We start from the raw sequence: 54250 nt of genomic DNA, 5'->3' as shown, positions 1-54250 counted from the left end.
TGGACAGAGTCGAGCAAGAGAAGGAGAGAGCGAAAGATACGAGAGACAGATGGAGGGGGAAATGATCAAGAGAGAGAGAGCAAAAGAAAATGGAGAGAAAGGGGGGCGGGGTGGCTAGATTAAGCAAGAGACGCCGCGAGGCTGGAAAAAACAGACCTATTGTTTATTTCCTTACATTCCTTTATCGTCATTCTCTTACTTTGTTTGCAACCAGAATGATTTAATTTCATCATATTTTCAGTGCATTATTGCCAAACATTCTTCCGCCATTATGATATAAGGAATGATAAACTCCCTTTTTTCTCCCACCACTCGATCCAGTCACACAAACACAGGACGTACAGGGCTTAATTTGATTGCAACACGAATGTCCTTGACTCATGCTTAATTACAATCAGTGTTCTTTTCCCTTGTTTCCTCATATTTTATTTTTTATCGTTTTTGATGTTGATATATTTCCATTTTACCCATGTCTCACTCTTGAATTTCTACTCTATCGCTATCTCAGCTCACTTCTCCCTCGATCCCTACCCTTTTTTTCTACTCCACTCTTCTCAATCCTTTTGAATCCCTTTTTTTGTTGTTATGCGACGCTCAATCTGGTGTTTATGAATTAACAAAGAAAAAAAAATTAAGTGTCAATTTATTGTCACCCGATTGTCATAACCATATATCTTTATCAATTTTTATTAATCTTCATTGTTCGAATGGTAGTTTTCAGAATTGTTTTTATATTCTCTCCTCTCACTGAATCACGTCACCTCTGCTGTCATCTCTTGCTCGCAGTGGCGTACCTAGGATTTTCCAAAGGGGGGGGGGGGCAAATTCGTCAAAAAAATTGACAAGCAAAAAAAAAAGGTCTTCGACCAGAAATAAAAGATATTATACCAGGAAAAATTTTGACAAGAAAAATAAAAATAAAGGGCTTCAACCACAAATTATGGATTTCATATCAGAAAAAAAATTGACAAAAAAAAAGGTCTTCAAGTTCAAAGGAGCGGGCCATCTCTGTATCTCGCTCGCTCGTTAGGGGGGGCAGGGATACGTCTCTTGCATGGGTCGTGACTCATCAGGGGGGGGGCAGTCTGTACCCTCTGCCCCCCCCCCCCCCCCCCCCGTAGGTACGCTAATGCTTGCTCGACTCATTTTTCCCCTTATCATTCCTTAGAAACATGCATTTGATTTGATATATAGATGTATATTTGTCAATATAAGTAAAGATTTGGTCTTAACTAAGACCCAACGGTGGATTAGCCTGAAGCCAGGCACGAAGATGAACCACTGAAGTCAGACAATGGATCACATTGGCCTGATTAACATCAGGTCAATTAACTGTAAGTAATTAGTATTATATCTTCGGTTATGTTTGCTTACAAATTCGCCCATGTGCACGTACTAACGTCAGGTCTACATCTTTTTAAAATACAGACAGCAAATTAACATTTACATTGTTAATTTGCTGTCTGTATTTTAAAAAATGTAGACCTAACGTTAGTACGTGCATGTTGTAGACTTACTCTTCTTCAGTCCAATGATGCAGGTTTCGTATTTCTTTATGATAGCATATCCAGAATAGAGATAAATCGGAGCTCTGCACTGTCATAATCATGAGCATGGGTTAGACTAGATCTACAATCCTACTCCTAGTCGATATTCTCAAATAGATCTTTAGTGGTACTAGATCTTTACTAACTTGGTAATAATATGGCGACTGGGCATAAAAAGGATCAGACTGGACATTCACATTATGATAATCGAGTAGAATCAACATTATTAAAATTGCTTGTGCCTTGTGAAGGCTTGTAATTGTAATGTGCTTAACATATCCCTCACTCGTCGATATCTGCATTGCCACAAAGACAAAGTAAGCATATATGGGTATACGATCAACGCTAGGCCTGGGCTTAACTAAGTCTTGAAGAATTGTACTACTAAGTAGTAAGTACTAGCTAGCTAGCTACCATCACACGGTCACTAGTACGAGAATAGTATACGGTAGCTAAGCTAGGTAGTCATCGTACGGTACACGACGGTACCAGTAGTAGGCGGTACATGTGACCAGAGGCAGAGAGGACAGTGACAGTGCATATACTTCCGATTTTGTCTCTAAAATGGACGTCCATCATTAAAAAAATACAATACCTGTATCATTTTACCGAAGAGAATGAGTTTAGATTCAGTAACAATCACCGGGATAGCACAAAAAGCACGAAATACTTTCTATTTGGTGATTTTGTTGTAACTTAGTTCAAGCAATCTGATTTTCTTTCGAGCTCGTGCATTTCTGGTACGGTATCTGCAAAAGCATAAACGAGTAATCGCACGAGATGGATTTTTTCTTTTAATTATAGTATGATTTAGGAGTAAAATAAAATGAATAGATTATGCCTAATATCAACGAGAAATACTACAAAAAACAAGTTCTAAGAGGCATAGCGAGAACTTTATAAAGAATGGGAACAAGTACTAAGGAAAATTTTTCTGAAATTGAAAATCCCATTTGAAATCGAAACAAGCAAATTTTGAAATTAAAAAAAAATGTGAATTTGAGCCGTAGAGGATTGGGGGGGGGGGGGCATAAGCACCCTCCCCCTTTCAATCGAGAGTCATTAAAATATTTGTTGTGGTAAATATCGGACATAGTGAACTGACCCATGGCCGTATGCAGAAATTTTTCGCGGGTAGGGGGGGGGGGGGGGTGGGCAAGATGCATAAAATATAAAAAATTGAAAGGAAGTGAGAAAAGTGACCGAGCTTGTCATTGCGTCTTTCCATTCTGTAAAGGGCAATTGAAGCATTTCGTGCATGCCTTTAATTAATTTTGTAAAAAAAAAAAAACATTAAGTTTTCAATATCCCCCCCCCCCCCCCCCGCTGCATACGGCCATGAACTGACTTTTTTTCGTTTAGGTTTCTTTTTGCTTTTATGTTCAGATTTTTCGTGGAATATATTACCTTTATTTGGGAGTGAAACTCATTTTTTATCAACTTGTAAGATTTTACTGAATAAGCATACAACCCCCGGGCCCCGTTGAAAAAGCTGGATCCACCCCTAAACTTCAGTAGTGATATGATGTGATTAAAATTATTAAGGGAGCGAATGAGGGAAAACCAAGCAATATAACAATAATGGAAACAATTATGTCCGGAAGTGGCAGTATACTTAAATCAAAAAAAGAAATATATCCAATTAAATGACATTAAATTGCGCAGTACGTTTTTCATGAATGTGTATGAAAAATGATTAAAGTAAAACAATCAGCTAGAAATGTGGAAAGACAAACTTACCTTATTCATTTAATGCACAACATAGTTATAGTTTGAACATCGGGTATAGTCGAGGACGGCCTGGCATCAGCATGGGTGAGGGGGTGCATGGGTTACATGTATTTCTTTTCTTATCAGTCGTTCCAATTTATCCATCATTTGCTTTCATTTAGTCAGTATCAACCTCTCTTGTTCTACACGTACACATACGCCTGCTATATATATATATATATCTTAATTTCTCTTAATCTCTATTAAGTCAATCCCTTTATTTTATTATTCAATATCAATAGTTCCGGTCCTCTTTTCTTCTATCGCTCTTAATTTTTTGTTGAATATCTTCTACGTCTATCCCTTTATTTTATTCACTATCAATTGTTATTGTCTTATCTTTTATTCTTCTACCGTTCTTGTTCGATCTCTTTTAAGTCTATATACATTTAATTATTTTATTTCTTCAGATCATTCTTTCCTTTCTTCTCTCGCATTTCTCTTTAACTTCAATCGTTCCATCAGTCATACATGTATAATATGACGGTACAAGACTCTTACATTGTTTTATTTCTTCAGTATCAATCTTCCCTATCTAATGTGTACATTATTTTATACAGATATTAGATAAGATCAGGAATCTACTCGTATATTAATTACTCTTGAAACGTGGTTGAATTGAACAACCCTAGCTATATGTGGACTTGACTGGGGTCAATTAATTACACCGTCTGGCGCGTTTTGTGGACAATGAATAGAGGTGTGAAGATTATAGAACAGCTAACAATGAGAAGACTGTAAGTTACACAATGATCTTTTGTGTAACTGTTTGAATAGAACATGTATTAAGCCGGCCCACTGATCAGTGATTAAGCCAGTCTATGATCAATGCCCACCCCCAAATTGTCCAATATAGTCGGCATTTGGGGGCCCGGAGTGGTGATGAGAGTGACGATGATGGCCATGAGAAAAATGATAAGGAGGAAGATGTTGATATTGAAAATCAATTATATTTTTTGTATAAAATCACCTGTTCTTGATAAAAAGAGAAACAATTACAATAAGTCCAGGTTGTCTGTTCTATATAGACGAACAGTACACAGGGCAACATAAAATGAATATAAATAAACAAATTAGCAAGAGATAATATGCACATGGATTAAAACGAGTCAATTCGTAAAAATATATCATTGCAACATTTTATTAATATTACTAAAATACATTAGGGAAATACGTTTTAAATGCTAAACGTTAGGAAAATGTATTATAGCATTGAGAAAACCATACATTTTATATGATTTTAACATTTCCGTTCAACATTTTCATGTTTTACCAAACATTTTTTTTGATATTTTGTCAATGTTTTTTGTGTTCGCTCGGGTTACACGGAAAATGGAGTATATTGGTCAAGCAAAAAAAGTGGAAGGTGGTGACTTGACCTTTTGACGCTTGTATCATATACACACCAAATAATATAAGCCTCGGGTTAAGTTAAACTGGAGTTATCATGTTTATAAGGAAATGTTAACGAATGGAGGGACAGACGGATACCGAGCGTGATACCAAGTTACGTCTCGTCTTATACGGGCGGGCGTAAAAAGACGATATATTACTTGTAGGGGGAGGCTGTTGCTGGAATGATGGACGGAGAGAAAGGGAACAGTAACACAACATGCAAAAAAAATATTTAAGGAAGATACAGGGGGGGGGGGGCTGAATAAGATTTTTCAGAAAGTGCTGATGCTAGGCATTTAAAGCAGGGCCACTTGCGGGTATTCTTTTTCCGGGAAGGGGGGGGGGGTTCAAGATAGCCGATCGAAGAGGAAAGTGGGCGAAGTAGGAGGAAGAAGACGACGGCTAAGAGAAAGAAATAAAGGATAAAGAAGATAAGGATAAGAGAGAAGCAACAGATGATATGATGGATGAACGAATGAACATGGTAAAGATAAAGGTAAAGAAAGAAGAACAGGAACAAAAAGAAGTGAAAGACATAAGAAGAATTGAATGAGGAGAATAAATATACAAATGATGATGATGATATTGTTAATTAATATCTTTGGGTATAAAATCAACTGTTATTGATAGCGAAAAAATGAAAAATGATGGGAAGCGAATCATCTTTGAATAAAAGACGTAACCGATAAAATAAACACACAGAATTGATAAACACAAAATGATGGAAAGCAAATCTACTCGTTCTTTGAATAAACAGACGAAACTGATTAAATTAAAACACAGAATTGATGAACAGGAAAATGGAAAGCAAATCTACTCGTGCTCTGAACGTCATAATGATGGAAAGTGAATCTACTCGTTCTTGGAATGAACGATGTAACTGATAAAATAAAAATACAGAATTGTTGAACAGAAAAATGATGGACAGCGTTTCTTCTTTAGATAAAAGACGTAACTGATGAACAATGAAAACAAAACACAGAATTGATGGAACTCAAAAAATGATGGAAAAGGAATCAACTCGTTCTTGCCATGAACGATGTAACTGATAAAATATACAGAATTGAACAGAAAAATGATTGAAAGCGAATCTTCTTTGAATAAAAGACGTAAATGATTAAATTATTTAAAAAAAACTGAATAATGATGAACAGAAATTGGGAAAAACGAATCTACTTTCCTTTGAATGAACGACGTAACTGATAAAATAAAAATACAGAATTAATGAACAGAAAATGATGGAAAGCGAATCTTTGAATAAAAGTCGTCAGTGATGAAAAAAAACACAGAATATTGATGAACAGAAAATGATGGTTAGCAAATCTAGTAATATCTGTTCCATTCTTAATGGATTTCACATCTCATTGGTTGTGTTTTTTTTTTTAATGTTCTATAACTATGATTAATTCTAACTTGATTCTAAATCTCTGTTTCATAACTTCATAATAAAACTCAAATCTGAATTATACTCGTCCTTTGAATTAACGTCGTAACTGATTAAATGAAAAAAGGGTCAATCAATGAACAGAAAAATGATGGTAAGCAAATCTACTCGTCCTTTGAATGAACGACGTAACTGATAAAATAAAAATGCAGAATTTATGAACAGAAAAATGATGGAAAGCGAATCTTTGATTAAAAGACGTAAGTGAGGAAATTGAAGAAAAAACAGAATTGATAAACAGAAAATGATGGTTAGCAAATCAACTCGTCCTTTAAATGAACGATGTATTACTGATTAAAAAAAACAAAAAAACAATGAACAGAAAATGATGGAAAGCGAATCTTCTTCTTTGAATGATGAATAGAAAAATGATGAAAATACTCGTTCTTTTGAATGAAATACGTACCTGATTAAAATTACAGAATTGAAGAACAAAAGATAAAAAATAAAAGATAGAAAAAGATTATCTACTTGATTTGACTTTATTTTACATATTTCACAAGTACAAACAAAATTATGAAAATAATATCAGAAAACTTATGAGAATACAAATCAGACAACAATTAATTCAAATTAAAGAAAATAGCGATTTGGAATTAAAGACAATTTAAAAGAGTGAAATATGAGGGAACCTGCATAAAAAGCAAGACTTGTCCTTTAAACGGAAGACGTCTTTGATAACATAAACACTGAAAAATAAACCATGGATCTAGCTCCACAAATAAACAGTGGAAAGATAATCTACTCGTCCTTTAAGCCAAAGATGTAACTATAACTGGGTCACTCGGTCAGGAGCTGGGCACATGGATTTCTAGCGGGGACTCGTCTGATGCGCGCGCTTGAGGCAGTTTTTCAACCCGCTGTCTAGCTATTGGGAATTTAGGATTTTCAACCCGCTGTCTATCGGGTTGAATATCTTGAAGTGCAAATGACGGGATGGTGAATTAAAAGAGAATTGGACTAAGTGGGTTTAGCCCGAATGTTGTTAGCCCATCTGATGATTAGACCAAGTGATAATAGACCATCCATCAGTAAACCGACGGGATTGCATCGGGATTGCGTCGTGTTTTGACAAAAAAGTGCCTAGAGTTGAGGCGCAAACTACATGAACAAATAGAGATCAAATCTGAAAAAAATCTCGTGTTTTACGTGAGCATTGGGCCTCTCTTCTGCCAGCTGCATGCGTGAAATTGACGCGTGAATTTCACGCGCGAAATCGGCTGGTGGTAATTTTTTGGGTCACGCCTGTCTCGCGGTAGATGCGTGACCCTTCGGAAGGGTGTCAACTTTATTCCGAGCAATACTGTAGCAGACCTATAATATACGAGTGAGCTGTGCTTAACAAGTTATAAGGTAGGACCTTTTCCCGGTGTATAGTGTATGTGAGTGTATGACTGTTTATGTTATCGGCCCCTCGCAATATAGCTAATATGCCCAGGCGCCATTAATAGCGCTCATCTAAGTAAAAAAATCTGGGACGGGCGCAAAACGCACGCATATGAACACACACAGTGCTTAGCGAATCGTAAAGCTTTGCGCGGTACATAAGATTCTTAATTTCATCATAACGATCGAGTGAGGGAGCGTAGCGCAGTGCTTTAGCAGATAGAAAGTACTAACTAGCGTTCACGGATCGATCCTTCAGCAGCTTCCTTTTTTTTTTTTTTTTTTGGGGGGGGGGGGAACAGGGGTGTGAAGTGTTTCGGTTAGACTATATATAATAGCACAGTAAAGGTCGTCATTCGTTTTTATTGCGTATGTCATGAAATTTGTGACTATACAAGCACCTTAATATGCCCAAAAAGATTTTTTAAATTTTGTTTTTTCTACTTTTCTCTTTTCGCTCTATCCCCCCTCAGACATTTCAAACCCCTTGTCCGCTGCTTATATACCCCCAAAAGAATACCCCTTTTCCCGCCCTCTGGGCCAACACAAATTATGAGGATCTTGGCTTGTTCATCACTCTATACTAGCACCTTAATATGCCCAACTACTTTTGTATATTGCTTTATTCCATATTTTCAAGAAGTTTGTCACTCTATACTAGCACCTTAATATGCCCAAAAAGATTTATTTTTTATGAAGCTTTTCCTATTTCTTTTCGCTTAATAGTATCTTGACTTGTTCATTACTCTATACTAGCACCTTAATATGCCCAAAAATATTTTTTAATTTTGCTTTTCCTATTTTTTTCTTTTCGCTCTATCCCCCCTCAGACATTTCAAACCCCCTGTCCGCTGCTTATATACCACCAAAAGAATACCCCTTTTCCCGCCCTCCGGGCCAACACGAATTATGAGGATCTTGGCTTGTTCATCACTCTATACTAGCACCTTAATATGCCCAACTACTTTTGAATATTGCTTTATTCCGTATTTTCATGAAATTTGTCACTCTATACTAGCACCTTAATATGCCCAAAAATATTTTTACATTTTGCCTTTCCTACTTTTCTCTTTTCGTTCTATTCCCCCTCAGACATTTCAAACCCCCTAACCGCTAAGAATACCCCTTTTCCCGCCCTCCGGGCCAACACGAATTATTAGGATCTTGGCTTGTTCATCACTCTATACTAGCACCTTAATATGCCCAACTACTTTTGTATATTGCTTTATTCCGTATTTTCATGAAGTTTGTCACTCTAAACTAGCACCTTAATATGCCCAAATAGATTTATTTTTTTATGAAGCTTTTCCTATTCCTTTTCGCTTAATAGTATCTTGACTTGTTCATCACTCTATACTAGCACCTTAATATGCCCAAAAAGATCTTTAAAATTTCTCTTTTCGCTCTATCCCCCCTCAGACATTTCAAACCCCCTGTCCACTGCTTATATACCCCGATAATATATGAAATAAAGCGAAATAAACATTAGGAAAGTGATTCTGAATTTAGCTCAGAATATTAAGGTGCTAGTGACAAACTGCAATAACTACGGAATAAACCAATAAGTTACAAGCAGTCAGAAATTTTGCTGGGCATCTAACGTGCCATTTTAGAGTGAAAATTGCAAAACGTCGGGACCTTATATTAGGAATATGTTACGGAAAAGAGATGAAAAAACCGTGTTTCCTAGAGCTAATAACAAGGATTGTAGCTTGGTTACTTGAATACAAGTCGGCCTACATTTGTGCAGGTGTTCCTCATTCCATGTCACATTCCTTTCAAGCTATCTGAGCGAGCACACAAAGCAAGCGAGCAATACAAAGTTATTCACGTATAGTCATAATTGTTTTTAAGCTGGAGTAGGCCTATACATACCCCTACATTTCAACTTAAAACTGATGCTTATGTAATAGTGATGGTTGATGCGTGTTCTAAGACACGTTAAGTGAATGTTTTTCAATGTAAGAAAAACATTTGCTTCGTTATTTTCCAGGTGATATAAAAATCTCCAATGAACGAAATACATTCATTATAAAACAAAACTTACAGAGCAGAACATCTTCATACAGGGCCGTGCACGGTTTGGAAAGTAGGGGAGGGGGCTGACCTTGCAAAAAATCAAAATGATATGGTTATTTTACCATTTTTGTACACGGTGTAGGAAAAAAAGGGGGGCTGAAGCCCCTCAGCCCCCACCCCCCCCCCCCCCCCGCTTCCGCGACCCCTGTTATGTACCCTATTTGCTTGACGTAGACACACTTACATGTAGGCCTATATTCGGTTTGCTTTTATGGGGTGAAGATGGATAGAGATTCTGCTGAGAGAAATCGAAAAATATTTCAAAATTTGGACTGATATTCAAGATATTATCGGATCTGCATCATAGTGGCCTCATCTCATTAGGAGATTATTTTGGAAGAAGGATTTACGACATTGGGATAGAATATTAGTTTGTACATTTTGTTTCGTCAACGGACCCAATCCAGAAATTATTTATGAATGGGCAATATTAATTGGCATGTGCAGGAGTCGTTCATCAATTAATCACATAAGAGCTTTATTTCGTTTGTTTGAAGGTGGTAGAAATTATAATTTATATGCATGGAATGTTTCCAATAGACGTTATGAATATCTAGATGGAAGAGTCCGGATATATACTCATCGTAGTAGACGCCGTTAAGGTGAATATCTAAATTTCAAGTAAACCTAAGTCACAACACTGTACGTAACACTGTTCATTTTAAAATACACGAAGCTTTGAAATGCTGGAATACAACATGTCGTTACTTCTGTGCTTCACAAAAACTATAAATGATACATATATTTACAATGAGCGAGTTCAAGCGCGTAGAGTTGGCCCTAATTAAACGTACACAATGCAGAGTAATCAGAAATTTTTATACCGTAGAATGGTACCTCAGTCACATTTCTCTTACAGCAGCCGCATGACAAGTAAAAAACAGCCGTTTTATTATATGTAGCTGATACAGAAAAAAAACACCTTCAAACGGCTGGTTTGGACTTGTCGTACGACCGCCTTAATAGATATGTGACTGAGGTATGGGGTAGTAGAAAAGTTTCCACTTGTGGAATGTATGAATTCATTAGTCACGCTATGTAGTTCAGGACGGCATTACATGTACTGTGTTCTGAGTAAACGGAGCTCCTGTAATATAAGCATGGACCTATTACAAATCAGCAACTGCTCAGAAAAATAAAAGATTTCAAGAGAATGTATAGGCCTACTTGCATACAGAGGCTTTGGCATTTGTATTATAACTTAATTGGCCACTTAACTCAAAAGGAGATTCTGAAAGGCGAGGTTTGTTTCTTTTTGTGGATTCAACATTCATTCTTTTTCTCATGACTTCAAAGAAAGGCAGGCGTTTCTCTTTCGGATGTGGGCCCGATATTCTGACGTATGTCAACTAAGTTAGACATTCCCTATTTTCAACCGGAGACAATGTATAATTATGCCTTTGTTGGTTTAAATTGATAGGCATTTGTCAAGTTCAAAGATTCTTATATAGCCCATTATCGATAAATACTTGGAATAATTAAACCATTTCAGGTAATTTAGCATCTACAACCACCAAACCAGAGGTAGGTGGCACCGATCCAGGGCAGGTGGGTGGGGCCGTTAACTGCATGTGAGTTTCTGTACCAATCATTTGGCTTTAACTGAATGAGGCCTTTAATTATTTTGAGAGAGCGGCGGCCAAATATGGATCCTGATCAGCAGCCAACATCTTCAACTTCAAGGAAGCAAGGCGGATGGTATCGCCAGCAGACCCCGCCAACTGATACTCTAAACTGGGAGGATTTCCAAAACCCATGGCCGACTTTTTTTAGGAAAGACAGTTCAGTATGGATTCCATGGCTCATCCACCAAGGAATCCTTCATGGACGAGGAGGGCTACCATGCCAAAATGTGATTTCTGGGAGTGTTGCAGCAGGAAATGCCACATTATGCAAGCAAAAATGTGAACTGAGACCCAGAAAGCGACTGGATGGTCTGACCAGGCGATGTACGAGAAACAGCAACCATGAGACATCAGTCAGGATATCATCTTTTTCAGTAAGATGCATCAAACTATTCCGGATGTCATGATGTTTATTGTCAATTTCCTTGATAGACATTTCCTAAAAGTATGTGCCCAGAAAGGTGGTATTGCGTATTCAACAGCTTGCACTTGGGCGCAGTACTCGCAAGATTTATTCGTTCAATGGACATGGGACGAAGTAGTGATGGGAGGATACCAATTTCATGGCATCGTAGAAAAAGATGAAAGTCTATTTGGAAGAGAGATAAAGTATCATCGTGGGAACCCTAGAGGCCAAGAGAGAATGTGGGTCGTTGGACTGGTGGAAAGGAATTCCGGGAAATGCATATTGTATCCCGTACAGAACCGGTGTTCTGAAACACTCATGAAGATCATCTGGCGTCACGTAGCTCCAGGGAGCACGATATATACCGACGGATGGGTAGGCTACAGGAAGCTAAATGAAGAAGGATACCAACACTTCTCAGAATATACATACAGAAAGTTTCAAAAAGAAATACAGAAACGTCGAGACCAACGAATTAATTGAAGTGGATACCAACTTCATTGAGGGCAGTTGGGCCCACGCCAAGGAACATTTCCATCATATTCATGGAACTACTACAGAGAACTTCGAGGCCCATCTTTCAGAAATTATGTGGAGAAACTTTTATAAAGGCCCCAGACTATCAAACATCTACAGACTACAGAGAGTTCTTCTCCCTGCTGGCCCAAGTCTATTCTGGGATTGAACTTCCGAGGCTAACAGCTCCCAAACCGCTCTTTGATACGTTCAAATTGGGCCCCGGAGTGGATGAAATCAGCATCCATAGGATATATGATGTGCGTCATGCCCCTTCAGACGTAGACAAGGGGGTACAGACGATCCACACCGACCACACGTATGCCCGAAAGGATGCCCCTGATGAACAATCCTCGTTCCCTTCTATTGATTCAGCAGGTAAACCCAGTACTAGTAAGGCAAGGGCCGATACTACATCGATGAGACATGTTTGTATGCCAGACGGGTTTGAAGAAGTTGAATCCGAAGATGACTGTGGACCGCCTGCACATAAAAAAGAAAGGGAAATCTCTCCTTAAAAAATCTGCAAAAAAATTGCCTGTCTGTAAAAAAACTTTGGAATGGACTCCCAGCGATTCGGACTTCAAGTAGACCGTCAGGTGCTGCATGTTTGGCCGCCAATCATTCAAAATTAAGGCCAATATATAACATTGTACATAAACTATTAAACGTTGATGAACAGAAACATATTTAGTTACTTAATGATCGAGTGGGACATATAACAGACACACTTCACAGAAGCCAGGACTAAGAAAATAAGGTAAGTCAAAAAGCTTATTTTGTATAGTACTTTACATATGTATTTTTCATAATAGTTTTTTATTTCTGCAAATAAAAATGAAACGGGTTTAGCGATACTGTGCAATGATGCTCAAATCAATGTATAGCAGCAACGAAATTGACATATATGTGCAGAGTAGATAATGAAAAAAATAACAATATTTCATCGATATTGTATAGATATTATCATACTTTTATTTGGTTATTTCATTGATACAGATTTTGGACCATACCCGATTTCGGGAACCTCTGCCCATATAGGTACTTCAATCTGACAACAAACAGGTAAGCATAATGAATAGATATGAATCCAGTTGAAAATACTACGTTATGTCAATGTTTCAAACCAATGTTATTTTCCTGGTTTAATCCGTAATTCTGGAAATTTAGCACCTAGAAAATTCAAAAAATTAATTTAGATTTTACTTTTATACATCGCTTTAAACTGTTTTGGTATATACTCTATGAGAAAATCCTTGTATTGGACTACTTGCACAACAATCATATTTTTATGTCGTCATATTATAATAAAGCTTGCATCATCTATTTCATAATCCATTTCATCTTTTATTTCCCTTATCCAAATAGACTGATTAACCTCGCCTTATACCCTGTAGTCTCACTACAACCTACCTCGCCTCCCGGCCTCCGTGATTGTGACATCGATAGGCCTGACAATCATCAGCTCAGCCTCATAGCTCAACTTCACCTGCATCAAGGTAGAGATCCCTTGCTATCCGTAAGGATATTTAAAAAAAATATTTCCCCCAAAAGAGAACAAACTGATTTTTATATGCACTCTCTATGTTTGGTGAATACGGAGATGAGGAAAACATAAGCATACTTTGGGTCGCAAAATGAGTTTTCTATTTCTTTATCTTTGCTTAGTTTGGATCAAATTATGCATATCATACATAAATCAATAAATTATTACACAAATCATATTGAAGTAGAATAGAAATAAGACAAGTGAGTGAATATAGGCAAGAGTGAATGCCGAGTGAATATGGAGGCCAGGCCATGAGACATAATCAGTTTATCAATTCATTTTTAATTCAGCCAGCAGATTTGAAACTGCACCGCCACCGGATATGATTGTTCTATTGCTCCGGCCCGACCCGGTAACTACCTCACACTGAACCAAGTGAAGACTGTCAGTCACGTCGATCAACTGATGCACATAGCTCTTCCATAACCAGTTGAGTTAGGATCATGATTTCCCAACTAAAGGTAAGCGAAATTTATCAATGCAAAAATATGGAAGCTTACTATGTTGTGCAGAATGAGCCGAAGAATCTAGAAAAAGTGTACATTAGGAACCAAGGCCTAAATGACATTCCAATATCGTTTCTCACGGTCCGCAGACGGCTAAGCGTCTTTCCCTCCATGCACGTGCATCTGCAGGTTGTACATGTGGAGCTCGCTGGGGCTGCACTGGAGCTACTACTTGCTAGCTAGCTCTATGGGTTGCATGTGGGAACGTTTCGTCGTGCACGGTTCATCGTCACCAATGCAATACTCATAAATTGTACGATAATTGGAAAACTATTGCTAAACAATTAATGCATTTTGAGGTGATTATATTTTTATCACCTGAAATCCATCTTTGTTCATGCGATTATACAATATTTTCGTCATGAATTTATAATGGTACTATGCCCGGTGGTTATGGGTGATTATTAGATTTGTATTCTTAAATCTGTATTAAATAATGTGCCACTTGAGTCGCAGTTCAAAATTAAAAACCATGTGTCATAAAGCCCTTAATTGCGCATAGATCGATCCTAGCTAGCTAGCTTTGTCTAACGTTGAACAAACAAAACTTGCACAAGATCGTCGATTGCGCTCGAGAATCTGTTTACTACGGTGGCAATCATTGAATTGTTACTGTTTAAGTTTCACATATATCACCCATGATATTATAAAAATAAGTTAAAAAAAAGAAAAGAAAATAGTCCTAACGTTGTATGCCACGTTGTATAATCGAATGTAACTTTTTTTTTATTTGCCAATAAAAAGTGTGTTGTTCATTTTGTATTTCGATAATTGCTGCGAGCTAGCAAGTCAAAATTGAACGTTGGTATGGAAGCGATATTTTCCAAAAGAAAGCCCTCTATAGACCTAGTCGAGTCTATACCTGCGCTGTACTTTTGAGAAAGAGCTCCATCAACGTCCTTTCGAGGCTACTCTAGCTTGCATGCTCAGCTCGAAGCTCGGAGAATGCATTGCGAAACGTACCGTCCCGGAACGGCTCCACACAAATCGCAACCTATTGTGGATGTGCGGTCAAGCGTGACCCGTCTCAGTGAGCTCTTGCGCTCGCACGCATACGGCGATTAATTTTTGGTCGGCTTGGCAGATTTAATGGCGCCGGGGCACAATAGCGAAGTTGGCCAAAAGTTGTCACTAAAAATGAAGGTCATTTGTCCCGCATAAAATTTGACATGTCAAAAAAACTAAAAACGTTTGTCACTAAAACAGGTCTTTTTGTCCTAATTATTAAAATTTTGTAAGTATTTTTTTTTCTTCTCAACTTTAATGGCTAAAGTTCATTGACCCTAAATGACTTTTGATTTTGGTCATGTGACGTGAAACTCATGCAGGATGTTCAGAAATACTTGATTTCCCTTATGGCCATATTTCATGAACTAGGTCTATATACTTTCTAAATTATTGATATTAATCTAAAAAACTTAACCTTTGGTTAAGATTTCAGTGTTGACGCCACTGTCGGAAAAGACATGCCTATAGTCTCGCTCTGCTATGCAGGCGAGAAAATAAAATGAGGATTGATACAGCATTGTCATTACTAGACATTCAAATGCATTCATTTATTGATCTATATTATTATATTATATGCTTCATACTTTCATATCTGCATACCTGGGCATCACAAATTTGTTTGCAGAAATTGTGTAATACTTGATGCTTACAAAGATTAACAGAATGAGAGAAGTACCCAACTACATGTACACATTGAATAGCAATTAAATTATATAACTTCTGAAGGTTTCCATGGCGAAGAAGAATAGTGTAGTAGGTTTCACGGTACACCATGTACATGTATCTTTCTTGGGCAGATGTTGGTCCTGAAAAGGACCACCCACGTTTCGACAAGTGTGTTCTTGTCGTCCTCAGGAGAATAAGCAAAGTTTGTAAAAGCAGGCCTTACTGTATATACTCTGTCGAAGTGCCGTATGCACGGTATCTCGCAGGGTACATGTCTCTGATTGGCTAGATAGGTCACATGACATCCACATATGCGGACGTGGGTGACAACACACAAATTGGGCGCGCAAAACCAGCGACGAACGGAAATGCTGTCAGTTATTATTCCCGCTAGGATTAGCATGAATGACAATAGTCACCACTTCCGCCCATGCACTGCAGTGCTCACACGTGTGTGGAACGTCCGGGTAGGCTGATTAGGCAAATTAAATTATAAATAAGAATACGGTATTCAAGTTAAAAACGGGTTATGTGATGCACAAAATGAAGGGGCATAGGCAAAAATTTGTAAGAGATCAGTAATATTTTACTGTAATTATTGTACTTAACATGTACTTACATAATATTGACTGGGCTTGAGGAGAACAACATATATATTGTCTACAAGTCTGCAACAGAATCACTTTGGCCCAAGTCTTTAACCATATTACCAGACCGGGCTTGTTTGGGTGTTAGCTGACGATGGGGGGGGGGAGTTTTAATCAATTCCCTCTTGAGATCTTGTCCACCGATCATGCGAACCCCATGAAAAGAGTGATGTAATAATTAAGCCTGAGTCGAATCGATTTTAAAATCGGTGTTCGATCGATGTCATCGAGCGCCGGTGCAGATTTTGCAAAATCGTTGATACAGCCAAAAAAATTGACTCGATTTTCCCCGCCTTCAAAATTCAATGCATCGATGTTCGATCGAATTAAAGCTGTCGAACACCAGTTTTCAAAATAATCGATATGACTCAGGCTTAGTAATAATCTACAAGACTGTATGATTAATTTTTCTCGAAACCAGATTTTTTTTCTTCATATTAATTAATTACATGTATGCTAATTTATGTGGAAATCATACTTTTTGCTCTAATTCACTATAAAGTGCTCTTAGAATGCTAAATTTGGTGTAAATATTCTTTAAAACTAGATATTACTATAACTGAATATGTTTAGGTGATAAATTTAACACTAATAAGAATTAAATCTCTTCTTTGATTTGAGCACAAAGACTCACAGAATTGCTAACACATTGCAGAGTAAAAAAATGGATACAGATGCATGTCAGAAACGATTTGTGCATTAAATCTGCATCCACTCTCATTTATAGAGTCAGAAATCTGTTAGTATTTATGAATTTCATGGAGCACAAAATAACACCAAATCCAGTGGGTGCAGATATACAAGGGAACTTTTAATACTTGCATACTCCATTCACTATTATATCCTACATAGATTGAATCCTGCATAGTGATTGGTTCAACTAGCATCATGTGACCAAATATATTTCAACTATGATGTTGCGTGACGTCAGACCTCGATATATTTTTCGCTATACCAATATTCTGACGTCACTATTTCAGAAAACTGGATATTTAGCTAAACTCTCGGGCGCACCGGCCAGCTCTCTCTCTCTCCCGGGCAAGTCTTGTGATGCGTCGGCACAGGCACTCATCTGCATTCCGCTGAGCGTGGTGGCTCGATGAAAAGTAGGTAATTCAACGCAAGTAACCAGACTTTCCAAGCTCAGCGCATAGATTTTGGTTATAAATTATTAAAAGTAGGATATAAAACAAATATATCAGGCGTTTCATTCGAAAGCATAGTGGAAATTATCAATCCTCGGTTGGACTGGCAAAACTACTATATTCCCCTCCGGGCTTCCCCTCGGGAAAAATAGTAATTGCCAGACCAACCTCGGATAAATAATTCCACTATACTTTCTCAAAGCCTGATATATTTGTTTACTGTATCTTCCCCCCTCCCCCCTGATGCTATCAACATTTAAGAACAATTTTTTCACTACCATAATAAGGATACCTTTATCCCTAAAAGAGCAGGGCTATTTGGACCCATCTCACAGCCGCAGGGGAGGGGCGGATTCCGTCTGCCCCCTGAGATCTCGGCCTTCGATCGCGTGAGCGCCGCGAAAATTTGCACAGTGATAGTGTGCGATATGATCTACAAGGCTGTGTGGTTAATTTTTTTGAAATAAGAAGATTTTTCATTTTAATGAATTAATTATGCTAATTTATTCATGAAATGAAACATTTGCTCTAATCAACTATCATAATGCCTCAAAACTGCTAATTTTAATTCACAGACTGTTTGTAGGATCCCAATCAAATGTACTTCAAAAAAATTTGGTATCGCAATTTTTTTCTTATGAAGTTTATTGGTTTTTTGAATTTCTTACGGTATGTATTTCTTTGTTTTTCGACTCTTTTTGTTTTTTTATTGTTTTTTCAATGGAAATTGTTGCAGACTTTATGCTGATCATAAACAAGACAAAAAATTAATTAAGTTTAATCAGTAAAAGTAGAAATAATGATACATTTATGAATTTTGGCTAAATACACAATTTGCATTGGATTTGTACATGAATTCACGTTTTTGAGCAGCTTTGGGTCTGACGTGCACTTACATAATGTTGCGTAATTTCGTAACCACGTACAAAGGCATTGCAAATTTGTGACAGATTTGAAAGTAAAAAGTCAGCGAGCGGCGCGGTTGAAAAATTTCGCGGGGCGGATTTATTGTGAAAAATGTAGAGGGGGCGGAATCCGCACCTCCGGGCCTTTTAGGGTTAAGTACCATAAGCCTGGCTACACAACAGAATCAATCAAAGCAATGAAGGTAATTCAAGACGAGTGATATTCCAATCCATTGGACATTGATTTTTTTTTATGGTTTGAGCGCACAATGTCAGATAAACTACAACAAGTTAAAACAAAAGATAGAAACATTGGGTTCACAGATGGTTGAAAAGGTAAGTGAGTATTCATGGAGCATATATCAGATAATTTTGATTCATGCACCAAATTGCAAAGGAAATATTACAGATGGTATTATCAGCTACTTAACCCCCGGGGGGGGGGGGGGCCACTTCCATTGACGAGTGGATACCATGCGGTCTCGAAAAGCACCCTAAACACGTCTTTTCCATATTCTAAAAATGCACCCCTTAACAAGTATTGGCGTGTGAAACCCTACCCTCAACAAGTATTGGAAACAAAACGATAGTCTTGGCAAGTATTCCCTGAAATGAACCCCTAAACAAGTATAGCCTTATTTTATTCTTAAACGTCACGTACGGGTCCGTCGGCCGTCGGTTTTCCCTTTACACATAATTTTGGTTTAGTATACGGCCCCACCTTCCACACCTCGCAAATCGGACTCTAAACACGTAATGTTGGGGCAAAAGGACATCCTAAAACATTTTAATTTTTGTCTCGCCCACCAGAGGTGAAGGCGAGACTTAGGGATCCAAATGTCGTCCGTCGTCCGTCCGTCACAAACCTGTAATGACACATAACTCCACAGCCGTAAGTCGCTTTTCAACCAAACTTGGATGGTAGATGGACGTGGGAGACCTGCATGTTATGCTGCAGTCTGAGGTCATATGGTAAGGTCAAAGGTCATTTTCAGGTCAATGTTAAAGTTTACATGCAAGACTCTCTTATGACACCTAACTCCGCAACCGTATGTCGCTTTTCAACCAAACTTGGATGGTAGATGGACTTGGGGGACCTGCATGTTATACTGCAGTTGGAGGTCACATGATAAGGTCAAAGGTCGTTTTCAGGTCAACGGTAAAGTTTACATGCAAGACTCTCTTATGACACATAACTCCGCAACCGTAAGTCGCATTTCCACCAAACTTGGATGGTAGATGGACGTGGGGGACCTGCATGTTATGCTGCAGTCTGAGGTCACATGATAAGTTCAAAGGTCATTTTCAGGTCAACGTTAAAGTTTACATGCAAGACTCTCTTATGACACCTAACTCCGCAACCATAAGTCGCATTTCCACCAAAATTGGATGGTAGATGGACTTGGGGGACCTGCATGTTATGCTGCAGTCGGAGGTCACATGGTAAGGTCAAAGGTCGTTTTCAGGTCAACGTTAAAGTTTACATGCAAGACTCTCTTATGACACCTAACTCCGCAACCGTTAGTCACTTTTCAACTAAACTTGGATATTAGATAGACTTGGGGGACGTGCATGTTATGCTGCAGTTGGAGGTCACATGGTTAGGTCAAAGGTCATTTTGAGGTCAACGTTTAAGTTTACATGCAAGACTCTCTTATGACACCTAACGCCGCAACCGTAAGTTACTTTTCAACAAAACTTGGATGGTAGATGTACTTAGGCGACCTGCATGTTATGCTGCAGTCGGAGGTCACATGGTAAGGTCAAAGGTCTTTTCAGGTCAACATTAAAGTTTACGTGCAAGGCTCTTATGACAAGTGTTATTCCATCCCAGTCATTTCACAATGAAGTTTCGATATAATTCTTTTGCGTGCCCTCGCAAATTACGATATTTCTGGTTATTTTAATAAGTGGGCGAGACACAAAATTGCTTTTGCCTTGTGTTTTATCATCCCCACAAATTTGACCCTAAACACGTAGCTTTCCTAGCAAAATAGATACCCTTTTTTCATTATTTTTGTGTTTTTGACACCCTTATCACGTTACGTACGTAACGTGCCCTATCTTGAAAAAGACATCCTTTTTATGTGTTTTTTTGGTCGCGCATGGTATCCACTTGTCAATGTAAGTTGCCCTCCCCGGGACTTAACCATATGATGATAGACTTCTGGCACCACTTGCTGCCTCAAACTAGAAATATAATGAGCACAAAATGGTTGAAAACCCTGACCCTTAAACATGATTATGAGTCTAATCATCTGTCAATAAAAGCTTAAAATTGTCTTATAAATGGTATCTAATTGAAAGAACACATGTGCATTGTTGGTAAACTGAGAATATCAAGTGAATTTCATCAACACACTGATTTCTTGGAATATTGGTGGTCTTGTAGTGCATAACATACACAATACGTCATACAGTAATAACAACCATTACAATTTTTTTAATTAAAATTGTCTAGATTCCCTGCAAGACCATCGTTGAAAAAGGAATGGTTAAAGCAACTTTCGATGGAAGACAAATTCAATAAGAAGTAGATGTTCATTACATTTCAAGAACATTTTGGAAAACAGAAATTGATCACTTTCAGAGGGAAACTCAAGGGGACAGCAGATCCAAGATTAAATGTAAGTTTTTTTGTTGATAGTTTGTGTTATGATTGCATTTACTCTGCCATCATGATTACCGGGGTACCCATTCCTATCAAGTAGCCATTAGTATTGTGAATATTGAATGGAACAGGACCAGAGTTTGTTAGTTCTATATTCTCTGTTTCATTGCTTGTAAAACAAATTTTGTTCAATGTCATTTTTATGTTGAAATATTGATCAGCAAAGACAATTACTTCCTCCATAATCCAATGACTTCTGCTTCATTTATATTTGTTTGTCAAATCTAGCTTTTCTTTAAGAGGGGGACTAGATAGTAATAAAAGATGGCTATATTTCATGGAATACTACAAATATTTCACTTGTTTGGACCAATATTACCCCTATTACTCTATGAATATCTCTAATATTCCATTTTGAGCCATCCAATATTATATATTTATGATTATTCATTTGCCCATAAAAATATACAAATTGTACAATGTAATAAGGAAAATATTTTTGAATAACTGAATTCAAGTGAAATGACACTAAAAAGGAGAGTAAAGAAATAGTTTTCATATGCAAAGGCTCACAAACGTAAGATTCAATAGGCATGCGAGTCTTCACAGAAACCCATTGAGACAATATTGCAAATAATGAATCCTTTGTAAAAGTTGACCATGAAAATATTTGATGTTATGACAAGTGTCGCATCTTGTTCTCTGATCAAGCACATAACCATTGTGAATTTCAATTCAGGGAAGGAAAATATTTTTTTTAAAGGGGCTTTCTTTTTTTCCACATTGGGGCGATTGCAGAATTATTTTTTTGGGGGGAGCTATTTCTTTCATGATAGGGCTACTTTTTAGAGGTAACAAGTAATGATGCAGGAAAAGCATATATCATTATTCTGCCATAGTTAGAATATTGATTTTTGTCTCGCCTGCATAGCAGAACAAGACTATAGGCGCCGCTTTTCCAACGGTGGCGGCGGGGGCATCGTCACCATCAAATCTTAACCGAAGGTTAAGTTTTTTAAATGCCATCATAACTTAGAAAGTATATGGGCCTAGTTCATGAAACTTTGACATAATGATTATCAAGTATTACTGACCATCTTTTTGCCAGAGTCTGATGTCACATGACCAAAGTCAAAGGTCATTTAGGGTCAATGAACTTGACCATTTTGGGGGTATCAACATCAAAATCCTAACCAAAGGTTAAGTTTTTGAAATGTCATCATAACTTAAAAAGCTTATAGGCCTAGTTCATGAAACTTGACATAAGGGTGATCGAGTATTACTGAGCAACCTGCCTGTGTTTCAGGTAACATGACCAAGGTCAAAAGTCATTTAGGGTCAATGAACTTTGACCATGTTGGGGGATGTTTGTTGATTTTCATCATAACTTTTAAAGTTTATGAATATGGTTCATAAAAATTGTACACAAGAGTAATCAAGTATCACTGAACATCCTTTGTGAGTTTCAGGTCACATGACCAAGATCAAAGGACATTTAGGGTCATTGAACTTAGATTATGAGGGGGAATTAGTTGAATTGCCATCATAAATTTGAAAATTTATAGATCTAGTTAATGGAACATGGATATAAGAGCAATCAAGTATTAGCAAACATCCTGTGCAAGTCTCAGGTCACATGACCAAGGTCAAAGGTAATTTAGGGTCAACGAACTTTGGCCATAATGGAGCTTTTTTCCAATCGAAAGATACCAGAATGCTGAAAAACAAAAAGATATGAAATTACATCATGGTTTCAATAGTCTCATTACTGTGTACAAAAATAGAGATACATGAAACGAGGCCAAGGGAGGGGGGGGGGGCTTATTTATATTACTGTGCACAAATGCGACCATTGGTTTAACAAATCCCACCATTAACAATTTCATCAATTGGTCAAATTCATACCCTATTCCAAGTATTTCCAGGTGCTTTTTTAACAATTTTGCCCCCTAAAAAGGTTCATGTATAACCTCTAAAACATACCACTTAAAAGGAATAGTCCCTAAAACATACCCAATGTTTACACAACAATGTTTATGAGAATTCCTCTCATTGAAACCTCTACAAATAATGGAAATAATGGAAACAAGAAGTTAAAACACAACCCCGGCATTTAAACAGCAGCAAGTCTGTAAAACAATCTTGGAGAAAAAGATACCCTAAATTTATATTTGTTTTACCCCACAATTTTACCCTATTTTGTTTTATTTTTGCCTTTTTGACACCTTAATAATTAGCACGATCAGCAAAATTTACCCTTTTTACAATTTTTGGTCGCCCCTGAGTACAGCAATATAGTTAAATGTCCCCCCCCCTTTCCTGGGAAGGAGACGTTGAAAAAGAAAGGACAAAATAGAGATACTACTAGTAATGAAAAATTGAATAAAAATTATTCATAAAAAGTTTTATTAAGTAAATTCAACCAATTATGATTTTGTTTTTAACAGGAGCTGGGAGAAACGATGAAATCGAACGGCATGACAGACACACAAATAAGTGAAACTTTCAGTACATGGGGATGCTCATGAAATCCTAAACAACGAAGCACTACATAACCAAAAAATGCAGCGGGAGAAGATATACTCGCATGCTCCATCCACTATCTGTCCCCACGATAATACCAACATTTAAGAACAATTTTGTCACTACCCTCGCAATGCACGATAAGGAAACTTTTAAGTACCATAAATGAGGAACCTGGCTTCACCACAGAATCAATCAAAGCTATGACAGTAATTCAAGCCAAGAGCAGTACTCCAATCTATTGGACCTTAATTTTTGCCGCGATAAGCATAAGATCACAAATAAGCTACAACAAGCCAAAGGATAAAAAAGTTGGGTTCACAGATGTTGGGAAAGGTAAAGCCCAGTCACAAGGAGATAAGGAGCCGGCAACACAGGCCCTTAGCAAGTGTGTGTTGCAATGAACAAGAGGGTTAAGTTGACGTAAGGGCATTTTCCACTCAAACGACTCATTTCTACCTTTCGATGTGCCCTCCTCAAAGAATGCCTGCATCTGTTGAATGACCAAGGCTTTAGAATATCAGCCATTGTATGTGATGGTGCATCAACAAAAAAATCCACACCAACAATGATGGTGCCAAGCTCAATGTACCACACAACATTGACGGCAGATTCGGAAATCCTGCCAATGGTGACACCATCATTTTCTTTCCCGATATATGTCACAATATCAAGCTATTGAGGAATCTCCTGGCAGACAGAGAGACACTATTCTTCAATGGAACGCAGAAGGTAAATAAAAATAAAATGCCCTTTTAATGCTTCTATTACATTGGAGGGATATTTTTATGTATTTTTTTCTAAGCAACCTAAATTTTTTTGTCTAAAAAATGTGAGCTTTTCTCCCATAAGGCACACGATCAAAAGTTTGCAAATTTACATTCTTTCCATTTTCAGAGCTATCAAATTGATAAGTCGCAGGATGACTAAAATCTTTATTAAATAAATTGAAATGTTACAAATAGTCAAACAAAACAGTAATCTAACATGCATTTAAATATTAAGGCCACTGCTTTCGCCTTGATTAAAATTTAAAACATCAGATCTTTCAGAGCTCCAAAATATTAACAATGTTATCTAAATTTCAATATTAATGCATATCAATGCACAAGAATGCATGCATTGTTTGTTTTATACAACCCCCCCCCCCCTCCCCCATGTTACTGAGTCGCCCTGAATGCTATATTTTGATCTAAATTCTAGATAATTCCAGACCTCGCACTATCCTGCACTCTTACGTCAGAGTGCAGGATAGTACATTTGGTATGACGTCAGAGTGCAGGATAGTGCATTTTGGATGCAATAGTGCAATTCGCTGAATATCATGTGATCCGATTTGGACCAATCAGATTACAGAACATTCTTGGGAATTGTATAATGTATCCTAAACAATAGACAGGAATAACCGTCTTTTCTGGGGATTTGTTTAACAATATCTGGCATTTTTCTATCGTCCCACAGTCCACAGACGGTACCCCGTTAATAGTGCAAGCGCTATTGGATACACATATCGCCCAAAAGGAGTCTATTATAGCAGGGTGCTTTCTTGTTATTCTACTCCGGATGGATTGTGGTGTTATCTGACCATACTATACCTATGTGGATTTGATGCTGAGATCTTGCTAAGAACTGACGTGCACGTACGGAATGCCACGGGAACAGAACCTTTCTGAGATGTCATATTTCTGCAGCAAGGTGAGTTTACCAATCCCATTTTCAAGGGGTACGCGAGGCTGAAAATAGCATGATTTGAACAGATGAAGAAACATCAGACCAAAAAAAAAAAAACACTGAAAATTTTATCAGAATAGGACAATGAATAACAAAGTTATGACATTAAAGATTTACATTATTTCAGTGAAGCACTTTTAGCAGTCTTCAAATATTCAATGAGCAAACTAATGATGCATATCCCACTTGCTTGTATTTAAGTACATGATATTATGCTCATACAAATTTTGTCCTCCAACAGCTAAAAAATGTATTGACAACTGTTTTAATGCATCATTGCTGCAACTTATTTTATTATTGGGGAGACATATCACACACAAGATGTAAAATGTTTCCTAGGTAATTGGTTATATACCAGCTTGGCTGTCCTACAGAGTTCATATGGGAGTTACCATAAACAGAAACACAGAACATAGGGATGTGACATCATCAGCTGACCTTATTAATAGTCATGATGATGTGCATCATAACTGTTTTCACAAAATATTGCTAAACATTAACATTTTATAATTTGTTATTATCAGGTTTTGATGAAATTTTCAGCATTTTACTCAGTGAATTTTAATTTATGTAGATAAATTATTTTTATCCCGAAATACCCCTGTAATTAAGTAGTACCCAGTTGTGGAAAGCCGACGTAGTTCAGCAGAACAACCAATTGTACAGAGACTGAAGCATTACATAGACTGTATTTTCATTTATCTGAAAACACACCACTTGATTGACATCTGATTGGAACATATTGCCAATCGCATCTCTATGCAATGGCATCGCAGGCCAGCGCACACACTGCAACAGCTCTGCAATGCGCTGCATCTCAATGGCACACCATCTTAGTGCAATCGTGGCGCATACTTCCAAAAATTCATGATTTTCTTATTCTTTTTCCAAATTTGTTCAATCTTTCATCTACAGGTACATCTATCTGCTTCTTTGATTTTTCTTTTCTATTTTGAAACTTTTTGCCCTTTTGGGTTGGATTTCCTTTTAACTTCTGTTATTTTACAGAATAATGGATAATAGTAATGATTATAAAATTCTTTTCATCATTTGTCAGGGATCAAAATTGTTGGTGGTAACAATGAGGATGTTGGAGAGAATGACCTTCGGGTCTTTGTGAAGATGGTTATCCCTAGCGGGTAGCAGCGAAGATGTTGCAGATAATGACCTCAGGATCTTTTTTAAGACGGTGATCCTTGGCGGGTAACAGCGAGGATGTTACAGAGAATGACCTTGGGTGATGCCTGGCGGGTAACGGCGAGGATGTTGCAGAGAGTGACCTCGGAATCTTTGTGAAGAGGATGATGCCTGGCGGGTAACAGCGAGGATGTTGCAGAGAATGATGTTGGAATCTTTGTGAAGAGGATGATCATTGGCAGGCAACAGCAAGGATGTTGCAGAGAATGACCTCAGATCTTTCTAAAGATGGTGACCCTTGGCGGGTAACAGCGAGGATGTTGCAGAGAATGATGTTGTTATCTTTATAAAGAGGATGATCATTGGCGGGTAACAGCTAGGAGGTTGCAGAGAGTGACTTTGGGATCTTTGTCAAGACAGTGATCCTTGGTGGGTAACAGCGAGGATGTTGCAGAGAATGAGCATGAGATCTTTGTGAAGAGGATGATCATTGGCGGGTTAGCTTTAGAGAGTGGTAAGTCATCAATTCCCCCTCTCCTGTTTTTTACACATGATTATTTGAAGTCCTATTTGATATTTTTTTATACTTAAAATTGGCAAAATTATTCATTTCTCTGTTTCATTTTTCCTTAAAAATTTTTAGACCGAACCGGAAACTGGTATTGAAAAATGATATACCGATTGAAAGCTTATAAACTACAAAACATAGCAATCCAAGGTTTACATGTAAATGCGTAATTTTCGCTGCTTGCCAGCTGAGTGTTTTCCTTAGGAATAGCTCCAATTATTTAGCTTTGAAATATGCTTTGTTGTGTTTGTTTTTCACTGGCCACAAGACCATGAAAGCATTCTAAGTTTTAGAATTGTTGTGTTTCCATAAGTTTTTACACAGAAAAACTGGGTGATTTTTCATATTACGCATTTGATTTTCTTCACTTTATCACTTAGTTTTTCCTTCATACAAAATCGATGAAACCTACAGCTTTGGATTTTTTCCACGTTTTATTTCCAGCTTATTTGGCAAAGCTTTCCACCTGTCTGCATTTAGATTTTCTGTAGCAGTTTTTTTCCTGACAGCAATTTATGCCAAATAAGAGTTAAACAAGAGCATTACAAGAATCCTAGTCTAGAGCTGCAGATATCCATCCATTTGAGCACTGAATAATTGTCAGTGTCATTTTTTCTGCAGCCTTATTTACCCCACTCTCCCCTACATGTAAATGAAGGAATTCTTTGCAACTACCGGGTACCACATTTTCATAGTATTTTGCAGTCACCACATTTACATAGGATTGTGCAGTTACCCCGTTTTCATAGTAGTTTGCAATTTCCACATTTCCATAGTACATGTACTGTAGTTTGCAATTTCCACATTTACATATGTACTGTAGTTTGCAATTTCCACATTTACATAGTATTGTGCCATTAAACCATTTTCATAGTATTGCGCATTTACAACATTTTAGTATTATGGGCTATTCCACGGTTACTCACGTTACATTTGGAGACACCTTGACTCATACTTGGAGCTGTAACTCCATTATTATTGATAGGAACTAAACATTTCTTTATCACAACATAGTACGCAGTTTGACTATCCTTTGTATAAAAACAAAACTTGGGAAATTTCATTATGCTCCTGGCAAATCTTTGAAATGTGTTGGTTACTCACGTTACATGATTTGGACATGCATAAAATGAAAAGTGGACTTAAGTGAAAAGTGTCCTCATGCAAGGCTTTTATGAACGTTGATTATATCCATTTCAAAGAAGTATATTAGGGAGACAAATTTGTATATAATTAAAAAAATAAAGAACACATGGTTTTTACAAGGGGTGCAGATAAAGTGGTTACTCACGTTACGGTTTAGATGGGCTATATGTACAAAGACACATTGAGCTCATGTCCACCAACCTATGGAATTGCCCTTATGCAGTTACCCCCATTTTCATAATAGTTTGCAATTTTTACATTTTCATAGTATTGTGCAGTTACAACATTTTCATAGTATTGTGCAGTTACAACATTTTCATAGTATTGTGCAGTTACAACATTTTCAAAGAACTTAATAGTGATACAGCATTTGTTTCTGATTCAGAGGGTGTTCATCCTGGGTTGGCTTTTAAAAATAATAGTCTTGCAAATATAGTCTACATGTAGTCTTATTTCTGTAATTAAGGCTTAGTTATGTTTTATGTTTTTGTTTTTTACAGGATGTCTCTATGAAGGATCAGATGAAGAGTGTCAGCAGTGAAAGTTTTAATTTTTTTGGACTGATGAGCGCTATTGATATTTCAGCAGAGACCGGTGGACTTGTGAAATAAAGGAAATTCAGTGTCACAAAAAACTGTCAAACATTTTGAGCCCCACATTTCCTTTACATTTAAAATTTTCTCATGATACTATAATTCAAACCTTAAATCAATCAAGTAGAAAAATAGAAATCAGATTACCAAGCAGGATTTCTTAATTTTATTGCTTGAATTATATCGGCCTGTAATTTCTTAATCCAATTGAGTGTGACCGTTATGTTCTGTCTGTTTGTAACTCTTAGCTACTCAGCTGTAGTTCTGCAGCAGAGTAACTAAGAGTTGCAAACAGGCAAAACAAATTGGTTGCCCCAGGCAACATGATTATAATGTCATTAATAATGATAATAATATCTGGATTTATTAAGCGCTTTTTGCCTGAGGATACAAAGCGCTGTTGTTATTACCCGGCTTTAGCTCGAGCTACCATCACCGGCGCTCAGTGCATGCAAGGAATTACTCCTGCCGGGTACCCATTCACCTCACCTGGGTCGAGTGCAGCACAGTGTGGATAAATTTCTTGCTGAAGAAAACATGCCATGGCTAGGATTCAAACCCATGACCCTCTGTTTCAAAGGCAAAAGTCAACTACTAGACCACAACATACCCACATTTTCATTGGCTGGTAAATTCAAGCAATGAAGTTTAGAAATCTTGCTTCGTAATGATATTCCATATTCATACTTAATTGATAATATCATATGAAATGATAATATCAGATGGAACTTTGAAGAAATTTTGGCCTTCAACTGCTTAATTGTCAAACTTCTTGACTCTGTGAATTTCGATTGTATTTATTTATTTCACGTAGTCCACCGGTCTGTAAGAAATTGCATCACTGACTGGAAGCATTGGTCGGTCATCTATGGACCAGTCAGATAAACTCAGCCCTAGTTTCAACTGAATGGTGAGTTTTATTTTGTTTCCTTTCCAAGGATAAATTAAAACTTTTAGTTAAAATTAGGCCTTAATCATTACAGTTTGTTTATTGGTAATGTTAGTCATCATCACCATTATCACCATTATCATCAACATCACTATCATCATCATCTTTGTCATCATCATCTTTGTCATTATCATCACCATTATCATTCACCATCATTACTATAGTATAGTATACAAATAATGAATGTTTATGAGTGCAATGGACAGAATACTTCATGAGGTGAAAGATGAAATGATCCATTCAACGAGGCGTAGCCGAGTTGAATGGATCATTATTTCATCTTTCACCGAATAAAGTATTCTGTCCATTGCACGAATGAAAAAACATTCATTATTTGGTTTATATGACACCTAAAAATATATTTTTTTTTCATATGAAATTCATGAATTTCGATGCAAAACATGCTCATGCAGTGCGAGTTCGGCATAGAGATATATTACTAGTTTGCGTTATTAGTATATAATTATATCTATGGAGTTTGGTCTGTTGATTGTTACGTCATTACAACATGCGCACTGCTGGTGCCTGCAGCTGCAGTCTCGGTGCTTGAGTGCAATGGACAAAATCGTATGGATCCAAAATTGCACGGTTGATGACGTCATTGCAAAATGGGCTGAATGAACGATATCAAACAACCAATCAAATCACAAGGATCTATCCAGGTGTCTTATAATAGCTAATATGCCTCATCGTCATATTGGCAATAATCCTTAGGATATTGAAAAAAATATTGAGCAATCCGGAGGTATAGAACATCTACAGAGTTGTGGTCTAGTGGTAAGAGTGTTGGGTCAGAGCTTTTGCTGTACTGACGCAATGGCATAGGTTCCAATCCTGCTGTTAACGGCTAACTGCCATTTATGATTTGATAACAGAGTGGACCTGACAATGAAGAATTTTGACAATAAAAAAGTAAGAAACTTGATTGAACATAATAGTCTGGCTGATTTTAATGGTGGTTGGACAAAATCTGGCCCAGCATATCATCAACATCATCCTCATCTTCATCATCTTTTTTAAATCCATACTAGAAGTCATCCAGCTGGAACAGGAATGTTGGAGTGAAACAGAGCTGAGAAGGATCTAGACAGAGATGAACTTGATAATGCAAGGTAAATAACTTAAGTAGGGGAGATCGGGGTTAGTTGGAACGTGGGGTAAGTTGAAATGGGTGTATATTGGAGCAACAAATCTATTGTTCAAGAATGGAGAAGAGTGAGAGTCTAATGTAGTTCGCTTTACATATCCTTCACTCTTCGAAAGTGGTATGAATATGCAGACTATAAAAGTCCCTGCCTATGACTTGTGCACAGAAAAAGCAAGTGTTATTTGAGCTAGTCTTATGCCAAGAGCCGAAGACCCACTTGTTCATCTAAATTTCAGGGTCTGTGCCAGCAGACTAGGGACCTGTTGCATATATTACTATTATGGTAACTTTGCCATCCAGTGGTATCTACCATGTTAACGATGATCAACAGCCAATCAGAATCAAGGATTCCATGCAAGTTACCATTGGATGGCAAAGTTACCATAATGGTAAGTTTAATGCTACACAACAAGGCCCAGCTCAAGGATGAAAAATGTTTGATTAATATGGAATTGTTTCGAAGTGAATTTAATGGCAAGAATTTAGCTCTTTTTATGTTGATATTTTTTCCATGATTAAAAAAAAACCTATAAAATATCCCTGCTTTTTTGGAATTGTTCTCAGATTGGATTACACGGACACACTTGGACTATCACTCCTCATTTTGCTACATGAGAAAGGACCTTCCTAATATTGCTTCTATGGATAAGAGACTCAATCCTGAATTCTATTGTAAGTTTAAGAAATGATATCAATACTTACATTTGGTTGTAAATATATTTGTTTATGGTTTGCCATAGACTTATAGAAACTCTTAATTATGCAATAATAGTAATTTTTATAATATTACATGGCCAATAATTTGGAACTTATCCACAATAACTGATGTCACTCTCAATCTACTACCATATATTTTTTTCAATTCAATATGCATTTATTTCATTCTGGATTGAAATTAAAATGAAAACAAAGTCTAAATCGACTCTTGCAGATTTGATGCTCTGGAAATTAGGAATAAAATTTGATACCTGGGGGCCGTTTCATCAAGCCGTTTGTAAGTTAAGAGCGACTTTAAGAACGACTGGTGATCCTTTCTTACGCGCTAAACCATCGCCAATTCAATATACCACTTACCGCAAAAAGGGATCACCAGTCGTTCTTAAAGTCACTCTTAACTTACGATCAGGTTTATGAAACACCCACTGGGCCTCTGAACTGTTTCTAATTAAGCCCTTTTTACAGATTATTTCCAGTCATGACATTTGAGGCATTTGTTTTTTATCCTCCTTATTTGCCTAGTAGTTTTTCATATGATTTTTCTTCTTTGTCATAGGGTAAATGATGTGATTTTCCTATTAGGAACTTGCACTTGTTTTTTGTTTAGTCGCATTTAAACACAACTCTTTCAACAATCAAGTGTCGATCAGACATTTTGAGTGATAGAAAGTTCCAAGCAGCACTAACCACCATTGCGACAACATCAAATCTAACCGTTTGCTTTGTATCTATGATCATCTCACTAGGGAACAAGAGAAGAATGAAGGTGAAAAGAAGAGAGATGTGCCAGATCTGAATCTAATGAAATGTATCGTGAAATGCTCCAGAAGAAATAGGAGGACGAGGAGGAAGAACAAGCAGCGGAAGTAATGCATGGCTCCACCCATTATCAGAAATCTGAAATTTGATGGTGAGTTATGATTTTAGATAGTAAGCAAATAATCACTGTTTGTGAAGGTAATGGGCAAACTATCACTTACGAGGCAAGCTGGATGTAGCTATCTTTCCGAAGCAAATGCTTTATATTCCGCATTGAGAACTGCTATAAACGAAGAGAACAATATCAATACGAATCTATAAGATTTTTTTTTTATCAAGGTTTTCTTTGAAAAAAAATCCATTGAGACGATTACATGTATGCTTGTTTTGATGCTAGCGCATATGTAAACTGTGTGAAGGCATCAGATATCTTGCTCCAGCAAGATTTATTGTGACCTCACCAAGGAACTTTACCGTAACAACAAAACAATCCAGGGGCAATGCACTTTTTTGCGCAAAGTTTTACTGCTAGTGTATATGTACACTTCATGCCCCATGTAGATCTTGCGCAATCGTCACTGCAGGTGATAAAAAAAAAAAATGGACCAAGAAACTTAAACTAATTCATAATGCGTTTTGACCTTATGGGCTGAAAAAGATCAGTGAAACAAAAAAGTTCCATCATTGCGAGTGATGATTGATGGGGAAACTACCCTGGATCACGTGACCGACTTCTGACCAATCCTGTAGCAAGATTCTTAGTATGTGGAATATAATTGCGTTTAAATGCAACTCTTTTGCAACGGGCCCCAGGTGTGATATGGCATCGGATGCCAATCAGAAATATTTAGTGGTGGAATGTTTCAAGTGACACTAACCACCATTGCAACAACACCGAATCTAACCATGTTCTTTGTATCTATGATCATCTCACTAGTGACCAAGAGAAGAAAGAAGGTGAAAAGAAGAGAAATGTGCCAGATCTTAACCTAATGAAATGTATCGTGATATGCTCCAGAAGAAATAGGAGTATGAGGAGGAAGAACAAGCAGTGAAAGGACTTCTTGGCTCCAGCCATTATCAGAATCTGAAATTTGATGGTGAGTTATGATTTTAGATAGTAAGCAGATAATTATCGATGGTTGAGGTCACTTTTGAGGCAAGCTAGATGTAGCTATCTTTCTGAAGCGAAGTGATAGTTTGCCTCGTCACCTAAAATCAAGAGGTGATTATATGCTTATATTTCACATCTGGAACCACTAATAGAAGCCGATATTCATACATCTTTACAAGAAGTTTGATTCAATTAAATAATAAACAAGGTTTTCTTTTTGGGGAAAAAAATCACTGCTTGTTTTAATGCTAGCGCATATGTAAACTGGGCGCGAGCGTCTAGATCCTGCTCAATTTAAAAAATTGTGACCTCGCAAAGGAATTTTATTGTCACAACAAAACAATTGAGGGGCAATGCGCTTTTATTTTGAGTAAAATCGTCACTGCATGTGATGGAGAATGATGGAACCCAAAAAAATCAAGTGGCAATGACCTCATTATTTTGCGCATATAGTGTCATTATAACGCGTTATTACTGTATGGAATGAAGTGATCAGCGCAACGCAAAAGTTCCATCACTGCAAGTGATGATTGATGGCTAATCTACCCTTTATCAAGTGACTGACTTCTGACCAGTCCTATAGCAAGATTCTTCGTGTGCGGAATATGAATAATGGTCATTTATTACTCCACATTACTATGTAGAATTAGCATATTATCATTGATGATAGCACTAAACACTCTTGATTTTTGTGCCTTTTTATCTTCAGCCATTATATCAAGGGAGAGAATGCTAGAAGAGGGACAAACAGAGTTCGACTTTCCTGTAATCTTGTTGGAACATTAATGACCTGTCGACTGTTCAACGGAGGCTACACGATGGTGAAGGCCGTGAAGGCACTGGTTGAATGTAAGTCAAGAGCATGTATCTTTAATCTGGTGACAATCCATGCTACCCACAATAAAGCAAACAGGCTTGATTACCCAGCATGAATCACAAAATTTGTATATAAGTAAATATTGTCGCCATACATTGATTTTCTGTAATCATTTTTATTTCATGATAAAGCTGATACCCTATTCTTACAACATCCTACAGGATTTTTGGAGGGAAGCCTTTTAAAAAATGGAGCAGTTTAAAACTCTTTGATGTCTGTAATATTTCAGATTCATGAGTTTTTTATATGACACTGTGCTTTGGAAAATTTTGGCTGTAAATTCAAATGCAAAGCTGAAATGTGATATCACACAACTTGTTGGGAGAATTTTGGGAAAATATTAATTTTTTCCTTTGCAATTAATTTTCTGGACATAACATTGTCATTGCATCTAACTCGGGTATTAAACATTTGTAGCAAATATTTCTTTGTGTACAGAAGAAGGGTCATTTGTGAAGCATTGCCAATTCACATCACTGTTAACCACTCCTATTATGGATAACAGAAATCATATCCACTTCCAATCTGGGCCCATTTCATAATGGACTTGCAACTGTTGTAACTTTACCATTTTACATTGCAACTACTATGGAAACCTTGATTATGATTGACTGCTGAGCCGTGTAACAATGGTAGTTGGCAAAGTTACAACAGTTGCAAGACCTTTATGAAACGGGGCCCCTGATGTGGGAGCAGAACAATGACATATCTGGAAAGAGTTTTCTGACACTTGTCAAGTCTGCGTTTGCTTAACAATGTATATACAACAAACTGAAAAGGGAAGGGAAGAAATTGCCGATAATGCAAACTTTAATTTATTTCCTATGTACCCTGGTCACAGCACAATTAATGTTTTGAACAGGAAATGTTTTAGAATGATATTTTGTTATTTCACTTTTCACTTGCAGTAATGTCACCTAGTGTACAACTTGGATGCACCCGTAATTAGTGTTAACCATCTACCAAGTTTAAATGAGAGTGACGGTCTACCAGAGACGAGGACATGGCACCGTTCTTGAATCTTCTTCTACGCACAGTGTCTGATGTTAACCATCTACCAAGTTTAAATGAGAGTGACAGTATAACAGAGACGAGGACATGGCACCGTTCTTGAATCTTCTTCTACGCACAGTGTCTGATGTTAACAATCTACCAAGTTTAAATGAGACTGACAGTATAACAGAGACGAGGACATGGCACCATTCTTGAATCTTCTTCTACGCACAGTGTCTGATGTTAACCATCTACTAAGTTTAAATGAGAGTGACGGTCTACCAGAGACAAGGACATGGCACCGTTCTTTAATCTTCATCTACGCACAGTGTCTGATGTTAACCATCTACCAAGTTTAAATGAGAGTGACGGTCTACCAGAGACGAGGACATGGCACCATTCTTTAATCTTCATCTACACACAGTGTCTGATGTTAACCATCTACCAAGTTTAAATGAGAGTGATGGTCTACCAGATACAAGGACATGGCACCATTCTTTAATCTTCATCTACGCACAGTGTCTGATGTTAACCATCTACCAAGTTTAAATGAGAGTGACGGTCTACCAGAGACAAGGACATGACACCATTCTTTGATCTTCATCTACACACAGTGTCTGATGTTAACCATCTACCAAGTTTAAATGAGAGTGACAGTATAACAGAGACAAGGACATGGCACCATTCTTGAATCTTCTTCTACGCACAGTGTCTGATGTTAACCATCTACTAAGTTTAAATGAGAGTGACGGTCTACCAGAGACAAGGACATGGCACCGTTCTTTAATCTTCATCTACGCACAGTGTCTGATGTTAACCATCTACCAAGTTTAAATGAGAGTGACGGTCTACCAGAGACGAGGACATGGCACCATTCTTTAATCTTCATCTACGCACAGTGTCTGATGTTAACCATCTACCAAGTTTAAATGAGAGTGATGGTCTACCAGAGAAAAGGACATGGCACCATTCTTTAATCTTCATCTACGCACAGTGTCTGATGTTAACCATCTACCAAGTTTAAATGAGAGTGACGGTCTACCAGAGACAAGGACATGACACCATTCTTTGATCTTCATCTACACACAGTGTCTGATGTTAACCATCTACCAAGTTTAAATGAGAGTGACAGTATAACAGAGACGAGGACATGGCACCATTCTTGAATCTTCTTCTACGCACAGTGTCTGATGTTAACCATCTACCAAGTTTAAATGAGAGTGACAGTATAACAGAGACGAGGACATGGCACCATTCTTGAATCTTCATCTACACACAGTGTCTGATGTTAACCATCTACCAAGTTTAAATGAGAGTGACAGTATAACAGAGACGAGGACATGACACCATTCTTTGATCTTCATCTACACACAGTGTCTGATGTTAACCATCTACCAAGTTTAAATGAGAGTGACAGTATAACAGAGACGAGGAAATGACACCATTCTTGAATCTTCATCTACGCACAGTGTCTGATGTTAACCATCTACCAAGTTTAAATGAGTGACAGTATAACAGAGACGAGGACATGGCACCATTCTTGAATCTTCATCTACACAGAATGTTTGGTGTATGGTTATTTTTAGTGAAGTATGATAAAAGAAAAAGGATACATTTGGCACCATACTCTTCATCTTGTGTCCATAATCTTCCCTGTACCATTATCACAAGATTAGAGATAATTTGATGACTAATTGACCACTTATAAAGACATTCCTAAATAATCTTAAAGATTACAATTATAATTGAATTACCAGCAGAGTTATTGATTTTGAATCCTGGACAAAGTTAATACTTCCTGTAAATACCCCAATATTTCTGTTAAATGTAAGTTCTCTGTGGTACTAATTTTTGCAATCATTTGATAATTCAAATCAAGATCATTCTTGCATGCACCGGAACCCAATCAGAATAGTTGTTTTATATTTTACCGGGACCCAATCAGAATAGTTTTTTTATATTTTACCGGGACCCAATCAGAATAGTTTTTTTATATTATCAATCCACCAACAAGGTCCATTTTCTAGGTTTTAGGTGTTCTTTTTAATTTGGGAGAATTTGTCATGTAAATCACACTGAGTGAGACAAATGTCTCTTCAAACTTCATGTCAATTTATTTAAAACATTTTTTATATCAAATATGTGACTTGCATATCTGTGCATTCACTCATGAACCCATTTAGTTATGTATTTTATAATAATTTTTTATAGCCCCAAGGGGCAGGTCCAAGCTACAATGTATAACTTTTTTTCTTAACCCTATATAGCCATAAATTCAAAGACAAAGAAATCCATTAGAAATTTTGAAAAACATTAAATGCATATTTTATTTTGAACTGCCATTTTTTAATGTACATTTGATAACAATCCTGAAAGGTGTTTCCAGACCAAAATGTAGTAGTTGTTTAGCTTTATTTATAAATTCTGCTTTTATCAATTAATTGAAATTTTGGTACAATTAACTATTTTAACTTTTTTACTTGATCGCCAAATCTCAGTACCCACCCCCATGCAATGTGGAAATAGCCCAGGCTATGTAGGGTTACGTTTGGAAATAATTTGTAAGTATTGTGAGGCTCATGCTTCATTAGAATTGAGATGGTTTGGTGACTAGGCCTTGGAGATATTTGTAGAATTAACTAAGTTTTTAACTTTATCTTGATGAATTATGACTCTGTGTTTAGGCCGAAAAAATTGTTATGTTGCCTTCATAAGCCCTAAATCCAAAAGCTGGATTCGTCGGTCGGTTTTCTTTCCTTTTAAAGTACCTTCACTGCTGCGCTGTATAAAAAAACAATCTTGAATTATTTATGTAGTCAAACATTGAATTCAAATTTGCGAAAATCCTTCACCCAAATCTGACAATTTCTCACAAAAATCTTTGCTTTTCAATTTAATTTTGGTCCAATTTAAAAAAAGAATAGCGACCCTGTTTTTTTTTTTTTTTTTTTTTAATGTCGGTCGGATGAGGGCGGCAACATAACTTTTTTTATTAGGCCTTATTTTGTGTTGATTATTCTGCAAAAGTGGACCCAAAGGTTTTCCAGAGTTTTTCCTACTTGAGTTTTATCTCTGGTTTTTTACCCTGGATCTACTTGTCGTAGAATTTTTCAACACCCCCCCCCCCCCCCCCCCCCCCCCGTATTTTGTGCATGGTACCTACATCTGTACGATTCCTATTTTTCTTTAAATATTAGTAATATTTTTTGTCAAATCTTGTCAATTACTACTCAAAAAGTTTAAAATATAAAAAAAATCGATATTTTGAATGCACATAATACCATGTATTTGGTATTTGTTTTGGCCTGTCAGCACCAAAGTTAATTACAATCTAATTCAAATAATTTAACTATATGAGAGACCATCTTCAGTCTTGGTTTATGAATGTACATTTGATAGAGGATGATCTGATTAGATTTTAGGATCAAGGTCACAGAGGTCTTTATTTAAATTTTTTTTTAGAAGTTTGGTATGAAGTATATTCTAGATCTGGCAATAGCAGTGGCATACATAACTTTTGATTGTTTGCGATCAAGATTTCATCAGTTTTATCCATAGTTCCATTAATATATGATGTCAGTCATGTGTTTGTTTTTAATTAAGGAAAAAACTCTGACATTATTTGGTATTTGAAAAGTGCATTTTTGTTATCAGATTATTTTAAATCATGAAAAGTTTATGACCTTTCATATTATAACGATTCTAGGGAGTGTTTCACATAAATGACTAAATGTCATGCTTAAGTGTTACTGGTAATGCACACACGATATATGATCCAAAGTCTCATTGATTTTTTTCACAGTAGAGCACATCCTATGAGCGTGATCCATTGAATACAGTGATCCGTTATTTTCCTAATATAACTGGGAAACTTTTGGTAAGTGTTGTTCACACTTAAAAATTTGAATTGGTGAAACACCCCTCTGATTCGTATCTTATGTTAGATGTACTTGTATGTCAGATAGCTTGGACCTGCCCTATAGAGTATGATTGTCTTTACTATACAGTATACTTGCTTTGTATTAATGATTTGTTTTTGTTTTTTTCTTGAAAACAAATGTAAGACCGGCAGTCCAGAAAATTCATTCAAGTTGGAGGACCATAGCAGCTGACCTTCTTGATTGCTGGGGTAGGCCCTAGACCTCACAAACATGGCTTGCTGTCTGGTTTGAGCTGGGATTTTCCTGCCAGAATCACACAATAGGTGACATCACTACCAAGAGATCTATTTTTCAGTGTGCAGAGAAGGGCACTGGACACTGCTGTGCATGGTATACAACATCCCTAATGTAAGTGCTTTATTGGTAATATTAATGATATTCTGTGTAGCCTAGAGTATGCAAGACAATGCAATAGGGTTTCCAGATATTATTACTCTCGAGGGTTCAAAAATCTACGATAATAATCTTCCTGAAGGATATTTTGATAAATATTTTGGGACTGATAAACCTCCCTGTGCTATATACTCTAGACCTGTTGGTCTGTAAAATTCATCTTTTCTTTCACTCTGTTGCAACATGATATTTGCCATGACTGATACAATAGTGTGCTAAGAAGACGTAAAGAAATTTCAATCTCATTACTTTCTTATTGATTTCAGAAATGGGATAGGGCCGTATGAATAATTTTGCAGTGAATTTATTCCCTTTTTCTGTACATGTCACTATTTGGGCGTACTAATTTGAGTTATTCCCCATTCACCACAAAATTCATGTTTGTGACGTTTGCTAGGTGTGTATCCATCATGAAATTACAGAAATGCGCAGAGATTTAGCGGCCTGCATTTTAAGGATCGTGTGATTGTAGGTAGATTCTCAATATGGGTTTGTCTGCCAAAAAGTATTGTACCTACTTAAAATTCAGATATAAAATTTTAACCTATTTTTATGAGGATTGTGTTCTTTAATGGTTTTTCCACAATTCTTAAACAAAATGATCCTTCAACCACAACAATACATGTTAGTCTGGAATTTAGTTTCAGAAGTGCAATGTCAAATTTTCTATCTTGCCGGCAGTTGTCATTTACGTTGCATGCCTTTATACAAGAGCATTGTTGTGTTTCAAGTTGACCCTTCTGTGGATATTTATTCTTGGGACTTTTGCACGGCTGTCAAATTTCATGGATGGAGCTTTTCAGCCAAGACGGCTTTGGGGCCTGGTGGCATGGATCAAGAAACAGTTTTCTCTCAAATTTGACCCATGTAACCATTTGTGTCTGCAAAAGAGAGGAACTGGTTGCCTATGTTTGATAAGAGAGCTGCTAACTTCCGGAAATTGTTTCCTTTGCATGTAAATGAGACATCCTTGTATTTGGTGTTTGGAAATAACCTTAACCCTAACTTACCTGGGAGGGGGGGGGGGGGGTCTTTCCCCCCCCCCCCCCACCACCTCAACTTTTTTTTGTGATAAATCCACCACACTGCGCTGTTTGCTTACTTTACTTTCAAGTCTTGTGGCACTTTTCGACCAAATTTGTGACACCTGGGTTCACAGTTTAGAAATTATGCAACATTACGTCTGACCAAAGATTGCTTAAAACATAATTTCATGTACAAATTCAGTACCTAATGTGTTTTCAGCTAAAATTTATAAATGGGTGATTATTTTTACTTTCATTGACAGCAGCCATTCAATTTGATGCTGTTTATGGCCAAAATGTCACAGACAAATTCTGTCTAATGAACAAAAAACAACAAAATTCATAAGAAATTTCAAAAACAATAAAATACATAACAAAATCAAGCTTGGCACCAGATTTTTTCTGTTTACCATTGTTATGATTAATATAAAGATTATTTTCACCAAAAATATAACCTTCTAGGACCTTTCTATATTGAATTGGAGCAAAAAGTATGATATTATTGATAAATTAGCATGAATGATTAGTATAAAATGAAATAGATGAATTTAGTGCCATTTATTGTGTAGAACACTTCATTCTCTACCTTCATGCAAATTTGCGTCGCGAACCATGGCCGAGATCTTTGGGGGGCATTATCGGGCCCCACAGGAATTTAAGCTCACATAATAGCCCAGGTGTAAGTTAGGGTTTAGTACTGTCTGACCAAGAGGTATTGTATTCTTTTCAGCATACAAGTGATATCTTGAAAGTGGCACATCAATTGGACATTCAAATACTGATAAATTGCAGTATGAGGCATCTATGACCCCGTTTTACTCATGTATGGTGGCATACGGATGGTCTGGACAACGTCTGGAAGTCTTCCTCGGGAAACATTGGAAGTCATATCCTGTGTGATCAAAAATTGCATTCATTCCCTTAGCTGGTATTGTGTGAAAAGGGTTGATACATGTATGTCTGATGGAAATTGGCATACCTGATTTGGTTCTACTCGGGGATTCACCCATTTGGTCATAAAGGATTGTGATGTGGCCTACGAGGATCCACAGTGGGATGTCTCTTCAAGACTTGCGAGTCCTGACCGTGATGATTTATGCAAGAGGCTTTTAATTCCTTCACCCACAAGGAGTCAGAGCAGAACAACTATAGGAGACTTGACCATGGTGATCATGAAGCTAGCGTGTCATACCTTGAATAGCCTCGGCAGCATCCTCACATGTGGCAAGGAATAAAGGGAAATCTAGCCTATAAGTAAACTATTTAAAAAGTTTCTGATTGAAGATAGTGAAATTTGATGACTTTTTCTGGTAGATTGTTCCAACTATTAATGACCTCTGAGCTAAAGGTATAGCTTCCTACATCCAGTCTGGACCAAGGCCCTGGGAACAATTTCTTTTTTACTGGGGGTGCTGATGTAAATTTGACAAGCAAAAAAAAAAGGGGGTTTCACTAAAAAATAAGGATTGTTTTGATCCAAAGAAATTTGACAAGCAAAAAAATAAAAATAAAATTTTCACACCTACCAGAATTCCAGGGGGCATGGACCTGGCCACGGAGGATTATTTATTGTTACTTGGGGTGCTGTGACAATGCTCAGCACCCCCAGTAACAATAGAATAATCCTCCGTGGACAGGGCCAGGGGGTGCTGCCTATGGAGAATAATACTACAGACACCCAAGGAAAATCTTGGGGGTGCTTCAAAACCTCTTCTTCCCAGGGCCATGGTCTGGACTAAGTTTTGGTAATCTTATTCGGTTTGGTCACTGACATTCAGCGTTGCTTCACTAGTAGGTTGTTCCAACTCGCAGTCCCTTTGGCTAAAGAAATGGTTTCCTACATCCAGTCTGGAATGAGTTTAAGACATTTTGTTGGATGCTGTCCCTGAAATTTGACATAGAGCTATGGTAGATTTTTCCAACTCACAGTAACCCCTTGGTTAAAGAAATGTTTTCCTACTTCCAGTCTTGAATGAGCTTTCGAAACTTTAGTAAGTGCCGTCTCAGATTTTTCTAAAGGAATGGTTTCCTTCTTCCAGTTTGGAATGAGTTTTTATTGGATGCAGTTTCTGAATTTGACATTGCGTTTCTTGACTAGGATACATGCATTGTATTGTTATGGTTGACAGGGATTATAAAATATTGTGGGATATAAAGTGGACTTTCTCAGGACAAGCCTATGTTGAGGTCCCAATCTTATCTAGATTCACATATCATTTTAATGCTGTGTACCTTTCTCTCAGAGTTCATGGTGGAGTGATGGAGAAGTAGCAATCACAAACACTTGATATCTGTATGGTGGTGAATGAATGCATGGGGAAAAAAAGAAAGATAAAAAAAAACAAGGGGGAACAATACTACAAATTATTGTTTTCACTGTTGACAAAATGTAGTGTTCATTGAAACACAAAGTTTGCATTATGTACAGAAAAGGGTGTATTTATTTGCAAAATTGATATATACCGGTATCCCAATTGCTCATTTGAAGAGAAAAAGCCCCCCCCCCAAAAAAAAAAAAATGATAATAAATGAATAAAAATGAATAAATTAATGAATAAATATATAAAAAATGAAAATGAATAAGTAAATAGTAAATAAGTAAATTTAAAAAAATTGATAAAATATTTTAAAGATAAGATATATAGAATAAATAAATGATTTATAAAAAATAGTAATAATAAACCAAATCAGCCAACACCCCCCCCAAAAAAAAAAAAATCAAATACATTTTAAGGTAAAAGAAAATAATAATAGAATAGATTAAACAATTAATTAAAAGATAACATAATTTATATGGATTAAATGATTTATGAAAAAATAGTGATAAGCCAAACTAGCCCCCCCCCCCAAAAAAAAAAAAGTGACAAAAATTGTAGCTAAAATAACTAATACTATAAACATATATTTGATAGGTTTAAAGCTTATCAGTCATGGAAAGTAAATGTTGTAAATATGTGGAATGATGGAAGATTGGCAGATGTTGACAGTACAGGGAGGTTTGGGAAGAGATCACAATTAGTGGATTAATTGGTAATCTTGTAGAAAGGGGGAGAAAAGGGGAGGTGGTTATGAGGGAGGGGTCAGATTAAAGGAAATTGGTGATGGCTTTGTTCAAGGATGAATAGAAAGACCTCATAGGGGATAACAGACTGAATCATTGGTTGCCATGGCAATGGGGGGAAGAGGAAGAGCTTTTTATGTCAGGGGGGGGGGGGGAACCCAATCAGTCTTGCCTACTCTTGGCTAAACAAAGTATTGTTGAAATTGAAAATAAAGCACCTGCATTGAAGATGTATATATCATGTTTGGCAGTGTCCAGTGCCCTGCTCTGCACACTTGAAAAGTAGACTCTTTGTAGTGATGTCATGTATTGTGTGAATTTGTCAAGAAGACCCCTGGCTCAGATCGGGCTGTTGGTCATTTTGTGAGGTTTGGGGGTCTGCTCCATTTAATCAAGAGGTCTGTTGCTATGGTAACCTGAATACTTTAATGAATAATCTGGGCAGCCGGTCAATTTTTTTTTACTTTTTTTTTTAATAAATTGATTGGATTAGAAGTGACATTTCTCCTTTTGCCTATTTTCATTTGTGACTTGCCTTGCCTTGCCCCCTCTTTTTTTTACCATTATGATCTCCAACCCACATCCCCCCCCCCCCCCAAGAGCAACATGTGCTCCACCACTGTTGCTCTAAACACATGTAACGGAACCTTACTTGCAAGCCAAAAATGACATTAGACACCTCATGTGCAGGCCGCGGAATGGGGGGGGGGGGCTACTTCTCCCCCTTGCCTTTTGTTGTTGGCATGGTCAGACCCCAACTTTCAGGTCAACCCCCCCCCCCCTTCAAATCCATTCTGCGGCCCCTGATGTGTCGAAGGTAATCCAAATGTAGAAGGCTGAAATTTATCATTGTGTAATTTCTATATTTGTCACTGAATGTGAAACAGACTGTAACACATTTTTTTTCAAACTTCATGATTTGGATTACCTATTTGCACTCTATAAGCCAAGTATTTAAGCATGAAAGTATTTTCAAAGTAGTGTCAATCTTGTAGTTAATTTACTTTAAAAATGAGTGGAATTCAAACCTTGATAATTTTAGCTTATAGAGTGCTTTTAATTCAAGAATGTCATATTTTGGCTTGCAATTTGTCAGGTTTAATCTCCCTTTGAGCATTGCACATTCACATTAATCACATTGGGTATTCTTTTGAATGAAATGTTATTTCTATCAAGTCAGGGTTTTTTGTTCTGAGAATTACCTAATTTCATTTTCAACATAACACTGTTTCAAATTTATCATAAATGTCATTTCTTTTACAAATCAGTGTAATTCATGAATACATGTTGAAAATGTAAATGTGCAATCCTCAATTAGCCATTCTTATCCCCGCCACCACCACTTCCCATTCAAATTTTTTACCTGGTATTGATGCAAAATGGATTGAAATTGATGGCAAATTTTTCTTAATATAATGACCATTCAAAAAGTGCTAGTTCATAATACCACAGTGGCCGACATAAGCATTTTCCTGTTATTTTGATATCTACCCAAATGAAAGTAAGCTTGATCAGTAAGCCCCTAAGTTTTTTTTCCATGATAATCCAAAAGAAAAATTAAGAGTAAAATGTTTAGGCATTGAATACCTCAATAACAATTCACTTTGCAGCAATTCAGGGGAAAATACACTGAAAAATATTTCACCTAGTTTATTTTAATAGAGTGAACTTTACAGAACGATAATGATTTTTTTTTACAAGATTTTTAATTTGATAACATATTGTAGGTTTAAAGAATAATTTCTGACAATGCGCGGTATATTTTTTTACACATTTTATTTGTATTCTTGAATGATAACCATCAGTTCATTAAAAGAGGTGTAATTCATTGAAAATATATGGAATTTACTAAGCAAGAATAAATATTACTTCAAATAGGAAAATGGATAAAGTTTATATTTCATGCATCTTTCATTAGAAGTTTTGGTTCGGGATAATCGGAAGATGGCGCAAATCTTTTGCTGAAACGATTGTTGGACCAGTGTTATTAATATATACATACATTTCATGAAGTTCACTCTATTTTCTCAGGGCTGTGTGGAAAGAGAGTATAGAAGATGTGTTAAAGGGGCTTTAAAAATTCTTTCAGGAAAGGAAGTGGGAAGATTTAAGGAAGAAAATTATTGAAAGTATGAAAAGAAATTAACAGAGACAAGCAGGGAGAATTAGAGAACATTAGGAAAACGATTAAGGATAAAAGAAAATGATGAATTACATAGTTTAGCAATGAAAATAACACATTTGAAGAGAGAGAGATAGAAATGGAGGGGGGTGAGAAAGGGAAGATGAGAGACGGTCGGATGAAATGGTACAAAATAAATACAAGTAGCCAAAGTGAGGTGTAACACGATCATTTAATGGTCCGGGAGGCCGTTTCATAAAGCTGTTCGTAAGTTAAGAGCGACTTTAAGAACGACTGGTGATCCTTTATTGTGGTAAATGGTATATTCATTGGCGATGGTTACGCGCGTAAGAAAGGTTCACCAGTCGTTCTTAAAGTCGCTCTTAACTTACGAACAGTTTTATGAAACACCCACCAGGGTGGTGTTTCATAAAACTGTTCATGAAGTTACGCTCAACTTTACGCACGACTGAAACATGTTGTTACTGGCCATGGTGCTATTAAAAGCGGGTTGCATATGACTATCATTTATCACAACACTCGTTCGTAAAGTCATGCGTAACTTATGAACAGCTTTATGAAAAGACCCCAGACAAAATAACAAATTCTTAATGCAGTTAGCCTACATTTCACTTCTACAGGAGCTTGTATTCCGGATTTACAAAATGCACTTCAGAAAAGCCTGTTGTTTTTCAATCAGGGTACAATCCAAAATGTGTATTGAAATTCAGAATATATCGTGACTATTAGAGCAGCCTGCAACAGAAAAAATATTGAAATACGCGTTTACTTCTCAAAATTGACCAAATGATCTGGCATTTTAGAGTCAAAATTACTGTCTCTGTCTTTCTCTGATATCGAGCCCGCACATTTCTGTTATTAGCAAACAGTGAGATTGTTTGACCAATTAGAATTGGTTCTTGAAATACCATTGTTTAACAACTGAGTTTCCAAAAAGCTACTTTTTGATTTTGTGACTGTTACCCCAAAGTGGGTGCTATAGTTCTCTCCAAAATTGCCCTCTCCGAATTTGATATTTTATGCGTAATTAGACATTACTGGACTAATAATATTTTAAAGAATATATGCATGAACACTTCTATATCTTTAATAGAGTTAGGTTTGCTATGCCTACATCCACTCATTTTTTGTTTCAGACAGTACTCGTTTCAATGTTGTCAAATCCAAGTCTGTCAGAAGTGTCCTCTCCAAAATATTTAGCAATTGACAGAATATTAAGTTAAAGATTAAACCCAAATAATAATAATTAAAAAAAAGAAAGATTAGTGGATGGCTGTAAGGTGTATCCCTCACATTTTTGTAATATGATCAATTCACTTGTTTCCAACACAAACATTTAGGGAAAACAAAACCTTTTTTAGTCAAAGGATACAGTTGGGTTACCCTGATTGTAAAACAACCGAAAACAGTCATACCATATTTCTCTTTTTTAACGAATATTCTGGGAGATAACAGCAATTGAAAACATACAATGAAATTTTTTTTCAGATTATATGCACAATTTCTTAGTTTAAAAAATTACCTTTGATGACCTTAAAGAAGTACTCTGGGCTTAAAATATGTATAGCTAGATGAATATAGAAATAATCACGAAGCAAAACGCTGAAAATTCCATCAAAATCTGATAACAAATAATGGAGTCATTGAATTTTAAAGTTTAGTAATATTAAGTGAAACAATTATATGCACGCCGTCATGAATATTCAATAAGTAGAGGATGTCGTCGTATCCCCACTTTCTTTTTTCTTATGTTATTGCAATAAATCATAATTATTTCATATCTGCATACATATGTGCTTGATAACTTTTCATTGTAACAAAATGAGTTGCCGGAAATGGTTAACTTACGCATTAAGTCGGATGTCAAACCAATATTTTTCATTCTTGGTGGACAGAATTTGAAAAAAAATGATGACATCACCAACCTGCTCATTGCATATTCATGAAGACACTTTGATGGATAAAACTCTTTCACCGAAATGATGCGAACATTTCAAAAGTCATAAATTTGTTACACCTATTTTCCGATTTTGATGAAATTTTCAGTGTTTTGTTTTTCTGATTTTACTTAATCTTCTCAAATCATATTATTTTCAGCCTGTGTTACCCTTTTATTACTAGACTGAGAACAAGAAATGTTGGCAAATTGGAGTAATTCTGTAAAGAAGAAGTCCGCCATGACATTATTTTTTTAAGGGAGAAGATGAAAAGGAAATGCATTGATAAAGATTGTGTAATAATCTGTCAAAGAAAAATAAAGTTTTTGGTGACGTCACAAATAGCAGCTCTCCCATGTCATGTGATTTAGATTCCATACAATGTAATTATCTAAGAAGAAAATGAAAGTGATTTTATTTCTGCATTCAAATATCTTACACATCGGTTTTTTTTTACCTCCTTCCAGTGAAATATTTTTGTTCATCATGAACAATCCAAATATGTGACTTCATTGAAACAATTTATGTTACATGGCATTTCTTTGGCGGCTGCTCCATATGACGTCACACATTAAAAGTTTTACAATTAATAACTCTCCCGTTCTTTGTTGGATTTTAACCAATATATATGCATTTCCCTTTAACATGTAACTAATTTTTGGTGAGATATGCATCATGCCCTTTATTGTAGAACGTGTTTTAATTATCCTTCTTTCAGATCGGAATATTGCAAATTGTCAGCATGAGCCTCTCACACACATCATTCCTTCATGTCTTAATAAATACACTACACTTTTGTAAAAATAAAGCTAATTTGTACTTAAGCTTCAGTCTTAAGGACACCCTTCCTCCTAAAAAAAGATGAAAAACAACCCCCCCCCCCCCTCCCAGGCAAACGCTGGATCTGTACCTTACCTTTTTACCTTAATCCACATACACGTAATGCAGGGGCCACGGCACCGGGAAACTACCCCTCCCAACTTTTTTTCAATAAACGTGTACCAAAAAAATACCATCTGATTGTGATTTTTAATAGACGAAAATTAGACGGTTTTTCTCGGTGTTGCGGACTGACTGCGTTAGGATTTTTGTCTAAACATAGCACCATAAAACAAACATATTAGGGAAAAGAGAAAGGTTGCCGCATGCGTTGAAGCTTGAATTCTTTGATCGACCTACTTTGTTCCCTACAACGTCCTCAGGAACACTTCTGCCGTGTAATTACGTAACCCTCAGGGTTCGAGCCAGCGGAAGACCAACTACATCCTTGCTCATCCTCACCATGATGAGACTGTTTTGGGTAACCATGGTATCAGCTTTGTATAATCGTCGACCGAAGTACACCGACTACACCTTATTCCTTCTCATGACAAAACTGGGTCCACTCAAGACTGGGAAATCGATTTGGCATGCGGGTCAACAATTACTTTCAGACATCATCTCACCGGAAGAGAACCACATCCGGATGCCTTCCAGGCAACATTCTATCCACCAGATCTGCCATCAGTTCCTGATGAAAAGCTGTTCCATTCGTCGCTGACCAGGCCACAAGGATGCTGATGCATTCTTGATCGTAGGCCTATTCCGCTTTTACTTGTGACTTAGGATGTATAGTTGAAGTCTTGGTCGTCATCAGGTAAATTCTTGTGCTGGTGGAAAATCAAAACAGAAAAAAACATTTGAAACAGTCTTATTATCGGTCGACACGTTGCGCCTCTCTTCTATGCCATTCAACAAAAATAATCAGATCTAATGTCCGTTTTCATAAATAGTTACAACTATGGTAACTTTTTCATGATGAAAATTACCATGGTAACATGGCTCAGCAGCCAATAAAAATCAAGGTTTCCATGAGAGTCACAATACTGACGGAGTTAATTTTTTTATCTGGTGTGTCTCGTATTAATTCAAAATATCCTTGCAACCAAATTAATTTTGATTCCTATCAGCCTTCAATTAGAGTCAACGTCACTAATATTTTGCTATATCCCTAAAAGCCAAGTAGCAAGGTGACTTTTGATCAAACAAACAAGGTACCAGCTGAGTGTTGAAACACACGAGGAGGAACCCCAGTCCCATATTTAACAAATTAAACATCTGGCAGTGAATCTCGGCTGCAAATGAGGTCCCAACAAGAAGGGGCAAACAAAAGAGTGCCCCTTTAAAAATGTACTTGAAGAAAAATTTCAGATTTTATTTTCTAAACGACGTGTTGCTGCCAAAATAGATAATATCGAACTTATATACATGTAGTAGTATTAGGAAATAAAATTGATATTGAACGTTTTAGCGAAAACAACTAGTGCTTTTTACTCATTTTTCCATAGTTGTACTGTTTATTATTATTTTTTTTTTGGGGGGGGGTTACATTTTTAATTTTTATAATAAGATTTGAATAAAACTTTGATGTTTGTAACTTTCTGAAATATACATGGGGGTTGGCTGTAAAAGGAAGAAAGATTATAAAATATGAATGAAAGATACAACAAATCAAAATTGGTTGTAAACGGCCCATGAACACCCGTATTAAAATGCGTCAAACATGAAAAAAAAAAGAGATGGGAAATGGGAAAGAAAAGAAATGAAAAGAGAGAGAAGCAAACTAAATAAAGGGAGAGAGAGGAGTCATAAGAAATGCATCCCTTAATGCAGTTAGAGAGAAAATTAAGTCTAGTCATAGAGTTCCATTACATTTGCTCAGCTGAATATTTCACACAAAGGGATGGTCCGGGCTGAAAATATTCATATCTTAATAAATAGAGTATAATTTCACGGTAAAATTCACAGAGCAAAATGCTGAAAATTTCAACAAATTCGGATAACAAATAATGAAGTTATAGAATTTTAAATTTTATCAATATTTTGTAAAAAAAAAAGTTATGTGCACATCGTCATGAATATTCATTAGGTTGGCTGATGATGTCATATCCCCATTTTATGTTATTACATGAAATCATAATTGTTTCCTTTTTCATACATGTGTATAACGATGTGTCTCAATTATGATGAAATAAGTTGTGGCAATAAATAACTCATGTACTTAATCAGTTGTCAATCCAATTGTTTTAGATCTTGGTAGAAAAAATTGAATAAACCTAATTTCATATAATAAAATACAAAAGAACAAGTGGGGATATGACATCGTCAGACCACCTAATGAATATTTTACGAAGACATGCCTAGAACTGTTTCACCGGAATATTGCAAATCTTTAAAAATCTATAACTCTGTTATTTCTTATCCGTTTTTGATCAAAATTCCATTGAGATATAAATATCTCCAGCTTGGACCATTCCTTTAATGGAATTACCAACTTCAACCCTGGGTTAACTCTATACTCTATCCTAATCCTATAACATAAAACCCTTTTGCAACCCTAACCCTATATCTTAGACAAAATGAAGCCTAGGGCAATTTTCGCCGGAGCAATGTCGGTGTCACCAGTCATAGACAAGACGACGATCTAATTTTTCACAAGCAAGTGTCAAATGATGAAGGGCAAGCTTGGATCCATTGGGGCCGATGGTGCCTTGCCCCCCCCCCCCCCCACCACCACACAAAAAATAAATAAATTAGTAAATTAAAGATAGATTGCTAAGGGTGGATAAGAAAAGGAAGAGAAAACAAAGAGAGAGAGAAAGAAAGAAAGAAAGGAGGAAGGAAGAACGGAAAGAAAAGGAACAGAAAAAAGTGAGAGAAAGAGAGGGCAAAATGAAAGGAAATGGACAGGGAAGAGAAAAGGAGGGGAAAAGACAGAGAAAAAGAGAAGAAACAAAAGGGAGGGGAGAGGGGGTCGGATAGGAGGGGTAAGAGGGGGAAAGAGAAGGAAAAGAAAGGAAAGTGAGAGAGGAAAAAAGGAAAGGTAAAGAGAGAAAGGATGAGAAAAGGGACGAAAAGAAAATGGGAAAGAAAGGGGAGGGGAAAAGAGAGAAAATGAGAAGGAAAGGGAAGGATTGGGAAAGAAAGGGAAGGGGAAAAGAGAGAAAGGTGTGAAAAAAGAAAGTAAGGGGAGAGGAGAAAGAAAGACGGAAAAGGGAGAGTGGAGAGAAAAGGAGAGAGGAGAGAATAAGAAGGGGCAAAGAAAAAGAAAGGGAGTGGGGAGAGAAAAGGAAGAGGAGAGAGCAAAAAGGAGAGGGGAAAGAAAGGAAAGGGAAGAAAAAAAAGGAGAGGGCGATAGATGGAAAAAAAATAATGAAAGATAGAGAAACAAAGAGAGAAGGAAAAGATAAGGGAAATTGGGAAAGGAAGAGAGGGAGAAATCGAAGTGGAGGGAAAATGACAAAATGAAGAGGGGAAGAAATATCATTTCAACAAAATTGTGAATATAGGAGACTAAAAGACCTTTTCCTTCTGTTTATTATTAAAAAGGGAAAGATAATGGGAAGATATAGGTGGGTATACAGGCTGGAACGGCATCTGCCCTATTGGGGAATTAAAAAAAGGAAGAGAGAAAAAAGGGAGAAACTTAGGACGAAAATAAGAAGAAAAGAAGGGAAGACATAAAGTAAGAAAAAAGGAGGGAACAAAAAACAAGTCGAAAGAAAAGTGTCGAAAAATAGGAGAATTTGTTAACTTAAAAGATTCCCTTCCGGGGCAGTAAATATTTTTTTTAGCTCATCGTGTGTGGCTCGCATTAATTGTTCGTTAAGATACACAACCATGGCACAGGGAAGCGGGGATGCTGAAGCACCTCCCCCCCCCCCCCCCCTCTCAAAAAAAAGATTTTCTGGGGGTTCTGCGTGTGTTATATACCATAGGCAGCACACCCTGAAAATTAGGTTGGTAAAAAATGTAGAAATTTAAGAAAACTTTTGTAGTGAAAACCTTTTTTTTTCGCTTGTCAAATTTTGATTGACCAAAGGCATCTTCCTTTTGAGTTTTATCATTTTTATTCAACAGAACATTAAAAATATTTTTTGAGCAATTTTTAGGCCCTCTAATGGTGGAAATTCGAATCTTTGGCCAATAATTTCAAACTTTTTTTCCAAATAGGAAAATAATTTAAAGAAATACCAGTTGGTAGTTACCTCATGGGCAATTTTGGTCAAATGACCTTTCACTTCATTATGAAAGGCAGATTTCAAAGCAAGATATTACGTAAGCATGCCTTACATAGCAGTATGAAGAAATTGAATAGACCAGGTAACGAGAATAGCACACAAACGAACTCTCTATGAAGGTATTTGTTGCATTTCTACTTTGAATGCATTAGCATGTTTTTATAACAATATACTTAGCCAACTGTGAAATACCAGTCGCAAGTGGACGTATTGTTGTTTTTTGTAGATCTAATGAAAAACACAATTTAAAAGAATATATGAATAATCAAGACGTTGGTGCTTATCTCATTGAATATTAAATCACCATCACTTCAGTACCAATTACCTTTTCTGATCATGCACGGAATGGAACTGCGAAATGGTTGATCTAGTTTGGGCCATGTCATAATGTGAATTAGTGTAATAGAAACTGAAAGTGTTAAAAATCAGTAATTTACCCATTTGATCAAGAGCTAGAATAAGCCAAACATTGCTAACCTTACTTCAGCACATATGTCTTATATCATAACATTATTTGTACAAAGGGCTAGTGTCGAATTGCGCGGGTAAATAATGTAACAAGTACATGCACATAATAAAATTACACTTGAGTATACTTTAGCATTAACTAAAACAATAATAGAAGAATATATATAATCTTGGACACTTACTCTTCCATGGAGTGACATAATAGTCAAATTTGTAAAGTTGATTATTCAAAACTTGACACCAAACCAAAGGTAGACACTGGCTGCAGTTTGCAGTCGTCTGACTCCATAACGTTCAAAACACGCGCCACCGCCAACCGAACTTAATTTAAATAACTTCTTCTTCTTCTTCTTATGTTGGTTTGAGTGGCGATTAGTCATATTTGACTATTGTCGCCATTGACATTATTAATAAAAAATCTCACTTCTCACATAATAATATTATTACCAATATGATGTATACATATATAAAATATTTTTTTTGTATCCTTCTGATATGAAAGAGGATAATTATGATATGTACAAAAGTTTGCAGTAACTCTTGTCAAAATGGCATATAAACAAAACTTCACCAAAAACAAACCGCTATCTTCAGCTCAGTTCCAACTAGTTGCGCTTGCCCTGCCCTTTCAAAGATGCAATCATACCGGTCAGCACGGTACATTGTGCCGATTTTTCGGACATAAATGCCTAGGTCACCCATGCATAGACGAGGGGGCGCTAGTGTACCTGTGCTTACAGATGGGTTAAACATTAAAATAATT

At 36.7% G+C, this 54250-nt stretch overlaps 2 long non-coding RNA genes across 5 annotated transcripts; one reads left to right on the top strand and one right to left on the bottom strand.

Annotated features, from left to right (window-relative positions):
- Positions 1-2017: 2017 nt before the first annotated feature.
- LOC129260097 (uncharacterized) lies at positions 2018-38585 on the top strand. Of its 4 annotated transcripts, XR_010293519.1 has the most exons (16): positions 2018-7509; positions 13168-13233; positions 13537-13667; positions 14008-14178; positions 17525-17650; positions 21056-21221; positions 23653-24460; positions 25190-25423; positions 26517-27110; positions 28811-29813; positions 30884-30964; positions 31564-31671; positions 32463-32626; positions 33413-33575; positions 34299-34438; positions 35375-38585. It is a non-coding gene; the product is annotated as an uncharacterized LOC129260097 (long non-coding RNA). The 4 variants fall into 4 exon arrangements; XR_010293523.1 differs by lacking the exon at positions 17525-17650 and having other exon boundaries at positions 30887-30964; XR_010293515.1 differs by lacking the exon at positions 17525-17650.
- An 8623-nt stretch (positions 38586-47208) lies between these two features.
- Positions 47209-53816, bottom strand: LOC135154072 (uncharacterized). The gene is made up of 2 exons (XR_010293514.1): positions 53670-53816; positions 47209-49608 (listed from the first exon to the last, which is right to left on the bottom strand). It is a non-coding gene; the product is annotated as an uncharacterized LOC135154072 (long non-coding RNA).
- Positions 53817-54250: the final 434 nt, after the last annotated feature.

The sequence above is a fragment of the Lytechinus pictus genome, chromosome 1 (assembly GCF_037042905.1).
Source record: "Lytechinus pictus isolate F3 Inbred chromosome 1, Lp3.0, whole genome shotgun sequence".
NCBI classification, from domain to species: domain Eukaryota; kingdom Metazoa; phylum Echinodermata; class Echinoidea; order Temnopleuroida; family Toxopneustidae; genus Lytechinus; species Lytechinus pictus.
Note: the sequence above shows the minus strand (reverse complement) of the source record. Positions and strands in the feature narration are given on the sequence as shown.